At 40.8% G+C, this 69630-nt stretch overlaps 6 protein-coding genes across 8 annotated transcripts; 2 read left to right on the top strand and 4 right to left on the bottom strand.

Annotated features, from left to right (window-relative positions):
• Positions 1 to 2159: 2159 nt before the first annotated feature.
• Positions 2160 to 13590, bottom strand: LOC117446097 (rac GTPase-activating protein 1-like). 2 transcript variants are annotated; one of them, XM_034082098.2, is made up of 17 exons: positions 13432 to 13590; positions 12953 to 13049; positions 12257 to 12459; positions 11675 to 11829; positions 11233 to 11302; positions 11069 to 11122; positions 10813 to 10890; positions 10561 to 10675; positions 10321 to 10472; positions 7714 to 7878; positions 7534 to 7629; positions 7159 to 7357; positions 6914 to 7019; positions 4854 to 4986; positions 4315 to 4426; positions 4046 to 4154; positions 2160 to 3634 (listed from the first exon to the last, which is right to left on the bottom strand). In XM_034082098.2, the coding sequence occupies exons 2-17, from the start codon at positions 13032 to 13034 to the stop codon at positions 3559 to 3561; spliced, it is 1905 nt and encodes a 634-aa protein (XP_033937989.1). In that variant the 5' UTR covers positions 13035 to 13049; positions 13432 to 13590; the 3' UTR covers positions 2160 to 3558. The 2 variants fall into 2 exon arrangements, with proteins under 2 accessions (XP_033937989.1, XP_033937988.1); XM_034082097.2 differs by having other exon boundaries at positions 12953 to 13052; positions 13432 to 13520.
• A 3573-nt stretch (positions 13591 to 17163) lies between these two features.
• LOC117446096 (major intrinsically disordered Notch2-binding receptor 1-like) lies at positions 17164 to 21517 on the bottom strand. Its single transcript, XM_034082096.1, has 4 exons — positions 21492 to 21517; positions 18673 to 20659; positions 17927 to 18142; positions 17164 to 17670 (listed from the first exon to the last, which is right to left on the bottom strand). The coding sequence occupies exons 2-4, from the start codon at positions 20647 to 20649 to the stop codon at positions 17476 to 17478; spliced, it is 2388 nt and encodes a 795-aa protein (XP_033937987.1). The 5' UTR covers positions 20650 to 20659; positions 21492 to 21517; the 3' UTR covers positions 17164 to 17475.
• Positions 21518 to 22261: 744 nt separating this feature from the next.
• LOC117446803 (evC complex member EVC) lies at positions 22262 to 29913 on the bottom strand. The gene is made up of 20 exons (XM_034083231.2): positions 29435 to 29913; positions 29217 to 29330; positions 28911 to 28997; positions 28364 to 28590; positions 28176 to 28260; positions 27905 to 28003; positions 27676 to 27804; positions 27428 to 27589; positions 27106 to 27322; positions 26056 to 26204; positions 25869 to 25967; positions 25574 to 25786; positions 24974 to 25083; positions 24605 to 24806; positions 24247 to 24471; positions 23975 to 24110; positions 23592 to 23694; positions 23360 to 23486; positions 23153 to 23249; positions 22262 to 23080 (listed from the first exon to the last, which is right to left on the bottom strand). The coding sequence occupies exons 1-20, from the start codon at positions 29612 to 29614 to the stop codon at positions 22935 to 22937; spliced, it is 2907 nt and encodes a 968-aa protein (XP_033939122.1). The 5' UTR covers positions 29615 to 29913; the 3' UTR covers positions 22262 to 22934.
• A 267-nt stretch (positions 29914 to 30180) lies between these two features.
• Positions 30181 to 49801, top strand: LOC117446894 (limbin-like). The gene is made up of 23 exons (XM_034083385.1): positions 30181 to 30705; positions 31330 to 31405; positions 31870 to 32012; positions 32387 to 32443; positions 32586 to 32763; positions 32886 to 32986; positions 33133 to 33198; positions 33323 to 33457; positions 33751 to 33890; positions 34398 to 34722; positions 35457 to 35696; positions 35925 to 36100; positions 36419 to 36578; positions 36685 to 36861; positions 36978 to 37291; positions 37674 to 37848; positions 39651 to 39788; positions 40677 to 40904; positions 41047 to 41270; positions 41368 to 41455; positions 41623 to 41798; positions 48375 to 48476; positions 48707 to 49801. The coding sequence occupies exons 1-23, from the start codon at positions 30472 to 30474 to the stop codon at positions 49101 to 49103; spliced, it is 4050 nt and encodes a 1349-aa protein (XP_033939276.1). The 5' UTR covers positions 30181 to 30471; the 3' UTR covers positions 49104 to 49801.
• Positions 49802 to 49960: 159 nt separating this feature from the next.
• Positions 49961 to 53135, top strand: cytl1 (cytokine like 1). 2 transcript variants are annotated; one of them, XM_034083387.2, is made up of 5 exons: positions 49961 to 50265; positions 50355 to 50399; positions 52149 to 52295; positions 52389 to 52493; positions 52607 to 53135. In XM_034083387.2, exons 1-4 carry the CDS (start codon positions 50119 to 50121, stop codon positions 52488 to 52490), a joined length of 441 nt encoding a protein of 146 aa, XP_033939278.1. In that variant the 5' UTR covers positions 49961 to 50118; the 3' UTR covers positions 52491 to 52493; positions 52607 to 53135. The 2 variants fall into 2 exon arrangements, with proteins under 2 accessions (XP_033939278.1, XP_033939277.1); XM_034083386.2 differs by having other exon boundaries at positions 49962 to 50265; positions 52389 to 53135.
• A 6570-nt stretch (positions 53136 to 59705) lies between these two features.
• msx1a (muscle segment homeobox 1a) lies at positions 59706 to 61468 on the bottom strand. The gene is made up of 2 exons (XM_034083911.2): positions 60994 to 61468; positions 59706 to 60825 (listed from the first exon to the last, which is right to left on the bottom strand). The coding sequence occupies exons 1-2, from the start codon at positions 61421 to 61423 to the stop codon at positions 60413 to 60415; spliced, it is 843 nt and encodes a 280-aa protein (XP_033939802.1). The 5' UTR covers positions 61424 to 61468; the 3' UTR covers positions 59706 to 60412.
• Positions 61469 to 69630: the final 8162 nt, after the last annotated feature.

The raw sequence follows: 69630 nt of genomic DNA, 5'->3' as shown, positions 1-69630 counted from the left end.
TCCTTTAGGAAGGTTCCTAAGCTAAATGGACTATTCGACTTCAGCCTTGGTCTACCCATGGTAGTATCACATGGCTGATGTCACTTCCACTGTGTCATCTGACTTTTTTCACTTCCTGTGCCAATCTAAAAAGGTTTGGGTAACAGGGTTGAACGCATGTTGAGGGACACACTTTCTGTGCAAAATTACTGTTATCTAAAATATGTTTATGATTTAACAAATTGATTTTTACCATTACAAGAGACATATATCAATAGAATAATACCAACAAAAGTAAATAAAATCCCTATTTTAAATGTTATATTTGACATGCAAGTTGGTCACCAAGAAGCGGGGACAAGAGAAAAATGCCATTTTAGGGGATGTTCGAGAGCTATTTGATAATTTAAATAATATTTTTAAACCACTTTTTCAACAACTTTATATACATTTTGTCTCAATACAAGTATGTTTAACACAACAAGTGCATGTTTTAGCATTTTGGGCATGGATTATTAGATTTTTTTACATGTTCTATGTTTATATAATTCTGGAATGACCCGGAAACGTTTTCACTTATATGATTAAAAAAAACAACCCGGCAAAGTGGCAAGGCTTGCTGCGTTGGAGGGGCACAGTGACTCATTTGGGGGGGCATGGCCCGCGAATAACCCCCCATGACGCCGACCCTGCTGCAGGGGGGTCTGGGGGGATTGTCCCCCAGGAGATTTTTTTGAAATACTAACATAAAATACACATTCTGGTACTCTCTTGAGAAGAACAATTTTTTATCTATTACGACACGACATATTTAAAAAAATGAATGCCATTTTATTTTTTTGTTACTTTGTTCTGAAAGCTGAACCTGCTGCTCCTCACAGAGAGAAGAGGGAAGAGGCTGTGTGAATTACTTTATATTGTGGATAAGGGTGGATAGCCCCCATTGTTCTGTGTGTTAAAATGAATGACAGCCCACACACCTATCAATCATCAAACCGTGGGGTCTTATTTCATTACGTGTTGATTTCTATCAACACATAATGTTGTATCGATGTATATAGAGATGTACTACAGCAAAAGTAATCTCCGTCGGGACTTCCTGCAACAACACCACGCCGTTATCGTGATTCATGCCAGAAGACAAAGATGTTCTATTGAGAAGACGATCACTACGTGACAAAAGTTTTCAAACCCGTTTCTGGTCTTCGGTATTTCCAGACAAGTGGCTGCTGAAATCAATCTTACTAACTGCTGTCTGTGCAATTTACTCCGCGCGAGTTGGCGGACTTTATTTTGCTTACTTTAACATAATTTTTCATGGTGGGGCTCAGCCATTTCTTGGTATGGCTGTAGCCTACCCCAGCAATACCCTGGCGCCGCCACTGCTCACAGTTAACACCAATCCATATTCAGGTGTTTTTTTCATTTAATTGCAAAACAAAGCCTACATGTAGCCTATGCCTCACATGCTCTAGGGCAGGGATGGGCAAATGGCGGCCCGCGGGCAGGCGGCCCCCACCTCCTCTTTTTGCGGCCCTCAGATTAATTTATAAACAACGTAATTAATAAAAAAATATATATATATATATTTTTTTTAACTTGTAGTACTGATACCGGGGGAGTGGCGCTGAGGAACAGCAGAGTGCGGGCGTGTTGACATTCCCCTTATTGTGGAATAAGGGGGATGCAGAGACTGGCTACAAGTGTTTTAAATTCAAGTTAGACAACTAATGTCTGACTTCATGTTTATGTCATCTTTGGTTAATCTCAATACTGTGGTGACACGTTGTTGGACATAATTCACCTCTCTTATTGTGTTGCCACACGGACCCTTTAGTGGGAACACCTGGAGAGTTAGCCCCCATTCCTGCTAGCTCGTTAAGCAGAGCAGACGATGTGTGGACCTCTCTATAATTAATGGATAATAAAGATTGGTTCTGAATACACCGCCTCCGACTCCCTTTTCCTGGCGCTACAATACACACAATAATTACATACAACACGTGGAATTTGTGTGTGTGTGTGTTCCAAGTGAATCTGCGGCCCCCTGGTGGCCAGTACATCAATGATGTGGCCCCCACCACCATCAAAGTTGCCCATCCCTGCTCTAGGGCCTCATTTAAGCAGAGTTCATTGGAGCACATGTATGAAGAACACACGCCAAGACAAAAGGACCAGTTGTTTGATGTTTTATTTTTAGCTCAGCTGTGAACTTGTGTAATCTTATTTGAGCTAAGACATGTTTAACATTCATTGCAGAAAATCTTTGGTGACAGTTACTGAATTAGTTAAAATATAATGGAATCAAAGTGTACAAGAGTGTATAACACATGCAGTATTACTGGAGTACAACCACAAACGTCTTCATTGTTAGGCAAATCATGATTATATTTGGTTTTAATGAATGAATCCTATGAATCTGGTTTCATCAACATAAATATTTCTCTTCTAAATAACTCATACTTAAGGATGTCATCATCACGCTGAAATCTGGAGCTTGTAAGAAGCGTGACCGTGAGAGCAGCACGCTAGGAAAAAGTCAGAGGAAGTGTCACTTCCTGTAAGAAAACTACAGTGATTAAAATACTGATAGCGCATGCAAATTAGTTTTTACATTAAAACATTTAAGAAGCATCAGATTTTAGTTTGTGATGACCACACAGATGTAATCTCAGACCTCTGTTTGTGAGAGAGAAAAATGTTGACTCAACTGTTCTAGGACACAGGAATCATTTACAGTTTTCCAATTATCTGCTGATTGTAATGAGTGTCAGTAACTCCGACTTTTTTGTGCATAATATACAGTAGATCATTGGTTAGGGCTTGCCTATCAAAAGTGGTGCAACAGCAGCCTCTTGTGGCGTGTGTTTCCAGGTAGAAAACACATTTACTCGGATTGTTACACAGACTGTGCAAAATGCTACAATACTCCCATTCTGTATCAGTGTTAACATTGCAGTAAAGTATATAAATTGCCATGTTTGTTATACTTCATAGGACAGAATCACATAAATATAAAACAAAATGTTAAAATCAAGAAAACAAAAAAAGGATATCAGTTCCAGGACAATGACAACCAATACACAAAGAGACACTGGCCAATAATAACAACATTTCTTTCCTCTTTGTCCAATGCCACTGTTTGCTTCACGTTTGCTCGAGCCCCCCGTCCCCGTCCCCGTCCCGTCACTGCGGTTACAACCACAGGTTCAAAGATGACCGCACACAAGTGAATGCATAGCTTTGGGAATCAAACCCAAGAGTTGAACACAAAGCACAATCCGTGAATTGTTGATAACGGTCGCTTGGTCAAAGCCTTCAAACCTCATACAATCATATAGATGTCCCACAGTGTTGGTATACAAAATAAATCATTAGTAATCAAAGATATAAAAACATAGTTGTGCGGGAATCTTTTCAAAGAAGAAATCTGGTTAGAAAGTCTGTTATAAAAAAGTTACATGCTAAAAATTACACAGTAGTTTTCCCACATGATTATGTGAACATTGGCTATATTCAGTTATTGCAGTAGGTATCCCAGAAGTACAATATGGGTGGTGTTTTTTTTCTCCTTTTGCATTACTTCAGCTGTGGAGAGGCGAAGAAGTTGCCCTGGCGATGACAGGCAGCTGACGCTTTGCTTTTGCTCCCAAATCTGAAAGATGAGGGGGACAAGGGTTAAAATGTCAAGCTTAGTGAAAGTCATTTTAACAATCACAATGTGAAGACAAATGTTTTGAGGTTCAGTCTAAAACTGGAGCTTAATCTGACTGTAAATAATTTAACCAGATCTTTAAAACCTCTGTGTCAAACTGTTAACACAATACCTTGGATTATGAAATGTATATGACATTTTGTCCCGTACATGCATTCATTAATTTAAAGCAGAATGCTAAATGATTATTAATAATTTTGTTTGGAATATTGTGAACATGATCTCGGTTTTTAAACTCTTTTTATATAAAGTTAATACCAATATTACATGATCATTTTATTTATAAGTTAGCCCTACTTTGTCTCTGATATCCATTAACAGACCTGAGTGAGAGAGAAAGAGTGAGCTTACATGGTGGTGCTGGAGAGGGTCTGCTTCATGCGCTGGGACAGCGAGCTGGAGGAGGGGGTTTTGGCCATCATCTGGTGCTCTGGAGTGGTCAATGGTCCCAATATGCTCACTGCAGAAACATTGAAGATCATTTGTCATCCAAAGATGATGAGTACAACTGCTCAAATAAAGTGTTATACTCTTTAATGTCGTATCATGTGTACCATATAAAACGTTTAAATTAAATAGAACACAATGCCTTATTTCCATCCACTTTTACAATGATTTACCTTGGTGGTGGTCTGGAGTTTCAGTTTGGTGAGAGCTGTCGATGACAGTATAATCAGGATAAGCAAACTGGCCCCAATAGTCAGCTGGAATAGAGAACAGGCGCTCCATAACCTAGAAAGACAAAGTATATCCAGTAAGTGTAGTCACAAACATTCTTAAATCACATAAAATAACATTTCTACATAATAACACTGATCTTGAAGTGAACAAAAGCACACAAAAATCCATATATTTCTCCATTGTGCTGCTGTATAAACAGTGGACTGTGAATGTCTCATTATGATTATTATTATTATTATTATTATTATTATATGTTACATGTTACTTGTTAGACGCTTTTATCCAAAGCGACTTACATACTCAATACTGTGGGCAATCCCCACAGGAGCATTTTGGGGTGAAGTGTCTTGGACACAACGACATGCTGACTGCAGTGGGGTTTGAACCTGATCCGAACACCAACGCACTAGCCCACTGCGCCACAGGCCCCCCATGTAATTTAGTCAGAGCAGTTATTCTTTACTCTCGTTCACTTTACCCTTGGTTGTCTGCTTGTGTCATGCAGGATGGTCATTGGTTCTGGTTCAGGAACAGCATGACCCACAAGAGTCGGGCCGAACACTCTGGCCAGGTTGTTCACATCCATCTTAGTATCCACACACTGGGAGACCCTTGGGCGAAAAAAGGGTGAAGGGAAATGTCAGTCCTAACTGAAATGAAAGATGACCTGTACTGCAGAGATGTAGGAGGTTACAGAGGTAAGACTTTGCAAGAGACAATAAGAACATTCTATGGAACCATAATCTTTGACGAAAAAACAACATCGTTAATCATCCAGATATGCTTTAAACTCTTGGAATCACTGAGATTATTTTACCTTACATTTAGTTAAAGAACATATATTTTGTATTGCCCCACAATGTTGTTTGGTGAACATCCTTTTTTTTAGTAAAAACTAAATAAAGAAATCATATGATCCCCCTGAATAAATAATAAAACGGGGCCCATTTTTCACCACAACAAGCTGGACAACATTTTGAAGCCACTTGTGAAAAAAGAACAAGATTATCCCTGTAATGGCAACTCACTATGATCAACCTACTGTGGTCATTTTTAATCCTGAGACACTATAAGGTGCCGTTTACACGAGAACGCAAACGGTTGTATCCGATACTTTCCTCTTTCGTATAGCCCGATCGTTCAGACGAGGCCGTAACGGAAACAGACCCCGCAAACGATAACGGGTCCCAAGGTGGATAGTAGGGCTGTACCCGAATATTCGTTCGTTGGAGTACTATTCGGGTTTCAATTTCGTTATTCGGATATTCGTTCCCCGTGAATTTATTGAAATCTCCAATATCAACGTAAGAGCTTGTGCCTCTTCGGGGATGACAACACTTAACCATACACGTTATCGTTTATTTTCTCCGTCTTTATATGTAGATATTACTTTTCTCCGTTAATCTCCGTCACGTTGTTTCCAATGCAACAACAACTTCCTGTCAACTGCGCTAACTCTCCTTCTAAATAAAAGCATGTCCATAAATAGGAAGCCAAGCCAAATTACATTAACCTGTTAAGCCCCGAGCCTGTTTTTCAGGTCTCAGGCTCGAAAATGACATTCCCAGAACAAATGACCATATCTTCGCTTCTAAAAAGAGTTACATTTATAATCTTTTTTCCTCAAAGCAAGGTTACATCTGTAGGTTGTATGTAGAAGTGTCAGAATCAATATAGATGTTTTTATTTTAAAGTAAATTCAGATTGAACACAGTAAAAAAATGTAAATTATTGTATCCGTCCAAAAAAAATAATATTACTTGTAGTGAAAACCACCCTTGAATGATGGGATGGTAGACTAAAAGCTTTAGGAATCCAAACTACAACATATGATAAGTACCCTGTATCAAGATTGATGCCTTTTTAGAGAGATTTAGCAAAAGAAACCCACTTCTGGGGTCATTTGGGTGGATTTTCCATATCTCTGGCCCCCCTTGGTCGATTTTGATGATTGACATCTCTTTCTAACCATCAGAGCCAATGGAATCGAGGGGAACTCCCGCATACTCATTTGGTAATGAGTGAATATCCGGAGCCCGAAAAATGGTATTCGGGACAGCCCTAGTGGATAGATCTGCAAACGGACGCTCTGGGGGGCCAAACGGCTCCGTGTGTACACCCTATACAATAATCTCCTGATAACGATGAAGCCATAGCCCCACCTCTGCTGCTCACTGCTGTAGCATGGTCAGTAGCTACTGCTACTGCTACTGACCATGCTACAGATGTTAGCGCAAAATCTACAGCTCCTCTACCACAACCATCAGCAACAAGTGGACATGGAGAACTACATGAACTACATGTTGCTAAATCCACCAAGGGGCATAAACAGAAGGGCAACCATGGCAACCATGCTCGGGGGTCTTCTTCGCTGCTTTTGGTGTATTTTGACACGAAAGTTCAGCGACACTTACAGGCCCATATGTACTACAGCGTCTCCAGCTGAACGGAATACTTTTTTGATATCGTATTCGGTTCGTTTGCATTTCGTATGCGTCTCATCCCAGTTAAGCATTTCTAAAATGTAGAGAAAATTACTTCTGCAGATGGATCATCAGGCAGGCCAGAGTGTCTCGGTTGGGCTGTGGCAGCTCACCGATGGCCTGGAACAGCATGGCGAGACTGTTGCCATCATCCTGGATTTCTACAAAATCAATAACACCAGTCATTTAGTATCAATATTGAAACATTTATTTAAAAAGGCATACAATTGTGTATCAATTCAGACCAATCAAGAGCACTGGCATACAGCTGTCTTCTTTCTACAAGCCTCTGAAACTCACCGGCTGCTTCCATGAAGACTTTGTTGAGGTGGAAGGTGAGCAGTGGCTCTGGGAGGTTTCTAAGGAAGTCTTTGAGGACACCTGTGATGACATTAATGTCTTCCACTTTGTGAAGCGGAGGCAGAGTCTTTCCTCTAATCAGCTTCTCCTTCAGCTCTTTCACATGGCGCTCTTGGCCGGAGATTCTGTAGAGGCCAACCTGGGGCAAAGGAAGAGATAAAAGAAACAAGCTCCCATTATCCGGCTTTCTGTGATACCGTACTGCTGAATGAGATTACTAATTAAGAGAGAAATTGTAATCGCACAAGGGGAAAAGGATCAAAGTATAACACAGAGGTGACAAGTAAACAAGGACTTTAATATTGTCTGTCTCACCTCGTGTAGGCCTCTGTGTTCTATCTCCTTAATGCAGTAGATAACCAACGCTGGGATCTTCGGGGAGCTGGCTGGAGCAAAGTCAGCCAGGGTGCTCTGCACACAGAGTACATACGATGTATCTAAATATAATGCATTAGACAATAGGAAAAAAAATAGTGTAACATGCGTTTAATGTACCTCTGAGTTCTTGATCTGATTGCTGACCGCTGTGGGGCTACAGGGCAGGGGGCAACTGTCGCGACACTCTGGGTGGGTCACAAGCCGACAATCCTGGCAGCGCAGGTACATCTTCCCAAACTTTGTTTTTCTCCCACATGGTACGCACACCTCAGACTTGATCACCTTAGTGAGGGAAAGTGACAAAGATGAGTATATACACGTCAAGTAGTGATACTTAAACAAGGTAAAGAAGCTTGTACTGTTAATTTGTGTTAATTTCGTTGACTAAAACTATGACGAAATATGTTCGTCATAGTTTTACCTTTTTTTTTCAATGAATAAGTCGAGACGATGACGAGACGGCACCGACGTCAGTAAACAATAACTGTAACGATATCAACATGCAATATCGTTGACGAGACGAAAATGCAGCCTACTGAAAATTGACGAGACGCAAATGTAGTTTACTAAATAAAACTTTTCCAAGAGTGTTACAACCCCCTCCACTCCACTAGAGGTCTCTGTCTTTGTGTTCTGCTGGCTGGCTCTTGTTTGTGTTTCAGGTGATCAACCTGATGAGCCACACCTGGGCCGTCTACATAAAAGGCAAACACCAACCCATACTCTCACTCTTCTGTTGGACACGGCAGCGTCTTTGTTTCTGCACATTTTCACACACACCCATACACACAATCATTACTGATAACCAGTGTTGTGCTAGTTACTGAAAACCAGTAACTAGTTACCATTACTAGTTACTTCATTTCAAAAGTAACTCAGTTATTTTACTGATTACTTACACCAAAAAGTAATGCGTTACTTTAAAAAAAAAAAAAAAAAAGAATAATACAATCTGTTGATCAACTTGACATACATTATATGCAATCTGGATTGCATCGATATTAGCTGGCTTTCCATTTTTGTATATTCTTTCTCCATGTAGTTGGAAAAAGTTTTCCGTCCCATATGCCGGTGTGCCGCCCGGACATGGTGTCATGCTAACTAGCTCCCTGAAAGCGGGTGACTTTACTGTAGCAATAGCCTGCATGTGTTCTACAACATACCGTGCAATGGCTTTATCGACTTTTCCCTGGCTAGCAGTCCCTTGGTTAAAATCCAGCCGCTGTTGCTTAGGTGGAGGTGGAGTGGCGTTGGATGAGTCTGGGTCTGTGCCGGTCTTAGTTACAAGCTTCGTCCCAGCATTTTGTTTTTGCAGATGTTTTAAGATATTTGAATTGCTGGTTTGGGCAGTAGATAGGCTCTTTGACCCGCCAGGACACAACTTACATTTAACAGAAACTTTCTTTTCTTTCTGCTCGACAAAAGTGAAATAGTGAGAATATCTCCAAGTGGAGAAACTAGACTTGAGCTCCACCGCCGCCATGATAGTCTTGTAACGCAGTAACGCACCATGTAGTAACGGTAACTGAGTTACTGAATTTAAAAAGTAATGCGTTAGAGTACTAGTTACTGCCAAAAATAACGGCGTTACAGTAACGCGTTACTTTGTAACGCGTTAGTCCCAACACTGCTGATAACTGACTTCCACGTTTAGGTTTCTTTGAAGACCTTTGGTTTTTGTGGTATTGTAAATAAATATGCTTTTTGTTACACTTTACTGGTCTGGTCTCCCATCTTTGTTGCAGCCATTGAGTCGGGCCGTAACAAAATATTATCAAAGATAACATTACATCTCTGATAGTCAGTTTTTTTTCCCAGCAGTTCCATTTCCGGTGCTGCGGCTGGGCAGCAGTTGTGTGTCTGAATTACACCGGGCCAGCGGAACACTGAACTGTCAGGAAGACTCAGATCTAACTAACCTTATTTAACAGAAAGGAAAATGGCAACAACAGGGCTTGGGAACAGTGGTCGCGTTAACCGAATATCCCCCCCGTCCCCGTCAGCGCGAGTGAGTGACGAGTTGTGTACAGACCCGTCGGGTAATAATGGATTTGTAATTTACATTTACGATCCCTGTCCTGAAAAAGTCTAATGCCACCACTGCTTGGGAGAAAGAAACGAGGCGATATTTTGGCCCATTTTCGCTACAATGAGGAGAAAAAAAAGCAAATGCAGTGCTTTATCAGAAGGGAAGCAGTGTGGCCGTAACACTGGAAAAACACCACAAACCTGACCAGATACTCTCTGCAGTCTGCAAAGCTGCATTCTTAATCATTCGACCTGTGGTTTTCATCAAATTAACCAAACCAATAATTTGCTAAAACTTATTTAATAACAAGATTATATCTTGTCCTTTTTTTCAACAAATAAGGATAAGATATAATCTTGTTATTAAATAAGTTTGACAGAAATGACAAATTATTGGTTTTGGCTAGACTAGTTTGAAATGTTGAATATAATATGATGACTAAAAAAATACAAAAATGTCAACAGTTTTCATTAACAAAAAGTAGACTAAAATAGTTAGTTTTATTTGACTAAAATAAGACTAAAATGCTCAGACTTTTAGTCGACTAAAACTAGACCAAATAAAAACAGGATGAAGGTGACTAAATATGACTAAAATTAACAAGGACATTTGACACAGGACTAAGACTAAATTGAAAAATAGCTGACAAAATTAACGCTATTGTTAATAAAGACACAAAAAGTATACAGGCTTACTGTTTTTCCGATTAACTGGTGCTTCTTTCCTCCTCTGTTGTTAGTTCTGGGGGTTCGGTGCTTGGCGGTGTAATCTGAGACTGCTGTGCTGGGAGCCTCACTGGCCGTCTCCGATTGGTCAGTAGTGGTTGTGTCTCCCCATGCTGGAGCAACTGTAGGCGACATCTCATGTTAGTAAAGTCTCCAAAAGGTATTGTAAAGGTCCCATAAAGTCAATAAAAATATCTTAAATATTCTTACCGCTCTTACTGCCGCGTGTCCAGTACGGCACGGTTTCAATGGTAGAGACCGCTTCTACAGCACCGCCATTTACCGGCACAGTGATGGTGGTTTTGGCAATTATAGACTCATTCATCTGAATTATAAAAAAATAAACAAACAAATAAAATATGTTTAATGCTCTGTCAAACCAAACTGGTGGAAATTGGAAGAGTTTGTTTAGAATAAAAGCTATTTGTGTATGGTGCATTCAGCTGCAGGGGTCAGCAGTACCCTTTCTGGTGTGCGTCCAGAGGAGCGAGGTTTCTTCAGTGCCTGTGGAGGAACCTCTAAGAGTTTTCTGGAGGAACGCTGTGGATTAAAATGTAGATAAACATTTATAAACACCTTTTTATGTATTGGCTGATGAAAATAAGAATTATACAGCAATAAAATGCTGTGCTGATGTGTAGAAACATGTTTTCAAAAGGTTTTGTCAAGATGACTTCATCGTTAATGCATGCAGGAGGCTGTTAAGGAAATGACTCACTCGTTTCTGGCGCTTCCTCAGTCTCACAGTCTTCATCACAGAGGAATCCCAGTCCTAGAGGCAAAGAGGAGACATAGAACATGCTGGTTAAATAACTTAATCGACAATGTTGTCTTACTAACTGATCCTTAAAGTCAACAATCCAAGAAAGTGGGTGAATGTACCAGAGAGTCGTCTGTTTGGTCGTAGCTGATGTCTGACAGCAAAGAAGCTGATTCATCAATGGTAGTTAACCTGTAAAATAGATTCAAGTCAGAAATTATTCTTAAGAGATTTTATTGACGAACAAAAAAAAGTCCAGGAGTACAGAACACTTAATTTAAGTAAAAGTTCAAGAAAGGATGAGGCACTGAGGTTAGATGAACACACAAAATCATTAATATTGTCTATGAGTACTGTCTGAGGATAATAATAATAATAATAAGGGATCAATCAATAAAAATCAATAAAAACAGAAAGATAGAGGACCTGTGATGTGATCAGGGTGGATATGCCAGTGTGAAGAGATATGTTTTGAGACGTGATTTGAAAATGGAGAGAGTCAGTACAGTGCACTGTTAATGGTGCTCCTCTGGCTGTTTTAGAACCAGAGGAGGAGGGACTGACCTTCGACTGGAGTTGAGGTTGGCTTTAGCAGCCTGTGCTGCCTGGGAGTGGGAACTGAGGAAGGCCAGGGCGGAGCGCTGCTCCTCACTCAGGTGGACACTGTTACCGTTGTTTTCTGATATCAGCAGCTCTCGGATCAGCTGTAGCTGACGTTCCTGTTACACCCACAAACAAACAGGAAATTAAAAAGAAACCAATGAATGTAGAGAAAAAGGTTCATTATTCCAACAAACAACCAGTAGTAAAAAATATTCATGCAGTGACCAGCAAGGTGAGCTTTACATAGCGTAGTCACCGATGGCATTATCTGAAGAAAAGATTAAAGATTTTCACTTTTCTAATTACCCATTTCTCCAATAAGCAATTACTTATATATGACAGTGTTTCCCCTACCTAGGTTTACTGCTTTGGGGGGGTCCTACATTGGGATATATATATATATTTTTTTAAATTATATTTATTTTTTATAAACACCTTCAATTTCAGGGGGGGCGTGGGGCTCCGTTGGCAGGGCGCAGCGCCCCTCCAAGACAATGGTAGGGGAAACACTGTATGACTTATAAGTATTGTAGTTGCACAAACCAGCTTCTCGTAGATTGCCTCAGCTTTCTGCCGCCGGCGGATCTCCACATCCACTTGGTTGCGGGCATGCTTCAGTTTGACCTCCAGGGCTCCCCTTTCAGTCTCTGTTTTAGCAAGCACCTCCTTAGTGGAAACCAGCTCGTCGCCTGACCGCTGCCACTTCTTCCGGCACTCCTCAAAGTTTGATGCCATCTGGAGGAACTCTGAATAACACAACAGAAAAGGACATTGTGGTATTGCTGTCATGCACAATATACTTTTTCCCTCTGTTGCGGTTATGTGTTCAAGCTCTCTAAAAAACTATTTAGTTTGCAGTGGGAAATATGCAAATGACCTCGAAGCAGAGCACCAAAAGACAGTGGGCTCTGCTGTAAAGTGACATTTCTTTTATGTTATTTAAAATGGAAATGAGTGGCATTATATGGACTATTGAAATGGAAATGATGACAACACCCATTTCAACCCCCTTTTGTGTCAGGCACCATCAGTATCCACAGCTCTCTGTAGTAGTGGGTCTGGCCGCTTGTATTTACTAAAGCAGAAGCTCTTCACACAGTACTGCAACTGCACCCAATACTAGCCTTCTAAAGTTAGCACCATGCTATAGCGGACCAGCCTTACTAGGCTCCATTGTGTTTCAATGACAGCATTCTTCAGAGGTGGCAAATACCAAAACAAAGTGTGGAAATAACTTACGTGGTTCAATGCCCTCCTGCATGCCCTCCACCTGGGCTCGGAGGCTCTGGAACTGGTTGTTCAGGTTCACCACAGACTCCATCGTGTCTCTCTGCTGCTACTTAGGGAGTAGAGAGAAACAGGTATATGATAACTCCAGTTAATGCTAACCTATTTATGTTGTTGCTGTGTCAACCATTTAACGTTACACACATGTCAGTAGGTTAACATTCAAACATGAGAAGTGAAACGCGCCTACATTAGCTCTAGCCCTGTGCTAAAGAAAAACACATTTGTGTTGTTAGCTACTTATGTCGAAGCGTTCGCTATAACATAACCGGCACTGTATTCAAAACAACTATGCACTTCGCTAGATAAACGTTAACATTACTGCGGATGAACAGTAAGTAAGCTATCGGGCTGCTAACATTAACATAACAAGTGTGTGTTGACTTAGCTAACTATCGTCACGTTGGTCAAAACTCAAAAAAGACACTTACCTGTGCGATTGTGTTTCTATGAGAGTGTGGCTGACATGTAATGTAAAAACGTCCGATGTTAAAATCAGAGGTTAAATGGTTTGTTCCCTCTCCAGCAGCAGAGCCACACCTGTCTGATAAAGTTTGAACATTCTTCAAGAGTTCAAAAATCAGCGCCGGTTTTCTTCTTCGTGCGCTGGCTTGGAGGAGGTTGGTGAGCTTTATCGCCTCCAACGGTTTTAGAGGTGGTACTGCAGGGCGTAATGGCCATAAATGCAGCAGCGTCCTCTGGTTCCCAAACTCAAAGGATCCCCTGTGGGACTGAGGAATGTAGGGTAGGGGTATTATTCACTAGATGTTAGCCTTATAAAATAGTGGGTTTTATGCATAGGGATGCAAAGTAGATCTACTCAAGTATTGCATTTAGTTACAATTTTGAGGGACTTGTACTCAACTTAAGTACTTCAATGTTTTGCTACTTTTTACTTCTACCCCACTTCAATTAAGAGGTAAATCGTGTACTTTTACTACATGTATTTAATACTTTAGTTACCTTGCCAAATTGTATAAATGATGTCAAATATAATCAACAATTTAATAAGACTTAAGTTACACCCAGTCAAATTTAACATCTACCCTGCAGTATACAAAGTAACTGAAGTTGGCTGCACCTTTAGTTACTAATTTATTTTTATGACAGACGACCTCAGGAGTCTTACCTTGCATTCACCCAAAGTTGTCTGTAAACATAAATGAATATACAACATTTTAGTCAATTAGTAGTGTGAGCGTATTTAATATGTATGATTTATTAAACATTGATTTTGTCATTTGTTTTTCCAATTGTAATATCTCTCTCAACTGTCCAATTCATTATTAATTATTGAACGGATAGCAGCTTCAAGACTTCTAACATCCTCTTCGGGTAGGGAATAATGGGGGTCATATATTATGCAAAATGTTGCCTTTAATGACCCAATCAATATTTATAATCTACCATACAGAAAAACAACAATACTTTTAAATATCTGGATCAAACTCTGTATCAAATAGCTCTGGAGTTTGATAAGTCCTTTTTTTCAAACATCAGCTTCCAACTGTGCCGGGTAGCCCCATTGGTAATGTAAATATCCTTTTCTTTTGCACAAAAAATAAGCAAGTCAATTTTGCTAAAGGTTTGTGAGTCCAGTATCTGCTGTGTCCTACTTCCAGTGCTTTGTATCACAAATATTCAATTATGTATAGTGAAATTATGTGTGAAATCGTAAAATCCTTTGAAACAGCCAGTGTATTCTGGTTTGTGAGCCTGGCACACGGGATGTGCACAACAGCATAATTAATCAGCCATGCATGGCATATCTGGGTGCAGCAGAAGCTCTACTGTGCAACATTAAATCAGGGTAACACACACAAACACACTAAATCAATTGCAAACCATATACATGTATGTCTCCATAACACATCAGACTTTATAAACAACTCAACACTTTAACTGATTTGTGTGTACTTGTGTGTTTTTATGATGCATTGGCAGCCTGATTTAGCTTCACACTTGTCCCCAGCACATTGTGTGTTCTGAATGCTGCAGGTCCATTAGAGGTAGTTTGAGATAATAAGACCTGTCAGTCAATATGCGCTCTCCGTCTTACTCCATTATTCATCTCTATGTGTACATTTCCTCTAGTCACAGATCATTTAACTGCAAGGATTCTCCTTTTATATCAATCATCGTCTGTCCATTCTTAAACTGAGTTGACTTTAAAAGCTATTTGCATTCATCTGTAATTCAGCATCAACCATATACCAACCAGGATCTAAAAAAGGGAAGTAATTTGTCTTTGTATGCACCCCAAAGTAAATCCCTCGTATGTGTAAACGTACTTGGTAATAAAACCGATTCTGATTTTGAATTCATATTGCAAGTAAGAACAGTTGCTTTCATTGTTACATTTTTTACTTACATAATGTTTTTAAAGAATGTGTGTTTAGAACAAAGAGCAAACATTCTATTTATCAGACCATACAACATATTGTAAAAGGCATGTTACCACTTTGTTGAGTTTATTCAGACAGCATATAACTTGCACTGCAATACCTGTACATATATTCTTTCATTTACAAGCTGCTCTTAAGACAGAGTGTTTACCTGAATGATGAGTTCATAGCTGTCCTTCTAAAAGGTGTGTGGAGAATAAAACAACAAAATCAAATTTTACAAGGAGTGAAAAAAGTGTCAGGAGGCTCTAATGCACCAAAGTTTCAGAGGAAGCACCTGCGGATTGTGCTGACTGCAGGGTTAGGCCTCCTCAGTGGCACCATTGGAAAGGTAATGGATCCACAAACAGCCTCATGGGGGACACTTGGCAGATATACATCTATCTACTTAGGAGGATGCGTTGAAGCAGAACACACCCTCTTTACATCCTGTGTATGTGCGCACAAAGCAACATTAACTTTAAGCGTCTGTATACAGAAAAACTAACATTTGGATTTATGGCATTTTCTCTAACAATATGCATAGTTTCTGTCCACTTTGGTGCATAAATGGAAAAATAGCTCGTCTATTGTTAAACAGAAACATAATCATCCATATCTGACAATGTAGAGGGAGTAGACACAAAACAATATAAACACCTAGAAAACGTAACGCAAATACATTAGCCCTGCAGTTAAAAAGTATTAAGACAGTGTCAGGGTTTGAATTTCACTATTTCGTTATTGACAAGGGTAGTAATATATAAGACATATTGTAAAGTCAGTCTCTTAAATTGACCGCATTGTAATGTATCTTCACATTGTAATGTATCTTCGCATTCAATCAATGCCATAAAACCTTACAAGCCTCACAAATGTAGTTGTTATCAAGGACATATTGAATTTCATTGATTGTTTCCAGTGTGCATGTTTTGTTGTCAGCCCCCGACAGACTTTACAGTCTGGCACCAAAAGTCAATTTATATGTAATGTCTCTGAGTTAACAGGATGTTTTTACAAAATGGATTGTCACACCACTGGCAGGACTCAACATCTGTGAAAGGACACCGGATAAATCTGATGGTGCTAAGTGAGTCTGCAGGTATGTGGGGAGGCTTTGGCCAAGTGAGCATAGTGATAAGATAATGTGCATAGATGCACTCCAAGCAACCCACCAATTGGATTACAAGTGTAATATCCCACTCAGAGAGTGTTTACTGGAAGAGGCTCCCTCTTTCCTTTCCTGCTTCAACAACAACAATACTTTTATCTTCCATGTTTTGAAACCTGACACTTGGTAAACACTCCAGCCCGAACACATTCAAGAGTGGATAAAATAGCTTATATGTTATAGTTTGAAAAATGGCAGCGAACTCTATACAAAATTATATTTGTATTGATTTAAGCTGTTTAAAGCAGTATATTGTGTTGCTTCGTGAAAAGAAAAAAGCATCTAAACTGAAAAAAGTAAAACAGTTGTTTCAACAGAATCTGTTACTATTTATGAACTTTAGATGTAAAACTCTCATGTACTAATTACAGTTTTATCTTAAACTGAATTAAAAGAAACCTGAAAGTGGTGGTATTGTGATTTTTCAGAAAAGGGGTGGAAAAAGGTTGGAGAAAAAAGGAGAACAAAGATTGCATTGGCACAGTATCACTAGTCTTACCATTCCATCTCAGAGATATCATGACATTATTTTAAACATTCATCCTTAATTACTTTTTATTTGGAGCTACCTGAAACTATTGATAAAGAGCAATTGTGGAATAAATGTCAGTATATGAGAGAAAAAACATGGCATGGGCGATTACTTACAATTAGTTGTAACTGCACGAGGGAGTGTGATTTCTAAATAAGCTTCACTTCAAATCCTCCAGTGGAAGTCATAAATAATGTTCCTGCATGCAGCGAGGTGCAAAAGGTGACTGAATGTTAACTGATTTCTGATCCAGATCTATGGTCCAAGTGTCACAATCTCCCCTTTCTCTCTCTCAATGAAAAGGGCGTTCACTTTTCTAGGGTACAGCACATAGCTGCTGAAAATAAATAACTAAAATGACAACGGAATTAGATTTCTGACAAAATCTTCAAGACCCCATGGTGCAAATGGGAATGACGATGATGAGAATGATAGTCACTGCAGAGAGAATGAGTGCAAGCAGCTTGCAGACCTTTGCCCGGCGGAGGACAGCCTCTTTACGCCTGAGAAGAGCATCGTAGCCAGGAGAGTAAATGTCGTCCATCCAGAACTCCATGTTGTTGGGGTTCAGGGATTCCTGGGTCTGGGGAACATTATGACATTTAAAGATTTTTTGAGCAGATATCTATTTAGATGAAATCCTGATTCTTTGAATGATTCAAATGTGATGTGAATTGTAATTTGCTCCCAATTTTCCCTGAGCCTGCATGATGCATGTGTACAAATGAAATATATTTAATTGAGTCATTTTAAACATTGACTTTTTATAAAGTAAAGCTACACATTGAAATTCTATTTGTTTGAACAAATGTAGTGTTTTTACAGTTAACAAATCTGACCTGTAAGTCCAAAGGGGAGATCCGAGCCTCTCTGTCGTCTACAGTCCATACGGGCCTCACCCTTCCCTCAGACAGTCTGGGCTCCAGGACCTTCCCAGATGCAAGTCCTCTTGTTAGACTGCTGTCTTTGTTGCGGAACAGGGACGAATTAAACACTTGTTCCATCAGGTTGGGTTTTTTGGAGAGCAGGTGAGCTGTGCTGCCTGATTCATCTGGCTAAAAGAGAAACGGACCAAACAGAAACAAATATACAGACTGTTTACACTACATCAATTTAAACCTTTAAAGAATATGACATGTTTCTTAAAGCCCTGACAAAACAGCTCTATATCTATTATTCAATGTGTGTTATAGTGTATATATTTGTGTTCAATGTGTTAGATTCTCCATTTTTACTTATATACATATTTAATGAGCATTGTTGGAGCGAGCGAGATCTACACTTTTCATTCCCAACTAAATGTAATTGTTGACAAAAAGAACTTGTGTTCACTCACTGTAAATGTTTCAACCAACACACCACAAAGTGGCCTGATGTCAGCCTACCACACAATCACATGGGTTTACCCAGCAGACCACAGGGCCAGCTACTGGCCTAACACATTACATGGTTGCATAGCATGGTAAATATTGTACTATTTTTGCTTTAAAAAATGTAACACTGATTAAGGACTGATATGCATGTGCTGAAACACTGATCATTGAAAAGAAAATATAATTAAATATATGCAGTAAAATGACTCTACCTGCCCATGTGTAGCTTTGCCATCTTTACTTTTTGAAAACGACACTGTCCAGTCTCTTGCAGAGTTGGAGACTATTTGCTGTTTAGAATCAGAAACCCCCTTTTCTTCAATCTGGGTTTTGGAGGTGCGACGAGACGATGCATCCTTCTTCCCTTCTTTCCCCCCTTTTGAATCAGCCGGAACATTGCTGCTTTCTGTTTGCTCCCCTGCAGCGTTCCACCGGCTCCATTCAAGACTACTCGTGCTGATCCCGGGGAACAGATGCTCAGAGACTGACAGAGGCTGAGGATCTGATGACTCAGAAGGGGTCATCGGGTGGCTCATAAAGGAGGAGACACCACTGAGAGGCTCCAGCCATCGCCCGGTGCCTTGTCCATCAGTGATAGGCTGCTGTATTTTTTCATCCAGCCGCTGCAGTGCAGACAATACCTGCGAAATCTCAGCCTTTACATCATTCAGTGTCCCAAGTTGTCTTTCTATCTGGCTCATACGGAGCAGCAGCTTACAGACACTGGCCTTGAGCCCATCATCGCTGCTTTCAAGGGAGTGAAAAAGCCTTGATAGTTGCCCTAGGCGACCGCGTCTGGCCTCATGGGTGTCCTGGTTAAGGGCACCTGGTCCATCACTGGGGTGCAGGACTCCCGTGGAACCGCACATGCTTATATCATCTAAGAAGCGAAAGATGGCGCTGATGTCATCCTCACCGAACTCTGGGTCATCTAATGAGGTCATGAAGGAGAAACGATCGGCGTGGACCAAGCTCCGGAGGCGTCGGGTGTCCGGCGGGTCCGTCTGTGTTCCCTGAGCCTTAACTCCATCGCTTCCACCTGGCAATCCACTATCCCCACTCTCACCTCCTGAGGACCCCCCTAAATTGCTCATAACAGGGGTTGAATGTCTTGGAAGTTGTCCCCCTCCCATTCCAATGCTCCCCAGGCCTATCCGATCCTCTAGACTGTGACTCTTGTTGCTCCAGTAGGGATTTTGGGTCCTGGGAGGTTGTAGGGGCCGAGGAGACCACTCTGGGATTGGCCGGGGTCCAAAGTAAGTTGAGTCCTGTAGGTCATCGAGGCTCTCATGTTTAACGTGCGGCTCTGTTGGTTGGTGGACTGTTGCTGGTGATGGGTAAGGATTCGGGATTTTTTCGAAGCTCAGATTGTCAAAGCCTTTCTGTCCTGTGTTGGGACTGGGAGACTCGCTGTTAACAGTCACCTGCGGTATTAGAGACGGCCGGTTATGGAAGTCTTTCCTAAAGATGCTTCTCTTCTGGTCGACAGACGATCCCTGTTCATCTTCAAACACTTCTATGGGCGCAGAATCTCCGCTAGACACGCTTTCTGTCTCCAAAGGTAGGTAGATATTATCCATGACCTCGTTGTAGATTTCACCACTGGGGTACAGAAGTGTGGTGTGAGGCAAGCTGAAAGACACAGCCCTCGTCCTGATTGGAGGGGAGGACAGAAGTGAGATGGGATCCGGGGGAAGACTTCCTCGCTTGTGGGCAGAGTAATTAGATCTTGGAAGCACCAAGTGCTCATCGATCGGCCTTCCACCGGAGTCAGAGTGGGCACGTGGTCTTTCTCGACCAGAAAGGTTCAGCTGTTGGATTCCAGGAAGGTTGGGGCCGGGGGACTGATCGGCCGGGAGGATTTGGGCTCTCATTGGTTGGCTGTCATCAGGAGCCCCTGCGGTCATTTGAATAAGATTGAATATTGTTACAATATCTGCAGCGACGCCTATGGGGGATAGCCCCTGGCCTCTGGTGGAAACCCGGTCTCTAAATAGAGTTGCCGGGAAACAGGGGTCCTGGCTGGCAGCAGCAAACAGTAAACTCCGGAGCTCAACGAGGTTCTCCAGGTCAAAACGGGTGCTGACCATGCGACAAAGGTCCTGGAAGGTCAGCCATTGACGCATATTGGCTAGTTCCTCCAGGATCCCCAGAAGGACCCCAGAGTATTCCTGCTGCAGGTTAGCCATGGCTGCTCACCTAAGAGAAAAAAGAGGCAATTAGTGAGCCAAAGCAAGCCGATTTGTGTAGCAACCCTTCAGAACAAAGGTGTTTTAAAATGATCTACGTAACAAATAAAAAGCCATTAAGACAAGAGAGATTTATTAAAAGTATAATATAAGATAATGATGTATAGCAATATATTATATAAGAAGAATAGGCCTAATGAAGCAATATAAACAAAACAATATTGTTATACAGTATTGTTTTATTATTAAAATATATATTTGGCTCTACATCATTAACATGTTTATAATATAAATTAATACACCGATTTCTATACAAAATATAATCTTGATTTATAGTTTCACTATTACGTTATATTAGTAGCATATATTTATTCATATGAAAGTACCATAATATGTAGGCCTATAGTGGTAGTGGATAATTAATCAAAGTAGACTTTTCAGCTAGAAGGGAGAAAGCCCTTTAAGAGGGAATTTAGAAAGCGACCTTATTTTTGTGTCCTAAAATAACTGCTCATCTGACCAGAGGACTGTCACACTGCGCACATTTTTAGTCTTCTCATTTCTAGTAACGGACTATGGGAACACTCGTATTTTACTGAACAAATGCGGCATATGGGAATTTAAACGTGCATTCAGTAACTTTATTTCAGACAGATTTAAAACGGTCTAAAGATGAAGGCAAGACAAGACGTTTTGTTGGAAAGCGCCCACAAATATGTACCTTGTGTGCATCCGCTGGGACACCAATGAAATGCCAGTGTTGCAAATGCAATACGGACTGCTAACATTTTACCAACGGTGTAGCTTTAAGCAGAGGTGAGCATAGTAGTATTTCCACTCACCTGGCTCTATATATAGAGAATCAAGGTCACTCCTGCGTCCATGAGAAATGACAAATAAAATCCCGTTTTACGCACATAGCAAGGCCATATTCCAAAACGATCCGGTGCGGCTCATACCCCTTTTATGGGCTTCTCAGTTTGTAGCAGCAACTAGCCCACAGCTCAGACAGGAGAGGAGAAAATTAGAAATCAGGTCATCTTCCCACATGTCTTTGCAGTCCCCTAAGGGACATTAAAACACATCTAAACGGGTTCCCCTCAACACAGATCACTGATTACACTGGCAAAAGTTAACAGTGTAGCCACATTTCTGATTGATACCTAGAAAGGAAAGCACCCTGTTGGCAGGACACTCCGGTGTATGAGTGGCCCAGGTCCAGGAGCATATTTTCACAGGGTGCCATAACAATAATTGGTTGTGTGTGCAAGTAGAGCCTAGCAATAAAGGCCAGATTAAAAATTAATGTTTGCTAATTGACACTCCAACCTGACAGCAAGCCATAAGGTCCAAGGTAAATTGTCTGCTAGATTGCTGCCTCCACACAGAACTGTCTGCCAGACCTCAGCACCCTCCCCCAGACTTTTCACCATTACTCTGCATTATCATCCTTAAAGGCTTGTACTTAAAACTCCATTAGAGCAAGAGAAGGGCAAGGCTTTCATCGGCGAGTAATAGCACTCCACTACAATCAGAATGGACATCTCTAAATTATCTGACAACACACAGAAGAGCACATCCATCATCCCATGTACTCAGGAATCACTGGGAATCAATGAGGTGAATGAGCCGTGTTATGTGGATTTAGGTTTAAGACAATACAGTATGACTGCAGGCCTGTAGCATGGGAGTTCTGTATACAGTGGGGGAAACAAGTACACAAGATGAATAATGCATTCAAAAGATAATCTACTTTTATATTTTTAGTGCATTATTTGATGGTCCATGGTACAAACAAGAATATAAACTGAGTACAAATATAGTACAGTATCGTTTTTGACATGTGTGCACACCACCAATGGACACGGTTTCAGCAACATACTTTAAGCACACTTCTAGAAACATTTCAAATTAGACTGAACATTCAATAAGGTACAAATACCTCTTGCTTAAAAGATACTGTTGACCCCAAACATACACATTTCCCCTTTAACCTATACAGCTATTTATCTAAAAAGTGTTGGTATTAGTTATCTAGTAATGTCACTTCCCTTGTGGTGCTCAAAGCTCCAACAATATTTCTAGAATCATGACCCAGTTACTCAAGATAAACCACAGACTTTGTTGACCTTTATAAAAAGGGCCTATTTTTTCCTAACATACTACAAGTGCCAGTCATCGTGCAGAAGAAGGTCGCAACAGAACAGTCGTGGCTTTATTACCAGCTAAGAGACAAACAAAAATTACAAGACATTTACTATATGAATATGTAAAATGTTAAGGTTTCAGCTGAGATGAGATTCTCGTTCTCTTTTCTTCTTTGGTTTTGTTTTCACAGGAGCTACAACTGTTGGAGTCAGAGAAGGATTCAAGGCTGGATCTAAGGCTGGGTTCAGGGCCAGCAGGTCCAATATAGCAGCACCCTGGTAACCTGTGGAGATATGACACCATGAAGGACAGAGATATACAGTATATGAACTATCTGAGCTAAAACGGGGCTTACCAGTGTTGTCCTCTTCCCCGCTGGGTTCTGGGTCGGGACTGCGGAGAGAGACTCGGGCCAAGGCTGCCAGCTCACTTATAAAGCTCTCTTCTGCATCCTAATGGATACAAAAACAAAGTGCTTACAAACAATGATAGCAAGATCGTTAATCAAGTCATAAACCTAATGTCCGACAGGGAAGTACAGAAGAAAAGGAAACATCTTAACCATGATCTGCATTTTGATTTTTTCCATGTTCTGGTCCTGGGCTACTTTCTTCCGCCTCAGTTCCTCATATATCATTTCCTGGTCCAGATCACACTGTTCCAGCACCTTCCTTTTGTGGAGTTCAACCCTGACACACAAGAAAACAAACAAACAATTGTATTTGTATCTGATGTATTTAAGAGTAACACAATTGTGGAGGGAAGAAGATCAGTGTTGTGTGCGGTTGTTGCACCTCTGTTGAAACTCAGCAGAGGTGGGTTTCTTGCCCCAGTTCACCAGCTCCCTCAGCAAGGATCTGCTGAGCTGACTGCTGCTCTCTTGTTGCTCTTTCACCTCTGAAGAAACAGGATCAACACACAGTCAAATAACTTTTTGATCTACTCAAATGTGTATCTTCTGCTGTCTCTTTAAATTACGTTGAGTAGGTTATATATAACAAGTCGAAAAGCAATCCAAATATTCTATCTTGTATTGCAAATATTTCCCCTGTGAGTGAAGTATCTACTACATGCATTTATTAAAAGATAAGGATTAAGGTTGCAGCTGTAACAAGATCAAACCATTTTTTTAAACAGAAGTAAACATGTGTATGTGAGTAGTGATTGTTAATCTCACCTGGGTTGATGTTTGTCTGATCCTGCTGTAATTTGTTTATGATGTCTTGTAGGTGGGAATAGTATCTCTGGACCAGTGCAGTGAGAGAGTCTTTGGTCACATACACGCTCTCCGAGGCAGTCTCTGTCAGGTGGCGCTAAGAGGGAAAAACATGTTACTCTTTTTTTTCATAAACACAGGTAAGAAAATAATATCTGACTTGGAAAACATATCTCCAGAAAAAAAGAAAAAAGAAAATAAAGTTGTATACTCATTTATATCCCCAACCCTACCTTCAAGCCATCGTCCTGCTTCGGAGAGGCCTGCGTCTCAGAGGGCGAGTTCTCCATCATCTGTTGGATGGCGTGGCTGAGGGCGTTGCCTAGCACCAGCTGTGCATGGCTCTGTAGAAGCTCTGTCCCTGTTTCCAGTTCAGACAGGAACTCCTGCTGGAAGCTGTGGCCCACCAGCTGACTCTCTGGTCCCAGATGCCTCTCTGCTAGGCTGGCACTGCTATTCTGTGATTGGTAGATGCAACAAACGTGTTCAATCTGCTGTTAATCTATTACTTTAGTTACATAAATGGACACATGCTGTATTTTGCAATGGTTATGAGGTGCCTTAAAGAATGTGTTCCTCTTTTTCTCCCACCTTGAGGGTTGTATTGACACAGGACTGGCTTTTACTGGGATCTTCCATCAGCACAGCTCTGAAATCAGTCTGAGACAGTGCCTTCAGCTTGGACAGCCTCATCTCCTTCAGCATGTGCAGACAGAAGTGCCTGACCACAAAGTACCTCTGCACCGCCACCAACAGGTGCTCATGTTTCTTCTCTATCAACCTCCCCACGTAGCTGGGAAGAATATTGCATTGCATTATTTCCGAGTATCTCATCAAAATTGATTTCGATATTGTACAAGTGGATATGTCTGGGTTGTAAATCTAATTTGAGTACATCAGGAACTCTTTTACAACCTTCATACTCTAAAACTACTTTGGACAGAGGTTTTCCAATCTCACCTGTTGAGAGTGTAGCTCTGTCTGGCCACCATGGCTCTGAGGATGGTCATCTGTTGCTCACTCAGATGTTTGAGGCAGGCCTGCACCAAAGCCATCTCCTCACTCCACACCTACAGAGAAAATGCTCAGTTAGAAACAATGGAAAGCCCCTAGAAGGATTATACTTGCAATGATGTCAAGATATACAGTATGTACACACCACCTATGGACAAACTGTGCTGCTGTCAGTAAAGCAGTAAAGGAAAGTCGATATTGGAATGGCTAATTACAAGCAAAAAGGGAGTGCCCTACATATCATACTTTTGGGAACCATCTCAAACAATGGCTTAAGGCGAATGAAAACTGTGATCACTTATAACTTGACATGTAGTACAATGTAATCTGTCTTCTCTACTTGTGTAATGTTGATTTGTATATTCTGACATTTAATGTTTCTGTTTTTGTTATCTGCCTAGGGACTACGAATGCCGGTAAGCTTTTTTTGTATAACTCTAAAACAGAGTCCCTATCACATACAATAATGAATTGTACCTAGATCTAAGAGACAGAGTTTAAAAATGAACCTGCTTATAATCATTGATGGAGAAGCTGTCTGTGCACCTGTCCATCTCTCTCCAGCTGAGCCCTCATGTCCTCCAGCTGCAGCTTGGTAGTGGTCTCGGCCTGCTGCAGCTGCTCAGCCAGCTCCTGCTCCAGGTCCAACCACAGCCTCTCGCGGCGCTCAGCTGACACGTTTGACTGGGTAGCAACGGAGGTGAGAAAAATATCTTTGACTAGCTCTCCGATCTTTTTTGACCAGGAGGTACGGAGTTTCTAAAAAAACACAAAAACAAACATTGGAATAAAGCAAGTAAACAAAAGAATGCACACAAAAAGAAACTGCAGTATGATTCACCTTCCAATAGTCACAGAGCGATTCAGCCACCCTGTTCTCCTGCTGCTGCTCCAAGTCAGAAATCTGCTGCCTGTGTTTCATCAGCAGCTCCAGGTACACCTGAAGGAAGGTTGAGGATCAGATTTAGATATCAGTGGGATCGACAAGCAGATCTACATAGTGAGGTGTCAGAAGGAAATGTTGGGACCTTGGTGAGTTGCTGGATGTCTCCGTGAGGCTGATCCAGTTCCAGGGCGCGGCTCTTCTCCTTGATCTGGCTCCTCAAAAGCTTCTTCCTCTTTGACTCCATTCTGCTGCACTTCTCATTCACCAGCTCCTTTGTCTTCCTCGTGCACTCTTAACATGATACCATTTTTTATTTGAACCAAACTTCTCAAAAACAATTATAGTTGATAAAGCCAGTTAAAAGACTTTGGTATAAAATGTTCATAAAAACAGATTGTTCTTTTAATATGAAAGATGTTGTTAGTGACAACATACTCAATATGAACTATTACCAAAACTTGTTTATATTGTTAAATTATTTGTGATTTGTATGCCTTCCAGACCTATTTTGTGATTTTGTATACAGTGGAAAGAAAACCCTATTTTCCTATAAAAGGTTGTTAAATGCTTATGTTTAAAAAGAATATCTATGGTTTTCCTAATGATTAAAATATGTACATATTAACGAATATATTTCCAATTACAATTTTTACTAACTGCCGTTAGTAGTAATAAAAGACATCAAAAATAAAAACTGTAGAGTAAAATCAATCCAGAACATAGTATTTCGCCTAACTAATGTAAGCATTATATGCATTTTATTGCACAATAAATCAGAAACAACACAATGTCATGTGTCAAGTGATATGTTGGAAGATAAAACATGAGTCTGGGTTGCAAAGATAGGCATGATATGATATGCTGTCCTGGAAAACCTGGCCTTATTTAGGAGCTACAGAGGATTCCCAGAAAAGGGTCTATTTTGAGAGAGTCATTTCATTTAAAAAGTAGGCTAGACATTGTCCACTGATACCTGCCAGAACTAGTTGAGTATGTTGTATGAAAATGTCACATATCAGTATTTGAACAAGTGCATTACTAACAAAATGTCTTTTTTTCATTTTTGCATCACATTGATTTACCAACAATATGCTATCTATGAAATGCCTCCTGTCTATTGTCTTTTGACCTGATAGTACCTTGCAGTGAATTTGTTTCGATGACACTGAAACAATGTTTACTTGCATCTTACCCTCAGTGCACTGTTGAAGGCCTTCGGTCAGAGTGGCCTGAACCTCTGAAAGGATCTTTTCCATGTGGCTAAAGCTCAACATGTCATCGCTCGTCAGCTGCTCCAGTGTTGTTGCTATCAAGCCTTGCCTCAGAGACACTTCCCTCTTCAGCAAGGCAGGTTGGGATTGAATAAGCCCTGCCAGCTCCTCCCACCACATCAACTTCTGCTGGATCCTCTAAGAGAAGTGGAAAGCAACGTTCCCATTAGTATATTATGTTCCTCGTATGAGGATGAGAAGCAGAATTAATGCTGTGCCAATCAATAGCTCGTATTGCATTACATTGAGATCCGCTTCTTGTGTGTTCATCAGGTGGTTCTCTACTAACAGAAGAGTCTTGATGAGAGAGAGAACCACTTCCTGTGCTTCATCTGGAGAGAACATGCTGGTCTTCTTCAGCAGATGCTGGCCCAAGTCCTCCACCTGTCTGCTGAAACCTCTAGACTGTAAAGAGACACAGACATGAGTTTTCCTATCAGAACAGTCATTGTAAATAAAGGTGGTTTACCAGACTATCTCTTTGCTTTTACCACTTGCAGGCCACGTTCAAGAAGATCTTTTTGGGCTCTCTCTATTTCCTCCAAAGTACAGGGAGCATCGCTATCTTTCTCACTGTCACTGTGGCCTTTTGGCAACTGTTTCTTTAGCTCATTCAGTTCCTGAAATGACAGATAACAATATGTTTTATGGTGTATCTACAAAAGAAAGTATTTTAGTGTATGTGTATGGATGTGTACGATACATTTGATTTGACTGTACCTTTTCTTGCATTTGAAGAATATTCTTGGAGAATTTAGCATCATTTTTGTCTTTTGGAAAGCGACTGCTGAACATTACTTTCAGCATTTGAAGAAACATCTATTTGCAGGATAAAAGAAACAAGGGAAATGTAACAACCATTTCTGCCCTTTTAACTTTTGCCTATTTAAAGAAATATGCATATCATTAGTTAACTATACTGAATCAAGTTAAAAAAATATAACTACTATCTTTTTAACTATTGTATTAAGCCAAGATGAAAAAAACTCACGAGACATTTTTCTTCCTGAAGCTGGGAGCACTGTTGTTGTATATCCTGCAGGGCCAAACAGTAAAGGCTGATCCTGCCTTCAAAACTGTAGAGATAACAAATAAATATCCTCACATACAGCCAACTTTGGTTTGTGCAAACTAAGATTTACGGTTGAGGTTCAACATATTAAGACTCCTGGTTCCTACCCTGGTTGTGTCAGTGTCTGAGGGTAGTGAGAGACCCTGATGAAGCTCTGGTTCTGCAGACTCTTGGGGACGAGCGAGGAGGAAATAAACTGACTGCTGTTGTCGTCGTTGTCCTGCTCTTGGCTCAGAGAGTCTCCGTCAGTGGAGGAGGATGAGTCGTCGTTAGGCATTGCTGGCAACTTGGAGTGCTCATGCAATGATGGATTAGACGCTCCATCTGCTAAAGGCTGACAGATCCAGTGAAAGCTTGCAGGTAAGTGTTTAAGTACAATACACAAACTAAATTGCAACACAATTGTTTCTACCTTACTTAACATTTGATTACTTTACAGTTTACTACCTATCTTATGCTACCATTTCTTTTGAACAGCACACATTTTGCTTTCTTGATTTAATATAATTTAGTATACTAAAGTCACAATACAATTTATACAGTTATTTGTGCATACAAAATACAAATAAAACGATTGACCAATTACATGAGCCTTCAGTTCATTACTTTGTGTAAGGAGCAGAAAGTGTATGTCATCATTTATGATAGACTTACTCTGTATTTTTGGTTAATGGGATAAACCACCTTTGCTCTTGATGCAAATGCAGCCACATCACTCCTCACGGGTGGCTGCTTCTTTTCCTGGACAAAAAGTAAACAGACTTATACTGTTAGTGGGATGTTAATTGTTAAGCATCACAAATTGGTAACCCTGAAATAAGCATTAACAGAGTCCTGTGCCACACATCACATAACATATGGCAGTCATGTTCAGGTATTTTACATCAATTTAGCAGTTTATATTTCATGTAACTAGGAGTGTACAGCTATGCAAAGTAACAGTTGAACAGGGAATAGTACTTTTTCCTTTGTGGTGCCACTTGGAGCCTCCTTCCTGCTGTTGCTGATACAGTCACTTTGGTTGTTTTCTAATTCTCCATCATCAGGTTCAAGCAGCCGCCTTGCATTATGACCCTAATGGGATGATACACGACAATATGTTACGTTCAAGGGCGTAATATGATGTATAGATGATACCTGGTAAAGAAAAAGACTGGGTGTGTAGTGCATTTGATTACTTGTCTAGTCAACAGCAAGGGCTTCAGGCAGAAGACATATAACAGAGCAGCAGCTAATATTCCAGAAAGCCCTCCACACACTGTCGCCACAGTTAACAGTCCCGTGTAGATGTGCAGCGACTCTGCGAAACTGACCAACACATTATTGCTGCATCCCGCTATCACGTTCTGCTCTGTCATCTCTCATCAAACAGGGAAAACTAATGTAATGTTTGTTAGCATTTTGTCCACTTCACCCAGCTAACGTTATCAACTCATCTCGAAGAAAGTAGCATCTCGCCGAAGTTTCTTGCTCAAATAAGTTTTACACATTTTTTTTCTTTTAAAGGATTTGGATTTTGAAACAAATACAACCTACACTTTGATACAAATTCTTCCAGTAGAACTTATTTCCCCTAAAGACAAACTTAAATGTTGGCCAATGGTACAATGGTAACACGGAGATTTTAAGAGAAGGACAGAGCTGCGGCAGGAGGACAGGAGAGCTAGCTCACATTTGGCCGGAAAAAGATAAATTATCCTTCAACATAAAAGCATAATAATGGCTTTTGGTAGAAAAATGATACTATACTGATACTATTAATACTCACGGCATTTAGGTGTGGTTTCTTGGCAGATTTATTTCTATATTTTAGTTGTTGAAAGTTTCAGTCTCCCCACGGGCTAGCCTACGTTGTTTTATTTTGGAAAGCATTAACCGGAAACACCAGAAATCTGTGTTCGTTGTTATTAACGGGGAAATTAGAAGTTATCCGTTTTTTCCCCAAATTTAGGAAATGTTTTCCGAAGTTGTGCAGCAACGGCGAATATGGACCTATTGTTGTGTAACTATTTAACAACTTTCATAGCATCTCCTGAATTATTCGCACACAAGTGAGATGTTAATGATAGTTAGACGAGCTGCTACAACTGATGTTTCTCAAGAAAAAACGGTGGAAATGTTTGCATCGCGGATTTTATCAGGGGCAACATCCAGACACCCAGCCAGCTAGCTAGCTAGCGGCTCTCCTTGGGGAGAGTGGCACACCGACTTACGAATGCTTCAGGGACACTTTACCGTGAAGAGGATCACCATATGGTCATTTGTTCTGAATATCCAAGTTGTGTGTTTGTGTCCACCTTCTCTCTTCTCCCCTTGGTGTCACGATGTGACCCGGCGTGAGAATGTTTTGGGTTACAGTGCCAGACATCAGCTTTTAGGGTACAATACATCTAAGGAGGGATCATGGATCACAGCACAACTACCCCCTCCTTTCTCTGACAAATGGGAGGTAAGTGGCTTTATTGTGACACTATCATATTGAAATATATATATTTATTATCTGATTTTCATTAGGATTGTACCTCTTGAATCGACTGTGGAGGTTGTTTCTACAGGAATACTCTGTTGCAAGTAAAAGTCCTGTATTAAAAATGTTACTCAAGTAAAAGTACAAAAGTAGTGGCATCAAAAAGTACTCATTATGCAAATTAGCCCATTTCAGATGAATATACTATATGTTGTTTACTATAATTGCTCCAGGTGTAACTAAAGTCGTATTCAAGTGTTGTTTATATTTCTCATTATTAATCCAAATCTGCAAAGTAATTACACGTATTAAAAATATGTAGTAAAAGGACACTATTTACCACTGAATTCTAGTGGGGTAGAAGCACAAAGTAGCAGAACATTTATTCTATAATATGTCTGTACTTGGTTAGTTACTTTACACCACTGTATTATTGTGTCCCTTAACCTTAATCAATATGTTGATGCAGATTATGTAATCAGCCCTATAACAGATGTTGCTTTGAGGGGTACACTTGTCCATGCATGTCATTACGCTGTCATTCATATGTTAATGAACATGTTGCATATTAAATCCACATAACTGAATGCCCTTATCCATTGTCAGAGCCTCTCCTGTATCCATGTGATGCAACATGACCCCGGAGGGAAATCAGCAGAGCAGACATTGCTTAGGATGGATGGTTTGTTCCTTTCTCTCAATTCTATTCATCTAAAATATGGGGAATACAAAATGTGTATAAGTGTAAACGTCATTAGTCGGTACATCTGGCCTGTGTTTCTCTAATGCTGTTCACATAGATGTTTTTTTTTTTATTGTTGCCTCTGTGTTTAGAGTCCTGTCTGTCTGTAACTTTGTGTGGTATTGTTACCACTGATCAGGTCTCCCTGTGTCTCATTTACCTGTATAAATAAAGGCTAAATAAAAAATAGAGTTAGGTCCATAATAGCTTCGTATAGGTTGAAAATGTAGGTATCTATTAGATAAAAAAAACCTTTGTTTACTATGTATGAATTTACTGTATGTACGTAGCTGCTTTTAGTGATTTATTTTTAAATGTTGGCCTTTGTAACTGGATGTTTAAACCCCCAATATTTAACCTGACCGATGCAATGGAAATCAATGGACGCTTGGTGTCTTCTACAGAGGGGCCGCTCTCTTCTTCAGCGTCCTCTGGTCTATGGGGACGGCCTCTTTACACGCCACTCTCCTACCTGTCAAAGATCTTGCCCCTCAGGAACCGCAGAAGCACTCTCACCAGATATAACTCGGGCCTCACTCTGCCTCAGGTGTGTTTCTGCCAGGTGCTTGCATCCCTTCAGTCATTGTACACAGTCATTGAATTGCATTTTCACATATTTAGTATGCAGGGCACCATTTCATGTATTTCAGTTTGATGTCAAACCTGTAATGTGTATTGTTTTGTTGCTGAACAAGTCAGTTGTCCATCAGTCATTTCTTCCCTTTGTTTTTGCTTTTCTCATATTGGGTTCTGACTGTTTAAAAATAAGAATTTATGAAATGCATACACATACTAGACAAACTGACATCATTGCTTAATATTACATCATTCACATATTTTGTAACTTTACTTTACATGACACGAAGAAAAATTATTATGTTGGGAGAAACTAATCATACCTTGTGTTGAATGTTTCCGCAGATTCAGAGTGTGGCACCTCCATCCTCATATGAGGTCAAGTTTCACAAGTGTGCACAGGTACGTCACACAATTGTTTAATCCAGCCCTTTATACCATCAGCATTTAATTCCCAAATATCCTACTGGACCAATTTTAAACTGCACATAAACATGTTGAAGTCTGTTCAGTCACTCTCCCTGCTTGATCATGTGTCTCCCAGGTGAAGCTGGACACTGACCCTCCTCAGCTGACTTTCTTCCTGCTGATTGACAACAAGGATGGCACCGACCTGTCTCAGTTGGCTATTCGGGACTCCATCTCTGGAATAGTGCCCCTAAAATCTAAAGGCAAGGTGGTGGAAAGAGGCTACCAGGCGTTTTCCATTGATTCACTGTCTGGTATGTCTTGGAGTCAATTTCTTTTGAAAGATGATTGTATTGATTTGACCTTTTAAAAAAATGTAAAATATTTGAATTTTCTGCTTCCACAATACATAACATACGATTGATTTGAACTTTAGCTGGGTCCAAAGTTGTTGTCAACTATACCGCTCACATAAGGAGTCATAAGACTGAAGTCCTGGACCTTCCAGCTTTTCTCACCTTCTCCAACGCCTCACAGGTATTTATTATCTTCTACTTGTTTCTGCTCTTTCCAACACAAAAAGCAATCCCCCAACTGTTCAATTTCACCATGTCAGCAACTGCCTATCACTCCTGTACATTTTCTCTCTTCTAAACCAGAGTATTGTTTTTTTCAATCTACAGAATGATGTCAGTATGTTTGGTCCAATAAGAGCTAATCTAACGTTGAGAGTGAATTCCACCGTCAGGGTAAGCTCCTTAACTGGAAACACACTTGACCGCAGCTTCAAGCATTGCATGTTTTGTTCCTGCTTTCTGATTTGTGTTTACTAAATGGATTTGATGAAAAGTCTGTTTTTGCTTTCAATTTCAGATGTATCTTAACCATGGGGTCCATTTTGCTGGATTTGTTGTTGGGTTCTTTGTCACGCTGGTGCTGCTGTCGCTAGGGTTTCTGGTCATGAACCTGATCGGCCTCAGATCCAGGCTGAACCTTCTCCGGCAAAGGGTATCACAAATGTTATTTCTAATCCTAATAACTGCTAATTAAACCTAAGTACCGTGTTAATTACGTATGCTATATTGTTGTGTTTATACATTTCAAAAAGGTGTTGTGATGTTTCTATTAAAAGGATTTATTTTGTTGACAATTTTGTTTTGTTGACCAATTTTTTCAACATAATGTCTAATTATAGTTAACTGTTTTGTCAAATTAACTTCAGTATATGTTGCTCATTTTTCAAAGTTTTATGAATTACGTCAGTCATTTGTTAATTTATTGCATATATCATCTTACTTTAGAGAAACAGGCGTGATTCTGTCCCAGAGTATGCACACTGCAACATGAGTGAGACCATAAAAGATGAGGCCGCATTTGAAGACAAGATGGTGGACACGATGGTGCTGGAAGATCCCCAGAACATGTACCAGGCTTTGGAGAAGTGAGTAAACTAACAAGGAGGGAATTTACCATCTTGTCATTGTGCTTGAGACCCTATAATGGATCTAAAAAGATCAACATTATCGGCAAGTGAAATAAATGGGACACTCACTGCTTGAAAACAGGATATTATATATTAAACGGATGTTGGGAGTTTTCTACTTTATGTTATTCATTAAGTAAAAATTGTAAGTTGAAATTGGATTCATTAAGTAAAAAAAAAAACTACATTAATGCAGTTATTTTACTTGCCTTTTACATACAATGAGTTGTGATGGTGTTGCTTAGAAGAAACTGTACTTGTGCTTTATAAGGCTTTGCAATAAGCTACTTTTTCACCTAAATCAGTAATCGTAATAACATTCAATTCTCTCACATATTATGATGTTTTCTAATACAATATTTTTAATGTCTTTCTTACCTATCAGCTCCACTGATACAATGAGCCTTTACTGATGCATCCCACTTAAATCCCATCAAGTTTACTCTGCATTTGATCCCCTTTTAGCCTTGAAATGTCCACGCTGCTGCATGCCACCAAAAACCTGGAGGCCACCCGGATTCAGATCTACAAGGACGTGATGTCTTCCCTGCTGGGCGACCTGCGCTCCCGGGGCCATACCAGCGCCCAGGCCCAGCAGAGGCTTCTGAGTGTGCTCCACGGACAGATGCTGGGTATGGAGGGCCGGCTGAAGGAGGAGCGAGGGGCCCGCCTGGCAGCTCTGAATGGCCGGTGTAACCTGGAGAGTCGGGAAGAAATGGAAGCAGAGCATCGCAGAGAGGCTGCTGAGAAGAACCAGGCCGAGCTGCTGTGTCAACATGCAGACCAACAGGTGAGTCAAAAGTGGTTTGGTAGGGAAATAACATTCATGTTTAATTTGATTGAATATGAAGGTGTATAACTTTCATCACTGTCACTTAAAGAGGGCTTTCTGAACCGGGCAAAGCTAGTGTTACGGCATCTGGCACCCCCTCTGTCATTTTGGCCTGGACGGTCATAATCTCACCAGAATCACACTGGTGTTACTTTATCCCCTCTAGTTTTAGAAAACAAAAGCATTTAACTCTGGATTCATGGTGTATAAAATGGCCGTCTGTGTAGTTTATTGATGGCATCCCGTTGGGTTTGACGTCTTCTGAACAGGACATCGCACGCTCACTGCTTGATAGCGAGCGAAGCTCCGTTTACGCCGGTTGTTAAACAACATCGTTATGGGGAAATGCAAGTTTGCGTCCAAATGGTTGGAAGATAAGGAGGAAGGACAATCAATACTGTAGTGTATCAATGTGAGGTAAAGTGTGTCGCCAAGGTAACCGGTTAAAACTCGAAGTGGCGATGAGGTCTTAAAACGTATGGAAAGGGTCTTAAAAAAGATCTTAAAAGGTATTACATTTGACTTCAGGATTCCTCCATATACCCTGTGGTGTTGTGGCTGCCGGATTTGGCACCCCCCCTGTAACTTTGGCCAGGATGGTCTTAATCCCACCAAAACCACACTCTAGTTTATTTATTCTGAGCCCATCAGGTGAAATATTAACCGTAAACCTCTTTCTGTTATGTAACTAGGAGCTCCTGCACTGCAGTGTCCTCCTGGAGAAGCTGCACAAGCTGAGTCAGAGTCAGCTCCAGCGCATCCTGTTGGTACGTCATGAGGAAGCCTCTGGGAAGCTCCAGAGGCAGATCATCGAGTGGCGCCGGGTGGAGCTGCACAAGATTTTCTCAGAGGAACTGGAGGAGGCCACCAGGATGGGGGAGCTGGAGAAGAGCACGGCCAAGAGTCTTCAGCACGATTACTTCGCCTGTCAAGTAAGCAACCACAATGTTTTCAAAATATTATAATTGACCTTTTGATTGACATAATTATGTTGGTTTAGTTTGAGCTTTAGACATTCAAAATGGATTCCTGTAAACATGGCAAACAAACCATGGTGAAGAACTTTCGCCATTTTAGATTGTCCTTATTCTTTGCTTCCTTTCAGCCGTATAATTAAAACGCATAATGAGACATATCCTTACTTTGTTTTTCTTTCTCAGGATCAGCTTGAGGAGATGCTGGATGTGGTCCTTGCCAACCACCGCTTTGTGCTCGCTGAACGCAACGCACAGAGGAGGTTCTTGGTGCACAGCCTTCACAGCCTCAACAGCCTGATTTCTGACAGCTTCTCCAGCACCTCCAGCAACCTGGACCGCTGGTTCACTCACATCAGGAGGTCAGTGCCCATATTGGTTAGAAGTGATGATCATTTCACAAAGCTAAATTATAAATCTGGCCAAGTTAGCTTTTTATTGCAGTTTAATGTCAGTTTTGAGAATTGTATCTGAAGTGCATATATTTTCAAAGTATATAATAGAAAATATATTTCGGTGAACACACTTGCAAGACAACATTTGATGAGTACGCTTGACTGAAGGTTATTTTATTGGCTTATTGCTTTTATTTATAGTACAGATAATAGACTGGAAATGGGGAGATGCAGCAGGTAGGATTCACCCTTTTGTAACCCGGCATGCTTTCCTCTCTCCACCAGAGGGAGCCTCGTGTCTGCCGAGCAGATCGATCAGCTGCAGGAGAAAACACAGAAAGAGCTGCTGATGGTGAGGCAGAGACTGGATGAGTCTCTGAGCCAAGAGACGGGGGCCATGCGCTGTGGACTGATCAAGAAGAGGCGGGATCTCATCTCTGACATGGTGAGGAGAACATGCGTTTGTTGGATTTTTAAGCAAACACCCTATTTGATACCTCAAAACCTGTTCATTGCATACTTTCTTCAATCCTGCTCCCTGCTCTCTGCAGCTCCGGGTCCACAAACAGAGACAGAAGGACCTGTCGGGGCTGTCCAAGGGTCTGGAGGGACGGATAGATGTAGCTCAGCACCTGCACTGTTGGAGGAACTTACTAACCGCTCACAGTTTGGAGCTAGCTGAGCTCATCAACAACCTGGATGAAGAGGCTGCTGCAGACATCCGCAAGGTGCCAATCGAACATTTCACATTCACAACCTTATCACTGAAAGATACAAAAGAAAGACATATGAACACGCCACTTAGTTTAATTGACTCTGTCTTGATCCTCGACCTGTTCTCTAGGTGACCATGCGTGTGATCCAGGGTGCCGTAACAGAACTCAAAGCCATCCAGCCCTCGGCAGCCCAGGCCCTGCTGACGCTCCTGCCTCCAGGGGCCCAGCGCTCCCTGCTGCAGCTGGACCTGGAGCCGGGGGGGCCAGGGACCGCTCAGGGGCCAGGGGCGAGCGTTCTCCCCCAGGGCCAGGAGAGGCTGCACCAGGAAGGAAAGGCAGCGCTGCGCACCCTCAGCTGCAGCAGGGAGGCTCTGAGGGGAGCCATGGAGAGAGAGCTGCAGGAGCAGAGAGAGCTCCGGGCGCGCTGCAGAGCTTTCTTCAGGTCAGTGATGGCATTACAGTGCTCAATACAGTCGTTATTTGGGTGTTTTCCTATTGGCTGTGGAATTCCGGGAGTAGTTTATATAGAATGGAGACATAAATTAGCACTTTCTGGATAATATGACAGTCTTTAGACAATTTAAGGAATCAGATTATGGTTGTCTCGACAGCGACAGGTTTAATAGACAAGACTGGATTCCAATTCAAAGGCTTTATTCCTATTTCCACAGTAGCTACAGCATGGTTTTGGAAATGCAAATCTTAAGTCCCAGGCTATAGCATCTTTAACAAACAATAGTTAAACCGTATTGGAATGATGTTATCCTCCTCTCAACACAACCACGTTGCCTCATGATCCTTCTTCTTATTTCCTTCTCTCCCAGTTGTTTGTGTTCGTCCCAGCTGACTCTGTCTGAAGATGACCGGCTGAGGATGAAACTAGAGTTTCAGAAGTGTCTGTCCGTGATGGACTGCTGCCTGGTGCTGCCCCACGCCGTCTCCAGAACCAAACTTCACAACGCTCTAGCAGCTTGGAGAAAGGACAGCGAGCAACACATGGTGAACACATACAATCACACATATCTGAATGAAGCTGTTGTGTTCCCAAAACCTGTGTGTGGTTTAATAATAATAATAATAATACATTTTATTTTTAGGCGCCTTTCATGACACCCAAGGACACCGTACAATAAAAAAAAAAAATTAAAAATAAATAAAATAAAAGCTAATAGGCAACAGGACAAGATAGAAACACAAACAGGAAATCATGGAGGAGACAGTCAAGTGGACACAAATGAAACATATAATGGGGAGCACTACAGTGAGTAAGCAGATTTGAACAGGTGGGTTTTTAATTGGGATTTGAATATGGTGGTTGTGTCTGACTGTCGGATGTGCGGGGGGAGGGAGTTCCAGAGTCTGGGAGCAGTGCAGCTAAAAGCCCGAGCACCCATGGTGACGAGGCGTGGGGTGGGGACGGTCAGCAGACCAGCAGAGGAGGAGCGGAGGGAGCGAGAGGGGGTGTACTCCTGAAGAAGGTCAGCCAGATAGGGGGGGGCCAGGTTATGTAGGGCTTTGTAAGTGAGCAGTAGGTTTTTGAAGTTGATACGGGATTGAACCGGGAGCCAGTGGAGTTGGATGAGGATGGGGGTGATGTGTTCGGAGGCCTTGGTGCCGGTGATGATCCGGGCTGCGGAGTTCTGTATGATTTGTAGTTTATTGATGAGCTTGGTGGGTATGCCTGAGAGGATGGCGTTACAGTAGTCGATGCGGGACGTGACAAATGCATTGACCAGGACTTCAGTGTTCGATTGAGAAAGGGATGGGCGGAGTCTGGAGATGTTGCGTATGTGGAAGAAGGCAGTCCGGGTGATGTTATTTATGTGAGGTGAAAATGAGAGGGAGCTGTCCAGGATGACACCAAGGCTCTTAACTTGGCCAGAGAAGGGGATGGAGTAGCCATCAATGATGAGGTTGGAGGCAGGGAAGGATGACGTTTTGGAGAGGGTGGTTTTGGTGCCAACCAGCAGGGCTTCGGTTTAGAACTTTTCTGACTTTGGCTAGTGCTATTGGTAATAGCCACTAAAATGTAACATTTGCTACACTTCTTTTGGCATATAGTATTTCCATCAACAAGGGCTCATTGTATCCAATATATTTGATTGACATTTCTGGTGGAACACTGCTAATGCTATTGAAGTGAAACATCTTAAGTATGAGTCTTGGTCCAAATTGTAAAGTAAATTCCCCTTTTATAGTTTGGCGCTGACATCTTAAAATGATAAACATATTAGTATAAAGCCATTGTTAGACAAAAGGAACAAAAGAGACATTGATCTAAACCACAAATCCCTTTAACAGTGTATTTATATTTTATTTTTACACACAAATTGTGACAAGAACAAGCAGAAAATCCCCATTTTCACGATACACATATTATATGTTTGCACTATAATTAAGCATTATAGCTCAATTATAAAGATTAAAATGTGATTCTCTTATAATGTGTCCTTCTCCTGGGAAAGCATCTCTATGCCCACCTCTTTTACTCTGTGCTAACTTGTGGCCTTTGTTTTACATTTCATCATGAAACGATTCTAAAGCCCAGATGTAGTCAACTACAGCAGCTGCAGGATATAACGGTGCATTTAATGTTTTCAAATAAGTATGAAATGGAGAATGGCGACCGCCAGTGAAAACCACGCTGCCATCAGCCTCAATTGTGGCCGCTGGATGGGTGCATTGTAATTTCTAAATAATACGGGCTCCGCAGAGTGATTTGATTTCTAATTGCTTCATATCGGCATGTTTGGAGTCATTTTCGGTTCCAAAACAGCTTATGGATATTGTGGTTTCTGCAGACAAATATGCAATCCAAGGGGAAAACCAACGATGCTAGACCAAAAGCCTCTGACCTGCTGCTTTTCCAGAGAAGGCTGGAGGACAGGATCCAACTCTGTGAGAAGGAGAAGGAGACGGAGAGAGGCCTCATGGATGGGGTAAGGCTGTGAAAATACCTTTTACTATAAGTTATTGTTAAGTCTAGTAAGTTACTGAAAGAAGAGAATGGTGGGTGTAATACAGCTGGGGGGGGGTAGTTTATTGGTGCCATTATTGGTCAAGAAAATGTATAATAACATTTCAGCATATAAAAGTTAAAGAGGTACCCCAGGGTGGGTAGTTCCTGTAAAAAGGAAAAAATTCTGCCAAAAGAAATACAACATTCATCATGCAGGTCTCCTCTCAACTTTCTGTCTTTCTTAAGCTCCTCCTACCTGACTGGCATCGGCAGTTCGCTTTCTTTATACAGTAACCTGTACTAGTCATTCATTTTAAACATCGTCCTTATCAAGACTGATCACGATGCTTTGATATTGAGGCGATTTTATGTGAAGAATAACATGTTGTGATAAGAGGCTCTCGCTAGCTACAATATTGGTCGCAAATCTTTGATCACGGTTAGCAGGACGCTAAATTATTAGAAACATTTTCTTGTCAGATTTATTCCTTTGTCAAGCATAAAGCCATCTTTCTTTTTGGGTTGCTTTGTAGTGACGGCTGTAGAAATAGAAACTTCTGATTTAGTATATTCAGCAGTTTAATCAGGCTTTTACCGTTGAAGGGACTTGCAAACACACCTCCATTTGTAGAACAGATGATACAAATCGGATTAGTCTCCAAGAAGAGGTTCATCAGTCACATTTTCTAGTGAATAATGTCACCTAAAATAAACGACTTAGCTTTAAACAATAATAAACCCTAAGATAATTGGTAGCAGCAAATCTGTTCAAGTTAATCTGTGTTGATCCTATATGCCTATCCTGCACACAAGGTGGGTGGTAAGTTTATAACAGATGACTGAAATACATTCATTCTAATTTTGCCAGGTGACGGTGGAGATGCGTAAAGAGAGAGAGGATGACCTGCGCTCTCAGGGCGACAGCTTGGCGATGCAGATGGCTACCATCCACTACCAGAAGGCTGAGCGGAGGACCAAGGTCCTGGAAACCTCCAGAGCAATGCTCACTCTGCACAGCCTGCTGATACAGCAGCTCAGAGACAGGAAGAGCCTGGAGAGACAAGACATGGCCCAGAGTATAAACAACCACTGCATGGCAAGTCAACCTGTGTGGTGTCGCATTGCATCTTGGGTGGGACGCTCATGGAGATGTAAAAGGGTTCAAATGGATGTGTAATGTTGAGACTGTAACGTTCTCATTATAGACCTTAATTAGTGTAATTTGACCCTTGCCACAGGGCCTGGAGGAAGCAGAACAGCAGCTTCAAAAGGAAGTAAAGGTGCTGGACGGCCTGCAAATGTCTCCCTCCAGAGTCCCAACGCAGAGAGAAGACCCTGATGAGGGAGAGGGGGAAAGTGAGGAGGAGAGAATGTTTCAAGTGCAGCGGGATTGCAGGATGACGTTCATCCTCCAGGGGGCGCTGTACAAAAGCGATCAGGTCCTCGCGCTGTTGGCTGAGAGGTGAGCTGTCATGTCAGTTATCTCAAGAGAAATAAGGAATGTCGTGGGTTGACACAGGCGGTTAATTCTCAGTGTTGAAACTCTCTGGTGATTTCAGATTGCAGGAAATGACTGGCAACAACCAAGCCATGGAAGATTTAAAAGAGCAAATGGAGCTCAGGAGACTTTATGCAAACTGTGATCAGGTCTGAATTGATTTGTTACATTTATTTTTTTGCCAATGTTATATGCAACAACAAAATCAACAGCATGGAAAAACCCAGGGATACACTAACTTCTGTGTGCAGGTCAAAGGAAGGAGAGGGGGAAGTGTATTTAATGTGGCTCTGTGCCGTGCTCCTCTTCCTCTCAGGATCTAGAGTTTGCGTCGGGGCTGGGTCGGCAGAGTCAGGTGTCTGCGGAGGTTCTCCTGGAGGCCCTGCGCCTCCTCCTGCCCACCCTGCCTGAGAGCGAGCTCCTCTCCATCACCGACGCCCTCTGCCCCAAACAGCACCCGGGCTCATCTTCTGCAGAGCAGGAACACTTGGGGTAAGGAACAGGTCAAGGATCTGTGTGCTGGCAAACATTCTGCTCATTTATATTGTGCAGGGTCAACCGGGTTAATGTGCTTGACTTATGAGATGTGAAGGATAGTTATCTTACGCCTTAGGGGAGAAGTTGTGTTGATCGTGTGCATGAAATGTGTGTCTGTCCACCGCAAATCTTGGATATTACTGGGGCCTAAAATATTTGATGGGCTTATTTATAACTGTGATCCACAATTCTTTTTTTAAACAATATTTTATTAGCTGTTTTATATAGTCATTGTCTGACTTCTCACTACTTTTAACCAGCCAAAGTGATCAACAAACTACTTCCGAAGCAAAAGGCATTTCCTGCAATGGGCCAGGCTAAAAACAAGCCCAATCTAGTCTTTTGACGGGATGCATTTTGGCCTTTGATTGCTCAAAATCTGACATCCATACAAAAGTGTGGTCTCATTTTGAACCGAAGCATCGGCCCATTAATTTCTTTCCCAGTATGTTATGATCCACTAAAGTAGGCAGGATATGAGAAGAATAAATCCCTTTTTTGGTTATCTTGGGGCCATCATGACTGGGTGGGACGATTGAGTGATATGCAACTCTGTTTGGGAGGAGTGAGGGAGATCTAAGAGTTTAGTCACAAACTAATGTGTGTAAAGCTTGCACTACTCCATGATGTGTTTTCTCCCCCCTCCTTTTTACAGGGAAAAAGAATAGAATAAATTGAATCAAATAGTTCCAACAATAGTGAATATCCCTTTTCCATAAGTACACAATCATAGTCTCAGAGATTCCAATTCTGTGGTTTAGAAAAAGTTTGAGTGAAGTCAGTTATATCGGGATTCTACTGTGCCTGTTAACTGTTTTGGACTATGAGAAGATCTCTAGTCATTCTGAGAAGACTACTGGATTCAGGTCTGTTCTGCCACCCGCAGTGGGCATCCCCTGCAAAGGTTCGGATGTGTCGCTCAAACAATTACCGGTTGCCTTGTCACAGACAATCTGCTCGACAAAATATGTTTGTCTTTTTTGTTTTCCTGCGATGATGGTTCTTCAGGACTGCTTCTTAAGCTCTAATCACACTCTCGCAGACTTTTCCGGTGATTCTAAATTAGATGACAATGTATGTGTGTCATTTAAGAGGAAAAGATGCCTGTTTTTGTTGTTGTTATTACTGTCAGGAAATGTACAACCTAACCCTGGTCCGCCCAGTAGTAGTAGTCAGATCGCTACTCCTGCTGATTTTAAAGCTAGGTCTGGGTTGGGTTTCATCCACTTGAATGTGCGCAGTCTGTTAGGTAAACTAGATTTTGTCCGTATCTGGGCGAGCTCGACTGACGCTGACGTCATTGTTTTATCAGAAACATGGCTAAATAAATCTATTTTTGCCTCTGACATTGCCTTAAATGGTTTTAATGTGTATCGTACCGACCGGCCTAATCAATGCGGTGGCGTTGCCATTTATGTTAAGAATAAGTTCAGTGTAACCACATTAGTTTCCAAATCGATCAGTAAGCAATTTGAATTTTTAGCCATAAATATAGAAGTGGCAAAGGGTCAACAGGTCATGGTGGTGGGCTGTTACAGACCCCCCTCAGCTGGCAAGGACTCCTTGTCTTCGCTAGCAAATATTTTATCGCAGCTAGACTACAAGGAAAGATTTTAACTGGGACTGGTTAACTGCAGTGTCAGAGGATTTTAAAAACCTTTGTATCTCTTTAAATGTTACTCAGATTGTGGACAGTCCTACTCGCCCAAATATTAAGTCCCCTAATAAATCTTCCCTAATTGATCTCATTTTAACTAATGTTCCCCATAAATATTCATCTGTGGGAGTATTTGCAAATGATCTGAGCGATCACTCTGTTGAAGCCACAATTAGGGACACTAAGGTCCAAAAGGTTAAACCTCGCATTATCATTAAGAGAGACAAAAAACATTTTGTGGAGCAGGGTTTTGTGCATGATCTGTCTGATTTTGATTGGGGTAAAATCGATCTGTGTGCTGATGTAGAAACCGCATGGTCTTATTTTTATCTTGGTTTTATGGAGATCATTGATAGACATGCGTACATTTAGAGTAAAGGGACGAGACAATCCTTGGTTTTCTGCTAATCTGTCTAGTCTCCTTCATGAGAGAAACAAGGCCTGGGCAAAGGCTAGGAAATCAGGCTCAGAGATAGAGTGGCTGCGTTTTAGGCAGCTAAGGAATAGCTTCACTTCAAATGTCAAAAGTGCAAAGTTGAAGTACTATCTGTCAGTTACCACAGAAAACCTAAATAATCCTAGGAAATTTTGGAAAGCAATAAAATCGATATCCACCGGTGAGATCCGTAATGAGCTACCTCCGTGCCTTACCACAGCATCTGGGTCTATATCGGACAGGGCCACTATGCTAAATTGCTTTAATGAGCATTTTGTGTCCTGCGGCTCTCTGTTTGATTCTGTGACTAACTCTGCTTCTGTGAACACTACAGTCTGTGACTCTGAACAACGTGGTCTGGAAAACCCTTTCAGTTTTACTCCTTTTACTGTCAATGTTGTTCATGAAGCCTTATCTAAGCTAGATCCTAGGAAACCGGCTGGCCCGGACAACGTAGAACCTTTCTTTTTAAAGATAGCTGCAGATTTTATTGCTCCACCTCTTACTTCTCTTTTTAACCTCTCCCTCAGCACAAATACAATTCCAAAAGTATGGAAGTCTGCTTATGTCTTGCCTTTACTGAAAGGAGGGGAGGCAACTATTTTAAATAACTATAGGCCAATCTCTAAATTGTCAGTTCTGGCTAAGGTGCTCGAACGACTTGTGAGTGAACAAGGTTCTGTTTTAGGACCACTTTTATTCTCCACATATATTAACAGCGTAGGTGATAATGTGGATGAAGCTACTTTACATTTTTATAGGGATGATACTGTAATGTATTGTGCAGGTCCCTCCATTAAAGAGGCTGTTTTCAACACTATTCAGACTCAGCTCTCTGAATTAAAGCTTCTTTTAAATGTTGAGAAAACCAAGGTAATGCTCTTTTCAAAAGCAAAAAAGACACCAGAGCCTGTTTTAGATATTGTAACTACGCAAGGAACAAAACCTGAAGTTGTTGCCTGTTACAAATACCTTGGTATCTGGCTTGATGATTGTCTTACTTTTAAACTTCAGGTCACTAATCTGCTTAAAAAGCTGAGGGTTAGGCTGGGTTTCTTCTACAGGAACAAGTCCTGTTTCTCATTTGAAGCCAGGAAAAGGCTAGTCACTGTGACCTTTTTACCTGTGCTGGACTATGGTGATTTGATATATATATATGAATGCACCTGCCCATTGCCTGGAAAAGTTAGATGCTGCCTATCACAGTGCTCTGAGATGTGTTACTAACTGTAAAGCACTTACTCATCACTGTACCCTGTATGCCAAGGCAGGTCTGCCTTCACTAACTGTACGGAGGCTCAGTCATTGGTACATGTTCATTTATAAAGCCATGTTGGGTAAACTACCTTTTTATATCTGCTCTCTGATCTCTCGACGAATTGAAAGTACGTATTGCCTGAGATCTCATGATGTTGTTTTATTAAATGTGCCAAGTGCTAGGACTGTCTTAGGGAAGAAAGCTTTTAGTTGTGCAGCTCCACTAAATTGGAACAGTCTGCAAACCTGTTTAAAACTGAGCACTTTGGTTCCCCTGCATCATTTTAAAACTCGGCTGGGTGACATGCTGCTTGATACTCATGGTACCGGTCACTGTAAATAGAGTTTTGTAAACTGTACCCTGTACATTATTTTGTATGTCATCCTTATTGTTGTTCTGTTGTTTTTATGTTACATGTGTAACTAATGTCCTGCAGGTCACCCTTGAAAAAGAGATCTTTTGATCTCAAGGGGCTTTCACCTGGTTAAATAAAGGCTACAAACAAAGTTATGAAATAAAAGCAGCGTTTAAACAGGCTGGCCGAAACCAATCCATCTCTAAGCATTGTTTCAAATGTGAAAACTATGTGCAAACTGATCAGCAAGGGTCACTTTCTCTGATCCAACATTGTTGAGATAAATGATTAAACTCATCATTCAATATAACTGTCTTCCTGATTCACTGGGTCACTCATGTCGGCCTCCGCTGCGTTTGGATTACTTTCCTGATGAATAATGCATGCACGGCGCCGTGGGAGGGCCAAGCCCTCCCATTTGACATTCCTGCCCTCCCCCAATAAACACGTTTTTTATTATTTATAACATTTAAAAAAGATATATATTGTTTTTTTTAAATTAGAAATAAACTGTGAACTTTTATGCTACGATGTATGTGATGTCAGATAGTAACAAAACTAAAATCACAGGCTACAGCAAATAAATGCGTGTGTCTGTTGTGATTTGTGGTTCGTCCACATTTAGACCAATCACAGCGTCACACTCTGCCGCCTATTCTGGATTTGGTTACTGTGCATTCTGTAGACTCCCATTTCTGTTTGAATTACAAAATGGACATCAGAAATTGGTTTAAAAGGTCTAAGGATTTATTAAAACGAAATAGCGATGAAAGAACTGCAGCCGATGGTGCTGCTGGCGACCCGGCACCTGCTGTTGCAGCAACACGCCTTAATGTCACAAGCTGGACCTCGGCAAACCCCGGGGCTGAGTTAGCGAGCCTAAGCCTTGACTCATCAAGGCGGCCGCCACCAAACGCTGTCCTCCGAGGCACAGCTCCTTGTGCCACTGCCCCTACCATCACCATCTGCGTTGCCACACCCTGTACCACACCCGGCCAGCATCCTCCTCCTGCTCCGTGCCGGTGCCTCCACTACAGACGCTACCTCGCAGCACATCAACAGGTACTATTGGGCCAGCAACCGCTCAAAGACCAACAGCCCCAGATGATCTTGGGGTTAATAAACCCAACCAGGTGAAACTGGATCGTTTTCCAGGGAGATTGTTTTCAGGAAAGAAGCGCACTTGTGCCGCTGCGTGGTACAACAACAGACCGGCTTGAAGATTCGTTAAAAGCAGACGCAGCCTTTTGTTTCCCCTGTAGACAGTTTAAAGTAAATACATCTTCATCTGATGCGGCTTTTACTGTCAAAGGTTTTTGCGACTGGGAACACGCATTACAGACTGATAAAGGACTGCTAAGGCATGCCGCATCAAAAGAACACATTTCATGTGAGAGTTTGTGGAGAGAGAGACAGATACGCGACGAAACAAATAAGGAAATTAGTACTTTGGTGCAGATCAGCTGGCACGGAACGTGTCCTCTCAGAGGTGACCACGATTCACTCCACAGCATGTCTGAGTCAGGCAGTGGGCTCTTCCTATCGCTGTTTGAGTATACGCTGCACAAAGATGCAGAGTTGGCCAAAATAATGTTCTAAGTTAGCTCGGCTGAGCGAAAGGATGCACCTGCAGTGCATAGGAAAATAAACCATGCTCAAGGTGGGCTAAACAGTTCATCGTCTCCGTCTATTTCTCTCCGAGTGCAACGATGAGGAAGCTGCCATCCTTAACCAGTGTGCCTTGCTCGTGATTTACCAGTGTTTGTGCTGCCACACAATGTTTCAAAAGTGGTTTCTATGTTGCCCTTTCTTTGTGTATGTATTTGCGATAAGTGTGCGTCTTTGGGCAATGCTGTTGGCCTTGCTGTTTGATATATATTGTGCCGCAGGCACGCAGCACGTGACGCTTTTGTGTGCCCTCCCATGAAAATCATAGGCCCTCCCTTTTAGATTTGTTCTGGCGCCGGGTCTGAATAATGTCTCATGCATGAGGATCGGAGTGGTCTGGCCAAAGGACAAGAGGATGAACAATAGGTCTTTTGTATCTGCTTTTTGTTGGCAGGATAGAGTTTAATGGTTCTTTACAACTGTTTTAAATCATGCTAATGGCAAACAGGGAAACAGTTATGTGTCTGTTTCTGCAGAAACAAGTCCTTCTCCCTTTTTATTTCCTTTGACTCAACATCTATCCCCAATAAGCTCCCTCATTCAAATGGCTGACATATCTGTCTTGCTATGGCCGTACTTGTTCAACTTTACCAAGCACATTTTTTACATAAAAGTAATAACTCATCACAATAATTTAAAATGTGTCAGTGCTTTCAGATGTTTGTCTGCAGCATCTGTTTAATATCTAGTCAAACGCCATAATCATTGGATTGCCCTCTATTAGCTCGATTGATGACTAAAAATGTACTTATCAATGTTGCTTTAATGAGCATTGTAATCCGTTGATAGATGCTGTACTTTTACAGCAAGTCCTAGAATTTCACAGAAATGCTAATGCATTGTGATTCGCTGTTTACCTCTTTTTGGATTCAATCTGCAATATTAAATCCTCTAATGAAGAATGGCCTTGTGACACTTTACAGTTTGAATGATCCGTGCTTATTAAATAATTTGACAGGCTTCACATGATGTACCCGGCTATGAAAGAGATCAAATATGTTATCTTTTAATTTAATGGAAAAGATCACAGAGCTCTGCCTCCAAGCCAATAAGAAGTTATTACACCGTATCAGAATTTTTTATCAAAGCCGAACATTGTCTGCAGAGATCGTATCGCAGTTACGGGTTTTATAATATATTGATGACTTCTTGACCAGGTGTGCCGGGGGGGTGAACAGAGTTCTTCCTGTCAAACTGAGGGAAGAAGTGGTGCATACAAATATGCCAACTATGCCAAGCTGCACTGTGGAAAGAGAGAGGTGAGTTCAACTCATGTTTTGCTACCAGCTGTTATATAAAGACTTTATTTAACAACATCATTAGGACTCATTTTTTAGTTCAGTAATCAGCCACATCATAAAATATCCTTTATTGATGTATCATGTGTCTTCGCTCAGTTACATGGCTGTGCTGCAGTGACCACATGCATGAGGTAAGCACTTCAACACTCCCACTCACAACAGCTCCTTTGTCCTCCACATGTTCACAGACTCCTGGAAAAGAGGCAAAGTTTGATGGAAAAACTGCTCCCCAGATCTCCTCTCCTGGCTCCAAGAGATGTTGCACCACTGCTGGTTGGAGAGGAAGGAAAGGAGGACACTCGTACTAAAGCACAACGTCCAATTGATAAATCAACCGTGACTGAAAACACAGTTGGTAAGCCGCTAAATGACACTGCAAAAGAAACATTACAAAGCACAGCAGAGGAATACATGATGCCAGCGTCTGCCAGCTCAGTGCTGGGCGTCCACGCTACAGGAGAGAGGCTGTTTGTGTTCAGGGACCCGCCTGAACCATGTGACATTGTAGGGGCTCCTAAAAGAAAAAAGAAAAGGAACTTTCTCAATCTGAAGAAAGGCTCGGTGGCTCCGACGCACCTACCTTGAGTCTGAAAAACATTGTCGTCCACAAGATTTTCTATGATGATGGTACTATATCATGGTATATAATACTGACATCTCAAATAAATCAATAGTTGTGCTGTTTAGCTAAACTTTCTCTGTGCCTTTCTAGAAATGTTCGTTGCATGGTGGTTGTGGTTCAACAGTTTATTATTACCTCAGCCAAAGAAGTTGTGTTTTTAGTTTTTTACTGGCAGCAGGATGATGATAAATCTACTGCCCAAATGTTAACGAAACTTGATGGCCGCTTGTAGCATATGGCTGAGGAAAACCTATAACATTTTGGAAGGGATTTGCCTATAGGTGTATTTCTGCTTTGCCAAAGTACCCTTCTGGAATTTACATTATGTTTGTATACAGATTACAATTGTATCTTGAATGGACATCTTTTAAGTTGTCCACACAAGTTTGGACTCTTTTTACTGAAAAGGTTACAGTATACAAATGTGTTTTCATAGTATTAATGTGTACTGTATTCACATTAAAAAGTGTTTTTATTGCTGTTCAAAACTCCAGATATCAGACACTTTTTCTGGTTTGAAGTGAGAATTGTTTGATTCAAGATGTACAGAATAATTAAATGTATTCAAATTCCAAGTTATTTCATGTGCAACAGCTTCAATGCATTTTTTTTTTTTAAATAAACACGTGTATCTTCCTCTTAATGACCTTTACAACCCAAATTAAGGCTGGAGATTCATCCTTTATTTTGACATGTCGAAGTTGTTGACCCAAGTGATTATTAAAAGCTGTCATTAATATCGTGATTCTAGGGAATTTGTGGCTGTTTATCAGCAGGAGAGACTCAATCATCCGTGGTATTTGGAGCGTGCATGAACACAGCAGACCCCCTAATGTTTTCCTCCCTGCGCGTCATCGTCCATCGCTTTTTTTCCCTCCAGCACTCCATCCTTAAAACTGCTGCAGGTCCTCCTCTTGACTATTTGAAAGCCGGTTCCCTGTGACACATTTTACAGCAGCAGCAGTGTTATCATCCGACATGAGGCTGGGACTCGCCACCCTTGTGTGTTTCTTCAGCTCAGTGTGGCTGACGGAATGCGCGCCGCCGACCTGCTACTCCCGAGTGCTCGGCCTCGGCAAAGAAGTCATGACTCTGCTGGATAAGATTCACACGTACCATCGCACGGTAGGAGATTTGACACATTCTGCAGACGAGGCTTTGCAGACTGGTAGGACGTGTTATGTTCAATAATGATCCTGTTTGTTGGGTTGCAGAAAACGTGTGCTGAGATTCTACCCACGATCTTCATTGATGTGCACGTAAGTTATAAACAATGTTGTGATGTGGTGTTGGGACTTGGGACCTATGGTTGGGACCAGTAGCGTAGGCAGAAATGTACTTTAGGGTGGGCCTGTAAAAAATAGGGTGGGCCAGATTTTTCTTCTGCGCATCAGAAGCTAACAACAATCCCCGCCGGTACCGGTGGCAGATTACTTTCAGAATACTTTATTTTTCCATAACAGATGGGTATGTTTTGGTGAACAGGAGACACGTATTTTACTGTTTTAATGGCTTATCAAGAACTCAAACACATCATCTTGGTGTCATTCTGACAGCTCTCTCATCTGCACCACACATACAAAACATCACCCGGACTGCATTCTTTGTACTGTCTTAAAACCTTTCCTTAGAATATGTTATGAATTGTAAGGTGTCCCTTGGGTGCTTTGAAAGGCGCCCCTAAATAGAATGAATTATCATTATTATTTATTATTATTATCTGAAACAATGTAATAACTTTTAAAACTGTTTCCAGTCACTTGCCCCATGCATTCAGCAGCAGCAGGCCATTCACTTTGATTTGATCCCATTATAAATGTCATCATTTCGACAATAAAAAAATGCTACATAAACGTTATCTTGCACATTTTATCTAACCATCTCCGTTTCTAACTTTCATTATATTTTAAAAGAGATCTCTCTCTCATCTGCGTGCGGGGGCGGGGCCTCACAGACACGCTGCATCTCTCTCTCGCTCACAGACATGCTCCAGCGCTGTGCACACAGTTCTGCCGGTAATGAATATTACATTTTGTGAGGAAACTTTTCCACCAATAATTCCAATAAGTAATCCAAAATGTATTCACTTCAGGTTTACGAAAGTGTAATCAGATTACTCGTTTTTCAAATGTAACGCCAGATGAATACACTTGATTTGTGTATTCTGATTACGTAACGCCGTTACATGTATTCCGTTACAACCCAACCCTGTGTATATCTCTCCGGACTGTCCACCAGCAGATGAAAAACACCCACCTCTCCGCCTCTTCCAAGGGACGAGGGAACCGTGCAGCAGAGTTTCCGTTAACATTGTTTTTCTTCTGGCAGCCCAGCAGCAGGAGAGGTGGGGAGAGGGAGACGTGGGGAGAGGGAGGCGGGGCTATGATCGTATAGATCGCTGCTAGATGAGGGCAGTGGGGGCTCTTCTTGGAGTCTGGCTTTTTTTTTTTTATGCTGCCACAGCGTGCAAGGTGCTCATTACATTCAAGGTAGATCCGCAACGTTCGGTTAGTCGACTAATATATTAGTCAATATAAAAGACAACTAATCATTAACCTTTCTGATAATCGATTAATCACCCAAGTCATTTGTCATTCAAAAATGGCCAACATTTTTTTTTCTCAAGCACTCAAATATGGAAATTACATTTTCTTTCTTAGTTTCATATCATGTATAAAGTGAATATACAGTGTGTGGGTATTGGACAGACATAATGTTTAAAACAATCACAGCTTTTACTGGGACAATTTCGAATAATATTTTATTATTATTATAAAATAATCGTTAGTTGGAGCCCTGACAAAATCTGATATGGATCCTTGGCCCTTTGTTTGCATGTTTAGGTGTTTATAAAACCCTTTGAGTACTTGAGATTCCAAAAAAGTGTACGGTCTGTTGTGCAAAACCTAAAGCTCTGATCAGGGTAATGTAAACATTATTCACTAGAACATGTGTCTGTAGCCGAAGAGAGCACTGTTTGTTTTTAAACTGTTGGTTTATCTTTCTAGAACTCATGCATCACAACCAAGCTTCGTGATTTTCTCTACGTGGTGCTGAACCATCCAAACCCATACTGCAGAGAGCGTCCCAGGATGGTTCTGCTGAAGCGTAAAATCGAGAGCTTGTACAACATCATCACCAGAATCTGTTGGCGGGTGAGAGCATCTGAAGCGCTCTGCAGTATTTTTGACCTTAACATTCTTTGTTTCTAGGTCTGTCTAGATCTCATGTTTTCATTTTGTTGGCAGGACTTGGTGTTTTTCACAGATGACTGTGAGGGTATTGACACTGGACACAGTCACCCTTACTATGCAGAGGACCGGCTGCAGCTACTGCAGGAGGAGAGATGAGCAGTATGTTACATTCCTAAAAACACCTCAGCAATATAATAACACATGTACAATACACACTGCAGCCCGCATGCATCATTAACAATACATTCCGTGCTGTTTCACGTTGTACCTAGTTGGCTCGTAGCTGCAGACCCATGTTAGTGGACATGGGTGGCTGCATTCCAGCAAGGAGTGCAGGACTTTCCACAGGAAATTTGCTGAATGCCAACCATGCCGATGAAAATCTTGAAATAATAAACCAATAAGAGATGCTTTTGAGCCAGGACTTTACAGCTGCTTACTTACCGAGGCTGATCAAAGGTTCATGTGTCCTTAAGAAAGAAATGCTGTGTTGCCATAACCCTTGGTCTCACCAACCTGTCTTAGAGGAGCATTGTACATCATTTTGTAAACATTTGCTGATTTGAACATGGTGGTTGAGAATGTGACATATAAATAGATGTCATAAGCATGGCTTTGGCACACTAAGAAGCACATATAGAAACTTTTTTATACCAAAGAAGTAACTACAGTGCTGCTGTTTGGACTTAAACTGAAGAAAATGTACTTGGATTGTCATGGAAATATTAGAAACATGTCTGTTTTTATTTACACAGTATATATGTGTTTCTCATTTTGTAATAAAACGTCTCATTAATCTAACAGCCTTTGCTTGTTATATTCTTTGAAGTTATTCCCACGATGTTTGCCGACTGATTCCTGGAACAAAATATATGAAGTCTGTGAATCCACAGGATCTCCTTTTTCTAGTTGTTGTTTTTTTTTTACACGGGAGTTATTTTGTATTTTGACTGATGCTATGATTTTCACTGCATTTGATATTAACTGATGCAATTTATGAAGTCTTGTCACCACTGGACGAAAAGACAGTTGCATTTCCTGGAATCTTAGTTCGGGTCAAACACAAAAAGTAAAAGTAACTGGATGTTGTGTTTTTAAAATGTGATTGATGAACTATAAGTGAAGCTGTGTGGTTTTCACACTCCCACACATAACAGAGTAGTTGCCTTTATTTTGACAACAGTGTTATGACATGCTGAGTTTGGGAATTCTTGTTTCTGATATAATGTATGGACTCTGGTGCCCTCTGATGGTCAGACTGTGTAATCTGCATGCAAAAAATCATTTGCTCGATCTTTTAAGCTTGTTAGACCTTAATTATGTAACAAAAGTTGCTCTTACCCATCACAGACTGAGAACTTTTACCTCATATTTACGGTGATTTTTTGTAACCCCTCATGTCAGCGCAGTGGTTTATCATTTTAGAGTACTGCATTTTTGGTTACAGGAAGTCTATCCTGAACAATAAACCAGATTTTCTTTTGATCAAAACGTTATTGCTAAGAAATGCTATGAGTTGTTGGCTGAATAGGCTTCCCTGATATCTCCAGTGTCTTTACATCGACAGTTTATTAAAATACTTTAAATCATAACTTGACTGCCTGTCAGCATTATATTTATTGAAAGAAAAAAATCAAATACAGAATATCTGTGTTGTGTGATTTGTCTTTAAAATTGCCTTTCTGATGGCAGACATTAGTTCTTTATTTGATAGATTGTCTACGTGAAAAAAATGCATGTTTGCAATTTGCTGAGACATCTATCCAATAAGCAGCCAAAGATTCTGGTGCTGCTTTGCTATTCATCGCTTTGCCGTTTGTTTCTTTGCTGCTTTGCTGTTTGTTGCATGGCTGTTCGTCGCTTTGCTATTCTTTGCTTTAATGTGCGTTGCGTTGCTGTCCTTGGTTTTGCTGTCCTTGGTTTGGCTGTCAACATATTCTGCATTTCATAAATGCAGAATATACTGTTAATTTGTCCATTCCCCAAATTGCCCATACACTGTAGCTGTTGTGCCATTTCTTTTTCATGTGTTAGGCCTGCAGCCTGCTACATATGCAAGATGACGTGTTAGTCGGGTTGCATTGTGCAGGATGCAAGACTGCTGGGCACAGTTGAAATGCTCTGTCATCTTTAGGGTTGTTAACATAAAACCAGGATCAGCAGTGTTCCTGGATGAGGCTCGTCAGGCACTTTAGGAATAAGAGGCCATCCATGTAAAGGTCATCCATTTAGATATTGAAGGTTTATCCTCACACGGTGTATGACAGTGCCTTGATCTGTCACAAGGTGGTGCTATTTGTTTTAGTTTCATGTTGCCACATCAGACAAGAAAATATTTCCACTATTTTATGCTGCTGATAGATCAGTACAATAATAAACTGTATATATATGTGACCCTGACAGACTGAATATGTTTCTCTCTTTGTGTTTGATTCTGTAATTAATATCAATTCAGAGATTTTAATTTCCAGATTTGATAGGTGAGACGTAGCACAAAAACATGTCAAAAAAGAATACAATCTGAAGCCATTGTGTGCCTGCTGTGATGAGAACTAATTAACAGTATTTTTATTAGGAGAACCAAATGCACTAAAACAAAAATATATATACGTTTTATTAAATAGACAATGAATGACAGACTCTCAAAGTTGTAATAATGTTGCGGTATTTGAAGCAGCAAACCTGTTTTTCTAATTGCACAATATTGTTCTAATATCACAATAATGGCAGAAAACTGGATCAAAACTGGTACTAAAAAAACTCTCACAGCTGCATCAGTCCTGTCTAGAAGATTATTTAAATCTGACAACACATACTAACTATAGTTTATAATCATTTAACAGCCAGCAGTTTAATTTGAACCCATGTTTCAAGAACATATCCTGAGCCAAGAATGAAGTTGTTGCAGTTCTAAACTATCAGGTCTGAACCCCAACAAAAACAGGAATGTTAGTGAGCTCAGCAGCATGTGGCTTGTTAAGAAATCAGCCCACAGTGGGCTTATAAAGCTTAATTACGGTGCTTATTGATCATCATTAGAGGGCTGGAGAATCCACTTTATTTTGTTCATTAAGGCAAAACGAGAACAGAACATTAAGACCGCAGGCGGCCAGGTAATTTAACAAAGTATAATGTTCTGGGACACGGCACCAAAAATGCTGCACAATAAAAACAACAACAATGTAGCCGAAGGGTGACAGCAATAATTCTCTGCTTTGGTGAAATAAATTACCTTGTAAAGGATGGATCAGAAACCCATTTACATTAAAGCATTGGTTATGCAATTTTGTTTATGTGGTTTTCCAGGCAATGTTCCATCACATTTAGCACTTTTATTGCATCTTAAGAGAAATGTTGCCTCATTAGTCCACATAAGAAAATGTTTTTCCCACTTTAATTTCTAATAGATTATTGGCACGCATTTGTAAATTACACTGCTGAGTAAATTTGGTTGAGATCCTAAACTCTCACATACAGTATTAGAACAAAGCTTCCCCTCCTGTCAGCCAGGCCTACTAAATAAACGCTCAACTGTTCCACTGGTTTTCACACTGAGGTGTTTAATGAAGGTTCGGTGGAGGAATTCTGATAGCAAAGGTCTAACAAGTTCACCAAACGTCAGTTATAATCAATGGGAGATTACCTTATTGATGTATCAGAAGTCAATATTGTCAGTGGCCAAATTCTCAAATGAATCCAAATAAACCATGACACCGCTGCCCCCTAGAGGACATTGCAGGACTTACAAGCACAACATTAAGTGGTTTATGATGAGTCATTTTAAAATGTAAGCTCTACCAGTAGGTTGCTATTACAGAGTGACTCATGCTGATCAACACATCAGGTAAGTAGTGATAAATGGTATAAGCAGTGTTTATAACTCAATATGTTGTTAAAACGTTCATCCCCTTGATGACATGCGGCCAAACAAAAAAGTTCAACCAAATCATATTTCCTATATTCTTAATTTGACTTTTTCCATGACATTCTGAACTTGCTGTAAGCATTCCTTTTGTTTTTCTATATGACCTTTCTATAATACTTCTGTAAGAACATCTGGTTTCTGCAGGAGGTTGACATTATGTCCTTTTGATACAGGCCGCCGCAGGAGACTGGTGATGATATCTCCGCTGTTAGTGAACATTGATTTATAACATTCTTGCTGCATGAGTCCGTCGCATAATGTGATGCAGAGCAAACACGTGGCTGTGCGTTCAGGTTGGTTGTCCATTATATTAGTAGTAGTAGGCCTACTTGTATTTTGAATGGAAATATTATCCTCCTCCTACTCTATTATGAATCAGAGTCTGACGAATATTTAATGGCGAAATGTAACTTTTATTTGCCCTTTAAAACGAGAACAGATGAAATCTCATCATGAGACTGAAAGGGAAGGCACAGCATCTTAAAAATATCGTTTCGACGGCGTTTTTTTTGTTGCTGCAAATGATCATTGCGAATAATAATTTTCATATTTTAAAACAATTATTATTGTTTTGGTTTTTTCACTCACTGTTCGGATTTTCCTAAATTAAAGATGATGCCTAAAGCCAATGTTTGCTGAGGGATATTAATGTTATTCATTTAGGTTTAGCTGGATTAAATTAATATTTAGTTGAGTAGATTAAAGTGCGGTATTTTTTTTAATGTATATTTTCCAGCTTTAAACTTGTTTTTCGAAACGAAAAAGATTGTTTTCATTTAGGGCTATAACTCCGAACAGAAGGTGGTGGTGTGGTATCTGGAAACAAGAGAAAATAACTTGTGTATTCAAAGGATGTTGTCTTGAAAATTATGTGGATTCATCTTTCCTCTGCATTTCATATTATAATAATGCATTATTATTTGTATTAAATGACAAATGCTACCGATAATAACCAATGCAGAAGAAAATAATGTTACATTTCTGTTTGTCTTCATTAAATTAACTGGTTTCAAATCATTATGGTAAAACTATATTATTTTTAGTATAAAACGTAATTAATGATCCAGTAGCATAAAGGTTAAATCCTCTACTTGTTTATGTTAACATTTAAATATATATTTGTTCAAATTGGTTTTTTTAGGGAAACAGATTTCAACAGAAAAAAATCACATTATGGGTCTTTGCAATTTACGTTTTGCTAAACAATACAAGTTTTTTTAAACAATGTTTGTTTAAAAATATTCAGAGATTTAAAAAAAATGGCTATACGTTCTTCAATAACCTATATTTGTCTCAAGTCTAATTTCGTGTCCTCTTTAGGCCTACATCTTATGAAGAGAAACAGGATAATAAAGGTTAAATGTCGATTACACATCCCCTAAATCCTCTGCCTTAATAACCATGTATCCGAGCTGCAGAGCAGACTTCTAATAGCCCATGTTCCCTTTTATTGGGGATCTAGGGCTTTTAACTACAGAGTCAAACAGTGTCGTGTGATCTTTTGGATGATATAAACAAGTGAGTTTTGTTTTATGTTGAAGTCCTGGCGAGATTGAGGGCGGCAGACAAAAGAAAGAAAGAGTTGAAAGAATAGACAGATCCCCTTTGGCTCTTTTGTGTCAAGTTTCTCTTCTTTTCAGATAGTGCGTCCACCCATGTGATTTAAACGCATTGTCAGGGATTATGTATGAATTCATGCTTCCTAGACATAGAGGAGCGGAGATTGTGAGAGGAAAATGCGAGAGGAAAATGCACTCTCATTTGAATTGAATACCGTGTTATATTTTTAAAAATAAAAAAAGATTAAATTACACTATCAGAGCAGTTGTGGAAAAGGTACCAGACCCTTAAGTAAAAGTAGAAATATTAAATTGAATTCAAAATGTTACTTATGTAACTATGAGCTGTTATGAGTATTTAATCTATCAAAAGAAAAAGTCATTACAGAGAACATTTATTTACCCTGAACTAGGATGTTATTGTGATTTTTTTTATATCACTACCAATGTAAAAGCATTGTAATCTTATAGTTTGTCAGCCAATTTAAGATAAACTATGTGTATTATAATAAAGTACTGCATCATATCTTAATGTAGGCTACATCGTGTGTTTATTGTTATTGAAAAGGAAGCAACCGAGTGTTAGATAATTAGTGTAGAAAAAAAAATCCTAAAATGGAAATACTCGAGTACCTTTTTGACACACTATGTTCTTCTAAGTACAATCCTTGAGTAAATGTCTAACTCCCAGCCCTGACTGCAGGACAGCAGCGTGTCAGCGCAGAGGAAATCGCAGCAGAGTCAGGAGTGTTGCCCGTCCCAGTCCCCCGTTGACATTTTAGGAATGATAAAAGTTCCGCCTTGCCTGGAGCTACAGCCTCGCTGGAGCCGGCCTCCGTCTGCGGCAGATTGCCTTTGCTCATTACAGCAATTATTTTTACTTCAATTTAACCCCTGCCTGAATGGCACAGAACCCGAGAGAAAGCATCTTAAATGACTCATTTTAAATGACTTAAATGACCCTGTTTTGTCATTTAAGTCTTCCTGATGGCAGAAAATGACTCATCTGAAGGAGGACATCTTTTCTTTATGTGCCCCAGATAATATGCTTGTATACACATGGTTGTAACACCCTATATTCTCCATAATGGGGTCTGCACCTAGCTCATTACACGCTAAACACTCCATAATAACACCCTTGTAGATTGTTTACATGCGATTTAGCCCAGAGAAGAAGTGATCTTCAATATTTATTGGTGTGTTTTGAAGTCAGCACAACTGTGTCAGCCCCCCCTCCTCAACATCTCCACCCCCTAAACTCTGCTGGCGCCAACCAAATCTAGGTTAGTTGTTTCAAAGCAATAGGCAGCAGCTGTAGCAAGACATTCCTTTAAATAAGATTTGACAAGTTTAAATGCACACTGCACATCAGCACTGCATGGCTGAAATACCTGCTGCAGAAAGGTTGTCAATATTGTTATGGCATGAGTCAGATAAATCCTTAAAAATCCATAAAAGTCTCCATGGCATTTAAAATAGGATAATATTTCAAATGTGCTGTTTGATATTCCTATTTTTTTAACATGATTTGAACCGGCCTGGTAAATATAATTCCCTTTGTGTATATTTTCCCATGAAATTGTTTGTCTCAAGAGGCTATGTCCAATATTTTACAAGACTCAGGCCCAGACTTGATCCTAAAATAGATATAGAATCGTAAAAAAATAAAATAAACTAAACTACAACTAAAATTGTAAAAAGATATATATATATATTATAAGCAGTTCTCCGCTTTGCAAAAATATAAAGCCACCATGCGAGTGTCAGTCAAAACGAACAAATGCTTAAGGAAAAAGAATAAACAATTTATTGTTAAGTTATGTCACAAATATATTCATAATATAAATGAGGATATTCTTCAAATATATACAATATTTTACAGTACACATATCCCTTCCGAAGGGAATCATTCCAACAACAGACAGTGTTGTTATAAAAACAAATGCTGTGGTTCTCCAAAGAGCATTACGCATTGATACGAAAGTGTTTGTTTTTTTGCAGTGTGACAGCAGACCACTGATGAAATCCTAAAATAAGTTTGTTGGGGCAACATGTCATGCTGAGCGGAGTCCCACTTACTCATAGAAGCTGGTTTAATAGCCCTTCTACCTGACGGTATGATGGGGCTATCTTTCACACATTGTGGCACAGAGACTGTCCATACTTTACTGTCCACACTTCACCTACTGCAATGTTGTCCACTTCTGCACCGCAAACATTTCCACCTTAAAATCATTTGGTCTCACTCTCAGATACTTTCTGAAATCTATTGATTGGCATTATAATTAAGTAAACTGACAAAAAACAGATTTAAGACTCAAGATGAAGTGACTAATAAAGTTGGATTATTTTTGCAGTGTGTGAACTTACTGGCGAGGTCAAGAGAAGTGGATAAACGTCAAGCACCTCAGAAGGGGGTCAGTTTGGAGGTTTTGGCCCCCTGACAGGACTTGACACTGAGCTCACCGCCAGGATGCCTCTTTATTTAGTCAAAAGTCACCTGTCCTCGGGCCCCTCTTCTTGCTCGGAGCCCTCAGAAAGTAGTCTAAACCCCCTTTTGTCCCACTGCACTTTCCCCTTGTCCTTCATCCATGTCAAGCGAGGTGGTACATACTGTATCCGACGTGTGCGGCGTACAGTCCCATGGGGGAAACCGGCAGCGAGTGTCTGTGGAACGGGTGCGAGCCATAGGACGCGGGGTGCGCACCGAGAGGAAAGGAAATCCCGAAAGCTGGTGGCAGCATAGGTTTAGCTGCCATTTTCAATTTCTCAAGTTCTGCCTCCTGCAGCCGCTTGGCTTTGGCCCTCCTGTTCTGAAACCAGATTTTCACCTGTGTTTCCGTCAGGTTAAGGGAGCTGGAGAACTCTGCGCGCTCGGCGATGGAAAGGTACTGCTTCTGCCGGAACTTCCTCTCCAGAGCCAGCAGCTGGGACGTGGTGAAGGGGGTCCGGGGCTTTCTGTTCGTCTTGTGTTTACGCAGGGGACACGCAGGAGGACTCAGCCTTCCTGTGAATAGACATAACACAATTAAAATCATGAACATTTAGCACCATGGATTGCAATACGCAATGGCAAATATATTATATTTTATAAAAGTTCAAACACAAGCACAACCCTAAACATATTGAATATAGATAGCCTACTAACTATATCATGCACTGACAACAAACTTACGTGGAGGCGTGGGAGAAAAACGGGGACTCTGTAGCCATGAATTTCTCTCGTTACTGTCCGGGCTCTCGGGTTTTATCAACACGTCGTCAGACATGTTCATGATGTCACCCACCGAAAACGGGGAGCTCGTGGGTAAAGCAGGAGTATCCATCAAACTACCGAACGAGCCCATCCTAATGCCCTTCCCCAGCGCATGGGACGTCCCGGGAACGGACAGGGCATCCGGTGATACCACCTCTCTGCTGGGTTTCCTGTCGGCCATCAACGCCTCGACGCTGAAGGGCAAAATAGCAACTTTGGGCTTCACGGACTCCTCCACGGGACTCAGGCTGGTCTGCATCTCGACCCGGCTGACGAGCACTGAGCGGGGGGGAAGCTCTTCGGTTTTCAAAGCAGCGGTTAAAGCTGACATGGCGATCGATGGGGCCATACAGGTCCGAATGGCACTAGTTGACTCTCGTGGGTACAGTGCAAAGAGTTAAGCAAAGTTACTGCGCTGCGCCCTAAGGTGACGGTATCCTCATGTTTATGTGACCAAATTGGAGTGCAGGGATATAATAAGGCAGGCGTGGAGCGAGAGGCGGCCAATCAGGGGCGAGATGGGCTGGACCTGGACTTAAAAAAAAGAAAAAGAATCACAGTGGGGAAGTTAACAATAGTCACAGAAAAAAAAACTTCAGATGAACATAAACACAACCCACTCTTAATGGGCCGTGGTTTCATTAAGACTAAATCCCACAAAATGATATAATTATCCTCACATTAAGTTATTGACATTTTATAAAAGCAGTGGGCATTTCTATTCTTATTTCTGCTCTTTTATAACTTTTCTTCCCTAAACAGTTTGACATGCTTTATTCACATGATGACTGCTTTTGGCCATGTGCTAAATCTGGCTGGAGTGAATCTTGAATGTTGCACAACAGTTTACTGCTGCCTCTTTATGTGATGAACCTCTTGCAGCGCGCTGTTTATTGATGGCTGCGGGGCTCTAATCAGATTGAAACACACAGGCCTTCGCAGTCATTTAGGGGTAATTATCGGGCTTGGGGGAGGGATCAGTAGGATTTTCCCCCTTTGACTACATCCATTAAAGTCAAAAATGATGTGGAGTCGCGGGGCAAGGGGGAGGAGGCACAGTGGAGCCAGGGAGAGATCTAACCCAGGACTGTCATTGATTTACCTGGGTATGCTATTTACCTCCCCATTACGCACAGTCCTTAAAAATAGGGGATTTTTGTTGTTGTTGTATTCATTGCAGAAAATAGTAGGCTAATCTGGATATATGGGCAAGGTGAACTATGGTACATTTTGAATTCAATCACAAAAACATATTCTCATTTAAATTATTTTAAATGCCTGAATATTGTTCACCTTTTTTGCTGTGAAGTCAGTTCTCATGAAAGCGTCTGCGTCGCTAATTGCCAAGCATAAACAATCTGTCACGATTTGTCAGTCTCCCTAATGGGCAGACAAGTTATGTTGTGTTTAGGCGCCAGCAGCGCTCGGATCAAAGCGCCCGGCTTTAGGGAGACTATTGAAGGAGTTGAACCCGCACCGAGAGCGCAGCACCGCCTCCTCCGCTGCCCGCCCTAGCCCAGAGACACTGAGCCATTCAGCCTGAAAAATTAGCTTTTTCCCAGCCGATCGCACGCCATTTCCATCTATTCAAATGAGCACTATGGTCGGTGTAAAAGTAAGGCTCTTCTGAAGAAAAGATCAGCATCCCTTCAATGAAAAGGATTCCTCGATGTGTTTCCCAACATCTACACTGGACCACAGATCCCTGTCTGACGAGGTGTTTTTTTGCTTTTTGTGCAGGAGTATGTGAGGCGTTAAATACAGTGGGTGGTTGTGAGAGCTCAAACCAATCGTCCTCATAATCTGTCTGTCACTGTGCCATAACGTTACCAAAGGGAATAAATACACCCTTTGCAGGACCACAGGGGTACGTGGACCCCAAACCACTGCCTCATAAAGTTTAATCTTACTGTGCTGTTGCCTATAGCATTGAAATCATTAATGTCTTTCCTGGCTTGAACATTGCAATTAACATTTCAAAGTGACACTGTTATTTTAACTGGCACGTGCTTACCTGCTTTGCATCCATGAGCAATAAAGATGACACGATAAGGTAAATAATTCGCTATTTGGAGAGGTTTTTTATTATGGTAATTTGAGAGGAAGTGGAATCAAATACAATTATCTTGTTACTCTTATAAATATAAAATCCAAATTTGACATTTATTAGGATAATAAATCAATACAAGGTATCTCTTTGAAAATGCGTCTTCTTGAACAACAGGCATATGAGTGGTTTCCACGTTCATATTTAAATTGCAGCCTCAGGTGTTTCCTAATAGTCGTTTTGCATTTGACAACAGATAACCTTCTTTGTAGAGAAAAAAAACTTAACACAAGTCTTAATTGATCATTTCCTCAGCAGCACATCCTGTGCAGGTAGCAGGGCCTCCACGTGCAGCTGCAGTGTGTTTGGAAACACTTAAAGCCTCTAACCTGGAACGAGTGGCATTGCTCCGAAAAGCTTTGAAGTTATCGGAGTCTCCGGGGCCGCCGCGTCCGTCTGAAGTCCCCTCAGCTCGGGGCTGGAACACTTAACCCGTCCTCCAACACCAACTCGTTAAACGTGTGCGTAAACACAAATAGGCACACATGAGACGCATTAACGTGTGCAGTTTGTTAACGTGCAGCAACAACGCGTATCCTGCTAATTGTTCCTGCTGGTGTACTCGTTCAGAAACCCATAAATCATATTGATTCCGAAACACTGCAGATATGTATAGGGCTACTATTCCGACTGTGTTTCCCTGACTTCTGATTTGATAATATAATGAAGTTGATGAAAAAATACTTCATGCAATAATGAAATAACATTTGTTTTATTTATGATGTCTGCTTCACACTTCTAACTTTTCTTTACTTGATGATTTATTAACTTGCCCAGAAGTTGATTTTGGTGAGCCTCTATTTAACCTGTTTGTTATTTTGTCTCCACTTTATTTGTCTTGTGAACAGAGGGACAGTGGTGCTGGAAAACAACGTTGCTGGCAATTAGCATCCCAAACAGTGGCCTTTAAGAAGACTGATGTGCCATGAAGAAGGCGATTACCATACCGTTTTATTTAAATCCCAAGGCAACAAATGAGGGCCGAGCTGAGGTACAAAACAACTGTTAGGCTCATCGGGCCTTTATTTCACTTTATAAACTACTTTGATTCCCAGTCAGGAGGCAGGGACTCTCGCACAAAGGCCCATTGTTGCCTCCTCTCAAAGTTGTCTTAACCCTTTTCATGCAAGGTCTGTCAATTTAGACTGTAAAGACATAAAAGGGAGGGTCGATGTCAAAAGGCATTTTCAGGCAAAATGTTTGCACTTGGTGAGAGTAAACGACTTTCGTGTGGGGACAATGCACTCACGTGAGTATGAATCCTAAACCTGGTCATATTTTAAACGTGGTAAAATGTGTGCCAGCTTACCATTTTAGAAGTGAATTTGTTTGTCACATTTTAGAAAGAAAAAACAGTTTAACATTTCAGTGATTTTAGGAAAATGTGAACTTTATGATGCACCTCGGGGAGATGATAGGAAACAGCCTGCAGTCTATCTCGAGGTCTGCATAATTATACATAATGTATCTTATTTCAAAACAATTAGCGCAATCAGGCGAATCGGAGCACTTTGCTGCCAGTAAGTAACAATGCCTCTCGGTCATTTAAGCTTCAACATGCCATTCACACTCTGGCTCACAGGTCCGCCTGCAGACCAGCTTCAGTCCGTTTGGCAGGTGTATGTGTCCCAAGTCCAAAAGTCACCCCCGAACCAGTTTATGTTCCTTTAATCCGAAGACACAAAAAGAAACCTTGTAATAGGCTCAGGCTAATACTGTATTATAAGTGCCTGTTTAAATATTAAATACGGCATTTTATATTTTAAGAAATACCATTTGCATTTGTAAATAAACCTTTCATTGACAATAAAATGTAAGATGATATAACCAAATCATCCACAGGTATATGTCACCGATTATGGCATTTAGAAATAATTATAATAGTTTTAATAATCAGAACACCTGCTTTGAAAAAAAAAAAAACACATCATAGTGATTTTCTATAATAGCATGCTTTACTAACTGAAATATTGCCATAAACAGTTATTATAAGTCAGTCAAAATATAAGAATATGAACTATGAATTAATGGGAAATAGGTGTTATGTAAATTACATAAGAGTTCAGACGCAACAGTATTTGAAGTTAAAGCAGCTCGTCCCCCTGCAGCCTCGGTGAACAGCATAGCAGCAGCTCGGAGAAGAAACAGACTCCACGTGAAGGCTGGCTGGCTGGGTCCCGGACCGGTGATAAATGCATTTAAAGCTTCAACGATTAAACGACTTCATACGGCTTGTAGGAAGAGAAGAAGAGCAGGGAATAGTTTTCGAATTATTAACTCTGTAAGTCAATCAGATCCACCGCTTATAGTGAACTTTATTCGCCATTCATCTCCCTCACCTCTCCCCGGCTGACAGGCAGGATGAATGTGTCCCACCGTGATGATAAAAAAAACCTCGTGCGGCTGAGAAAAAAAGAAAACGTTGTCGCCAGCCTAGCGGGGGGCCATATTGTTAGTCTTTCAAAAGAATGATTTACCCTGCATCGATTCAAAGTCACTCGGAAATGACGCCTAACGATTTAAGGTTGTTTAAAATAACACATATGAAACTTTATTCCCTCTGTTAATATTCAAACGACTGTAAATCAGATAAGAAGAGTGTGTTTTGGTTGAAATCCAAGTGTTTCGGCACATCAGTGGACTGTTAAACAGTTCCGAAACTCGGCTCTGATTGGCTGTTAACCGCAGAATGACTTAAACACACACCTGTGACCACATCACTCTTGGTTTAATATCAATGCGCTAATTTTAAAACCGCTTTACTGTTATTGGAACTATAATGTTTGTCGACAAATGATATTCAACGTTATTATGTAGTTTAATAATTATAGACTTATATGACATTAATAAATGTGCTATGATTTGGTAGGCTATTTATTATTTTCAGTAATGTCTTATACTAATAATTGTTCAATTGTCCTAAAATCACTGGGTTACTTTCCTGACTTTGTGCTTTATAATTTTAAATCTTCATCTAAATGACAATATATTGAAAAAATCTCATAAACCTGCCTTATCTATTTAATAGACTTGGCAGCATAACTGCACAAGCATTTCTTAATAGATTATTTGCATTTTCTATTAGGCTACGTTACTTTGTTAGTTTGATAACCACATTTATAAATTAGTTAAGTCAAACCTTTATTTAACCAGATTGGTCCCATTGAGATCATAGATCTCTTCTTCAAGGGAGACCTGCAAGTGATCCATCCACCTCATATTGACTATCCAAATCATTGCTATTCAACACTTATGTTATTATTTTTAGCAGCTACATTATCATTATATTATTATAAGTGTGTGTTAAAAAAATTATATTTAGCATTAAAATAGAATAAAATACTAAAGACGAGGAGGTCTAAATAAGCTTATTTAACAAAAATACTTAAATCACATTATTGGAGTGTTTTTCTGTTGCCTTTAAATGGAACACACACACACACACACACACACACACACACACACACACACACACACACACACACACACACACACACACACACACACACACACACACACACACACACACACACACACACACACACACACACACACACACACACAGCTTCAGTCAGATAGCATCACTACCCCTCTCACCCTGACCTCTGCATGACTTTAAAATCAAAATAATTTCATCGTGTGAGCGGCAGTATCAGTGCTCCTGCCTGCCGTTCACTCCTCTGTAAAACTTAGATAAAACTGCGCCTTTTAAATTTACAACATTCCAGCGTTCAATCACAGACATCTCAATTACCCGAGGTGTTGGTGTGAAATTGAATTATCGCCCCTTTATTTCTTCCACGCCATTAAACAGGAAGCATACTCAAATCGTTTGCAAATCACTGGCCTGGGTAATATGATATAGGCCATCTAAATGGACTGATTAACAAATGACAAATCATGGGATTTATTTTGATAAGTCAATTATTTTGGCTTTTCAAAAGCCAAGTGTGCTTGTTGATTAGAAACGAAATAGAGTCTTTAATGAAATGCTTAATAAGCGCATAACAAGCATAGTTTGGGCAACAAATCATTCCCATAATTGAGTATGTGGGAATTCAAAGGGAAGTTTAATGAGGAAGTAAATGATGTGGAGCGTCAAAACGCTGTCACCCATATTTCCCAGCACTCAAAACAAATTGCAGGAATAATGAAAACATGCTCAGTCTTATTTTAGAGCAGAAATACTGCTGCAACACTATTAAGGCTGTTGCTATAGAAATACGTATTGTCACAGCAAATACTATATTCTAAAAATCATTAGATTTAGCATTTTTCCCAACTATTTTCTTCATTTTGAATATATTGAATTCCTAAATGTGATAATTGTAATGCTGCAATAGAAAATATAGATAACAGGACCTGCATTGATTAAAACCACATCCCTTTTAAGCATTATATCATTATACTGTTTTTAATTTAATATCCAATAATTACACGTTTTTATGATTAAATAAATAATATGTTCCCTGAGGTAAACACTATATTTTACAATCTCCAATAGATACATTTACTTGGAAAACAAAAATAATTTCCTATTTTTATCAAGATAGGCAAGAATAAATAACTGGCAATAATTGTGTTGGAAATTAACTCAACATGAACTGACTGACATCAGATTAAAAAAGGTTTTGAAATGCAATCATACGGATTTATACAGTGGTGTGTGGGTTCAGCCATTTGAAAATATCACCGCAAAATCTCTGCCTTGCCCTTCCAGTGACACCATGTACATAAACCATCCTTCACAAAAACCTTAAGCCCATCATTTCGGGCTGTTCCCTCCCGCTTTAGATTTGGCCAAAGAAAAGAAAAGCAAAACAACAAAGGGGGGGTCAGAATCAGGGGGTTTGTCTGGGAAGTTGCTCAGTGGACGGCGGGCCGCGGCGTGCCCTGTCCTTCAGATCACAGCGTAGCAGACTTGGCTCCATCCTAATCTCACAAGTCTCAACAGTCTGCAACTCAAGTTTACCCAGAGGGGGTTGAGCCTCTCGTATAGCCCCCCATCACCATCCCATGTAGCCCGCCCCTGTCCTCCGCCTGCCTCCACCCAGAGGAACACTCTATCAGTGACCCTTTGCTGACTCCAGCTGCATAATCCTTTAAATGTGGGCAAAGCCTGAAATGATGAGGTGTTGGGCTTTTTTTATTCAGGTGATGTCCTTTTCTCTCTCTCCTTGTTTCCCTGTGGCCAGCAGGATCAGCCTAAAGACAACAGGAGATCCTCATGGTGTAATGGGCCGGGCGGAGAACCCCACATGGAGCAGACTGCAGCACATCCAGCCATGCAGGTCACCACTGTAGGGTACATCCTCTCTGTTTGTTGTGAGATTTATTCAAAAGGGCCGGAGGTTTAACAAAGCAGAAGTTGTATTGACCTTTTGTCAGTGTCACACAGTCATTGACACATTATGGTGTTATATCAAAGTGAGGGATCTACTTTGGGTAAATTGAATTAAAGGAATATTCAAATGGTTTATTCAATCTCATCTAGAAGTTCAAGTTCAGCCCAATGAAACTGTACCACACTGAATGTTGAATAAGAGTAATTTACAGCATGGCCCTGTTCCGTAACAGTAAAAAACACACCTGAGCTAACTGTCCTTGTGTTACATCGACCAAATACATGAGTTTTTGATCAGGCGAAAGTTGCATTGTGTTGCCTGCAGCATGGCCTGGCATTATGCTGTTTTTATTCAGAGGTCAGGGTACATTTTTTTAAAAAAAGAGGCATTTATTTCTTAAGGTCATCTTATGATTATCATTTGTCACTGACGTCATAGCAAGTCACTTTATAACCATTTGTCAAATGTAAGGGTGTTGTCACATACACACCAGAGATGGCCCTATACAGTCTCCTCAAACAGTGAGCTCACTCGGGCAACAGTACTTGTACCCACCTCCTCCCACAACCCCACCTCTCTCCTATGGGAGACATATTTAATTTAATTAAGGCCTGTCAGCGCTATTGATTTTGGCACTTTCAATTATGGCCCAGCCGTTTATGGGCTCCAAGGGCTGTGGATCTACTGAGCTGTGATGAGGGGGGCCCTATCAGCGCGGGACCACATGGACGAGGAGCCTCTCTGTCTTCCTTATGGCCCTGCGCTGTCTGCAGGAGACAGTGACGTATGGCCGCTGCCTCTGTCCTACTCCCCTCTTGCTACCCATAATTAATCCCTCATTAGACAGGTCTTTATTGTTTAATTTGTGCCGTTCGTAATCAAATTGGGCAGATTAATTGCTACAGAATTTAGAAACGGGGGTGAAAAATAACCCTTCAGGTTTTATGTTGCCCTGTGCTCTTTAGTGAGCCATCACCAGACACGGTGGAATATCTCACACACTCAAGAAATCAGTTTTTGAGTGATTAACCGTTATTGGGGTGTGCTCTTTTTAGAGAGCACGGCTGCGTAGCAGAAGCTCAATAAAATGTTTCTCAGAGCTAT

This window comes from Pseudochaenichthys georgianus, chromosome 5, assembly GCF_902827115.2.
Source record: "Pseudochaenichthys georgianus chromosome 5, fPseGeo1.2, whole genome shotgun sequence".
NCBI classification, from domain to species: domain Eukaryota; kingdom Metazoa; phylum Chordata; class Actinopteri; order Perciformes; family Channichthyidae; genus Pseudochaenichthys; species Pseudochaenichthys georgianus.
This window is presented reverse-complemented; position numbering and strand designations above follow the sequence as displayed.

What these genes read in the sequence shown, in the direction of transcription:
- msx1a (XM_034083911.2), bottom strand. Translation starts at nt 61,423, where the DNA reads ATGGCCCCATCGATCGCCATGTCAGCTTTAACCGCTGCTTTGAAAACC. An exon ending in TTTTTCTCCCACGCCTCCAC is followed by an intron (nt 60,826 to 60,993) that starts GTAAGTTTGTTG and finishes GTCTATTCACAG; the next exon opens with GAAGGCTGAGTCCTCCTGCG.
- LOC117446096 (XM_034082096.1), bottom strand. Translation starts at nt 20,649, where the DNA reads ATGGCTAACCTGCAGCAGGAATACTCTGGGGTCCTTCTGGGGATCCTG. An exon ending in GCAAAGCTACACATGGGCAG is followed by an intron (nt 18,143 to 18,672) that starts GTAGAGTCATTT and finishes TTTCTCTTTTAG; the next exon opens with CCAGATGAATCAGGCAGCAC. An exon ending in TCTCCCCTTTGGACTTACAG is followed by an intron (nt 17,671 to 17,926) that starts GTCAGATTTGTT and finishes AATGTTCCCCAG; the next exon opens with ACCCAGGAATCCCTGAACCC.
- LOC117446097 (XM_034082098.2), bottom strand. Translation starts at nt 13,034, where the DNA reads ATGGAGTCTGTGGTGAACCTGAACAACCAGTTCCAGAGCCTCCGAGCC. An exon ending in GCAGGAGGGCATTGAACCAC is followed by an intron (nt 12,460 to 12,952) that starts GTAAGTTATTTC and finishes TGTGTTATTCAG; the next exon opens with AGTTCCTCCAGATGGCATCA. An exon ending in ACCAAACAGACGACTCTCTG is followed by an intron (nt 11,123 to 11,232) that starts GTACATTCACCC and finishes CTTTGCCTCTAG; the next exon opens with GACTGGGATTCCTCTGTGAT.
- cytl1 (XM_034083387.2), top strand. Translation starts at nt 50,119, where the DNA reads ATGAGGCTGGGACTCGCCACCCTTGTGTGTTTCTTCAGCTCAGTGTGG. An exon ending in TTCACACGTACCATCGCACG is followed by an intron (nt 50,266 to 50,354) that starts GTAGGAGATTTG and finishes GTTGGGTTGCAG; the next exon opens with AAAACGTGTGCTGAGATTCT. An exon ending in TCACCAGAATCTGTTGGCGG is followed by an intron (nt 52,296 to 52,388) that starts GTGAGAGCATCT and finishes TTTTGTTGGCAG; the next exon opens with GACTTGGTGTTTTTCACAGA.
- LOC117446803 (XM_034083231.2), bottom strand. Translation starts at nt 29,614, where the DNA reads ATGACAGAGCAGAACGTGATAGCGGGATGCAGCAATAATGTGTTGGTC. An exon ending in GTGGCACCACAAAGGAAAAA is followed by an intron (nt 28,998 to 29,216) that starts GTACTATTCCCT and finishes CTTTTTGTCCAG; the next exon opens with GAAAAGAAGCAGCCACCCGT. An exon ending in CCTTCAACAGTGCACTGAGG is followed by an intron (nt 26,205 to 27,105) that starts GTAAGATGCAAG and finishes TATCATGTTAAG; the next exon opens with AGTGCACGAGGAAGACAAAG.
- LOC117446894 (XM_034083385.1), top strand. Translation starts at nt 30,472, where the DNA reads ATGCTTCAGGGACACTTTACCGTGAAGAGGATCACCATATGGTCATTT. An exon ending in CGGGCCTCACTCTGCCTCAG is followed by an intron (nt 32,013 to 32,386) that starts GTGTGTTTCTGC and finishes ATGTTTCCGCAG; the next exon opens with ATTCAGAGTGTGGCACCTCC. An exon ending in TGGTTCACTCACATCAGGAG is followed by an intron (nt 36,101 to 36,418) that starts GTCAGTGCCCAT and finishes TCTCTCCACCAG; the next exon opens with AGGGAGCCTCGTGTCTGCCG.